Raw genomic sequence first — 71,717 nt, forward strand, 5'->3', positions numbered from 1 at the left:
TGGCACCTGGTTCTGGCATATCTGGCAGGTGTTTTTACATTGTCTGGAACCTGGTTCTGCTGTATCTGACCTGTGGTTGCGGCATGTCAGGAAGGTTGTTCTGGTGTGTCCAGCTGGTGGTTCAGCCATTTTGGCCAATGGATCAGTTCTGTCCAGCAGGTAGATCAGTCATGTCTGGTGGTTTCTTTCAGCATGTCTGAGTGTGGTTCTGACGTGTCCAAAGTGTGGTTCCATCATGCCTGGCAGGTGGTTCCAACATGTCAGACAGGTGGTTTTGGCATGTCAGGAAGGTGGTTCCATCGTGTCCAGTGGGTGATTCTGGTGGTTCATGCAGGTGGTCCCAGAATGTCTGGCAGGTGCTTCCAACGTGTTTGGGAACTGATTCTGTCATCTCCGGGGGTGAATCCAGAGTTTCCGGGTGGTGGCTCCCATGTGTCCAGCAGTTGGTTCCAACGTGTCAGGCAGGTGGTTCAGGCTTTTCTGGTGGATGGTTCTGGTATGGTCGGTGGGTAGTTACAGCATGTCCGGTAAGCTATTCAGTCATGTCTGTCAGCTGGTCCAGGTGCATCCAGCGCATGGTCCAGGCATGGCCATCCTGTCATCCAGGCATTCTGAAACGTGGTTCTGAAGTGTCCAAAGGATGGTTTGGGCATGCCCGGCATCTGATTCACTCCTCTCTGGGAAGTGCTTTGGGGGTGTCTGGCAGGTGGTCTGGGTGTTTCCAGCAAATGGTTTGGCATGTCTAGCGTATCATTCAAGTATTTCTGCCCTAGGGTTCTGGCATGTCCAGCAGGTGGTTCCAGCATGTGTGGCACCTGGCTTGGCATGTTCAGCTAGTGGTTCCGGCATGTCTGTCAGATGGTTTTGGCGTGTCCTGAAGGTGGTTATGGCATGTCCAGCAGGTGGTTCAGCCTTGTCCGTCACTTGGTTCAGTCATGTCCAGCACCTGGTTTCGGCGTGTGTGACACCTTTCTCTAGCAGATGCAGCAGGTGATTCTCGCATGTCTTTCAGGTGTTTCATGCAAGTCTGGCAGGTGGTTCAGGTGCGTGCAGCAGGTATTTCTGGCCTTAGGGCACCAGGTCCCATCATGTCCAGCACATGGTTCTGGCATATTCCGCACGTGGTTACAGTGTATCCAGCACCTGGTTCCAGCATAGCCAACAGGTGGTTCTGGCGTGTCTGGCAGGTGGTTCAGGTGTGTCTGGGATGTGATTCTGGTATGCTTGGAAGGTGGTTCCGTCATTTCTGGTGAGTGCTTCTGGTGTGCCCAGCAGTTGGTTCTGGCAAGTGTGATGGGTGTTTCTGGCATGTCCATGTGGTAGTTCCAACATTCCAGATCCACATTCCAGGAACACTTGAACCTGATTCCTGACATGCCAGTACCACCTCCTGGACACGCCTGAACCACCTGCCATCCTAGTGTGAACCACCTGCTGGACATGCTGGAGCCACATGCCAGATATGCCAGAAACAGTTGTTACACATGCTGAACCCAGGGGCTGGACACCACTGAAGACTTGTCAGACACGTTGGAGCCACCTGCCTGATACACCAGAATCAGGTGTTGTGCACACTGGAACCAGGTGCTGGACACGACTGAAACATCTGCTGGACAAGCCTGAACCAACTTCTGGACATGACCTAACCACCTGCCTGACATTCTGCACTGTAACCACCTTTTATACACTCTGGAATCCACTGGGGGGCATGCCAGCATGACATACTAAACATGCCAGAGCCAGGTGTCAGACACGCCAGAACTGCAAGCTGGACACACTGGAACCACAGGCCAGACATACTGGCAGGACATGCCGGACATGCCAAAACCTATTTCTGGAAACACCTGGGCCAATACAAATACACCCCCACAGCATCTCCAGGTGAGGTCTGAATCAGGTGCCTGACACGCTGAAACAACCTTTTGGACACGTCAGAACCACATTTCAGAAATGCCTGGACCACGGGATGGCCATGCCAGGACCATGTGCCAGATGCAACTGGATTAGCTGACAGTCTTGCCTGAACAACCTGCTGGACAGGCCGGAACTCCCCACCTGACATACCAGAATGATCCACTGGAAATGCCTGAACCACCTGCTTGACACACTGGAACAAAATGTTGGACACGTGGGAATCACCTTCTGGACAGGCCTGAAACACCTGCTGGACACACCTGAACAACCTGACTGACAAGCCGGAAGCACATGCTTGACTTGCCAGAATAACCTGCTGGACCCTCTGCAATTGCCTGCAAGATACACAGGAACCAGGCTCCTTATACCCCACAACCACCCACCAGACATGTCAGAACCACCCGCTGGACACACAGGAACAAAATTCTGGACATGCCAGAACCACTCATGATATGCTGAAACCAACTGCCAGACTCGAATGATCATTGGAACCAAGCTTCTTACATGCCAGAACCTCCCACCACACATGCTGGAACCACCTGCAGGACACAGTGGAAGCACCAATAAGACACACAGGAGCCACCCGCTACACACAATGCAATCAGGTAGGGGACATGGTGTAACCTCCTGCTCAATGGTCCAGAACCACCAGCCACACATACTGGAACCATGTGCCCAACACATCAGAACCACCTGCTGGGTATGCCTGAACCACCTGCCAGACTTGCAAGAACCATCTGCTAGGAGCATTGGCACCACCTGCCGGATACACCAGAAACAGGTGTTGCACACGCCAACACCAGGTGCTGGACATGACTGAACCACCTGAAAGACATACCAGAACCAGGTGCTGGACACATTGGAACCACCTGCCAAACACGTCAAAATCACCTGCTGGATACTCTGGAACCATGTGCTGCACATGCCGGAATCACCTACCAGACATGTCGGGACCACCAGTTGGATACGTCAGAACCAGGTACCTGAATCACTGAAAGTACCTCCCAGACATGCCAGAACCAGGTCTCAGACACGCCTGGGAAACCCACAGGACACATCGAAACCACCTGCATGATACCCCGTAAACGTGTGCCAGACATAATGGAACCAACTGCCAGACACGTCAGAACCAACACCTGGACACTCTGAAAGCACCAACTGGACACGATGAAATCAGGTCACAGACACATGGTAGCCACCTGCCAGACATTCTGGAACCACCTTAAGAACATATAAGAACCACCTGCCAGACACCATGGAACTAACCGTCAGATATGCCGGAACCAGGCACCTGGAATGCTGAAGCCACCTGCTGAATACACCAGAACCATGTGCCAGACACACCAGAAACATGTAACAGATACACCATAAACAGGTCCAGCACAGGCCAGAAGTAGGTGCCGGACATGCCGGAAACAGCTGCCAGACACACCTGAAACACCGGCTAGACCAGCCTGAATCACTTTACAGACAATCCAGAACAACATGGTGGGCACACCGGAACCAGGTGCCTGACACGCCAGAACTACCTGCTGGACACTCTTGAACCACCTGGCAGTCTTGTGAGAACCACCTGCCGGATACACCACAAACAGGTGTCACACGTGCCAAAACCAGGTGCCATACATGACAGAACCACCTGCAAGACATGCCAGAACCAGGTGCTGGACACACTGGAACCAACTGCCAGACACGTAGAAATCACCTGCTGGAACCCCGGAACCATGTGCCGACATGGAGCAATCACCTACCAGACATGCCAGGACAACCTGTTGGGAATGCCAGAACCAGGTGCCTGATTCACTGAAACTACCTGCCAAACACGCCAGAACCAGGTGTCGGACACTCCTGGACAACCCAGAGGACACGTCAAAATAACCTGTATCTTATCCTGTGACCATGTACCAGACATAGCGGAACCACCTGCCAGACATGCCACAGCCACCTGGTGGATACGCCAGAAACAGGCAAAGCACAAGCTGGAACCAGGTGCCCACACGATTGATGCACCTGCCAGACAAGACTGAACCATCTGCTGGAGAAGACGGAAGCACCTGCTGGACACAACTCAACCACCTGCTGGACACGCTGTAACCACATTCAGCATGCACCCAAAACATCTGGTGGACATGCCAGAACCACCTGCTGAAAATTCCAGAGCCAGGTGCTGGACACACCAGAAACAGCTGCCAGACAAGCCAGAACCATCTGCCTAACATGCTGGAACAACCTGCCAGACATGCCAAAATCACCTGCCAGATACGTCAGAACCAGTTCCTGGATATGCCAGAAACAATTTACATAAAAGGCTGGAACAGCCTGCCAGAGATGCTGGAATCACCCACCAGACATGCGGGAACCAACTGCCAGACATGCCAGGACCAACACCTGGACACTCTGAAAGCACCAACTGGACACGACAGAATCAGGTCTCAGACACACAGTAGCCACCTGCCAGACACTCCAGAAACACTTTAAGAACGTACCAGAACCACATGCCAGACACACAGGAACCACCTGCCACACACTATGTAACCAACTGTCAGATACACCGGAACCAGGAGCATGATATGCTGAAACAACCTGCTGAATACACCAGAACCATGCGCCGGACATGTCAGAACCTCCTGCCAGATTCGCCAGAACAGGTGTCACATATGCCAAAACCAGGTGCTGGACACGACTGAACCACCTTCAAGAAATGCCAAACCATGTGCCAGACTGGCCAAAATCACCTGCTGGATATGCCAGAACCAGGTTCCAGATACACCTGAACCAACTTCTGGACAGGCTAGAAAATCATGCATGGCATGCCAGAACCACCATTTGGACACACCGAATTCACCAACCCGACGAATCGGAATTAGGTCCCAGACATGCTGTGGCCACTTGCTGGACATGCCATAGCCACCCACCAGACATGCAGGAACCAAGTGCTGGACACCCCAGAAGCAACCACCGCACACATCGGAACTACCTTCTGGACATACCAGAAACTCATGCCAGAGACAGAGGAAACCCTGCCTCACATGTTGGAACCACCTGAATGACTCACCGGTACCGCTGGCTGGACATGCCAGAACAACCTGACAGACAAGACAGAATCACCTGCCAGATACACCTGAACCACTTGACTGACACTCCAGAACTACATGCTGGGGACGCTGGAAACACCAGTCAGATATGCCAGAACCAGATGCCGGACATGCCGGAACCACCTGCCAGATGCACAAGGAACAGGTGTCTCACATGCTGAAACCAGGTGCTGGACACGACTGAACCACATGCAGGACAAGCCTGAACCACCTGCTAGACACACCGTAACCAATTTCAGGATGAACCAGAACCATCTGGTGGACATGCTGGAACCACCTGCGTAACATGTTGGTGCCAGTTGCCAGACACACCAGAGACACCTGCCAGACAAGCTGGAACCACCAGCCTAACACACTGCAGTGGCCTGCCGGACATGCTGAAATCACCTACAGAATATGCCTGAAATAGGTCCAGGGTACGCCAGAAGCATTTTCCATAAAAGACCGGGACAACCTGCTGGACACGCTGGAATCACCCACCAGACATGGGGGAACCAACTGACAGACTCACCGGAACCAACACCTGGACACGCTGAAAGCACAACAGGACACAACAGAATCAGGTCCCAGACATGCCATAGCCAACTGCCAGACACGCTGGAATCAACTGCTGGACATGCGGGAACCAACACCAGGACACACCAGAAGACCCACGTCGGAACCACATCCCAAACATACCAGAAACTCATACCAGACACACAGGACCCCCTGCCTGTCACACCAGAAACACCTGAATGACACTCCAGTACCTTCAGCCAGACATGCCATAACCACCTGCCAGAGAAAACTGAACCAACTGTCAGACAAAACTGAACCACGTGCCGGACATGCCTGAACCACTTGACAGAAACTCTGGAAACAAATACCAGGCATGCCACAACCACCTGTCAGATATGCCAGAACCAGGTACCGGACACGACTGAACCACCTGCCAGACATGCCTAACCATGTCAGTACCACTGACTGGCCATGCCAGGACCAGCCGGCAGACAAACCTGAACCTCCTGCCAGACAAGACTGAACCACATACCGGACATGCCTGAACCACTTGACAGACACTGCAGAACCACATTCTGGGCATGCCAGAACCACCTGTTAGATAAGCCAGAACCAGATGCCGGACACCCCAGAACAACTTTCTGGACAGGCCTGAACCACCTGCTGAACACGCCAGAACCACCTGCCAGCCTTGTGTGAACCACGTGCTGGACACACAGGATCCACATGCTGGATACACCAGAAACAGGTGTCCCACATGCTGAAACCAGGTGCCAGACACGACTGAACCACCTGCTGGACACAAATGAACCACCTGCTGGACACAAATGAACCACCTGCTGGACACGCTGTAGCCACATTCAGGATGCAACCAAAACATCTGGTGGAAATCCCAGAGCCACCTGCTGAACATTCTGGAGCCAGGTGCTGGACACACCAGAAACAGCTGCCAGACAAGCTGGAACCATCTGACTAACATGCCAGAACAACCTGCCGTATACGCCGAAATCACCTACTGGATACACTGGAACCAGATCCTGGATATGCCAGAACCAATTTCCATAAATGGCTGGACTAGCTTGCCAGATGTGCCGGAATCCCCCACCGGACATGCAGGAACCAACTGCCAGACATGCCAGGACAAACACCTGGACACTCTGAAAGCACCAACCGGACATGACAGAATCAGGTCCTGGACACACAGTAGCCTCCTGCCAGACACACTGGAACCACTTTAAGAATGTACTGGAACCACATGCCAGACACCATGGAACCAACTGTCATGTACGCTGGAACTAGGTGCCCAATATGCTGAAACCACCTTCTGAATACACAAGAACCATGTGCTGGATATGCAGGAACCATGTGACAGAACACCAGAAACAGGTCCAGCACAGGCAAGAACCAGGTGCCAGACACGCCTGAAACAGCTGCCGGACACACCTGAACCACCTGCTAGACCCACCTGAACCACTTTATGGACAATCCAGAATCACATGCCTGGCACACCAGAACCAGGTGCCCAACATGCCAGAACCACCAGCTGGACATGCCTGAACCACCTGCCAGTCTTGTGAGAACTACCTGCCGGATGTGCTGGAACCACCTGCCAGATACGCCAGAAACAGGTGTTGCACACACCAAAACCAGGTGCCGGACACGACTGAACCACCTGCAAGACACACCAGAATAAGGTGCCAGAAATGCTGGAACCACCTGATAGACATGTCAAAATCACCTCCGGATATGCCGGAACCATGTCCCGTACATGCCGGAATTGCCTACCCGACATGCCAGGACCACCTGTTGGATATGCCTGAACCAGGTGCCTGATTCGCTGAAACTCCCTGCCGGACATCCCAGAAACAAGTGCTGGACATGCTGGGACAATCTGCAGGACACGTCAAAATCACCTGCATGATACCCAGTGACCATGTGCCAGACAGAATGGAACCACCTGCCAGACACACCAGAGCCACCTGCTGGATTCGCCAGAAACAGGTGCAGCACATGCTGGAAACAGGTGCCCTACACGACTGATCCACCTGCCGGACAAGACTGAACCATCTGACGGAGAGGCCTGAACCACCTGCCGGAGATGCCAAAACCACCTTCTGGATGCTCCAGAACCATCTGTTGTACACGCCGGAGAAACTTGCCGGACATGTGTGACCCACCTGCATGACACGCTGGACCAACTGTCGGACACGTCAGAACCATCATCCAGACACTCAGGAACCACCCAAGAGATGCAAGAATCAGGTCCAGAACACTGTTGAAGCATCTGCAGGACACTCCAGAAGCACCTGACTCACACGCCGAAATCACCTGCCAGATACACCTGAACCATTTGTTGGAGACTCCAGAATCACATGTGAGGCAAGCTGGAACCACCTGTCAGATATGCCAGAACCAGGTGCTGGACATGCCGGAACAACCTGCCAGACATGCCAAAATCTCCTGCCAGATATGCCGGAACCAGGCCCTGGATATGCCAGAACCAATATCTGTAAAAGACCAGAACAACCTGCCAGGACATGCTGGAATCGCCCACCGGACATGTGGGAACCAACTTCCAGACACGCCTGAATGAACACCTGGATACGCTGAAAGCATCAAAGAGACACAATGGAATCAGGTCCTGGACATGCCATAGCCACCTGCAGGACATGCCAGAATCACCTGCCATACATGTGGGAACCAATACCATGACACACCAGAGGCACCCACAAGACACGTCGGAAGCACCTTCCAGCCATACTGGAAACTCATGTAAGACGCACAGGAACCCCTGCCTGTCATGCCAGAACCATCTGAATGACACGCCAGTACCATCTGCCAGACGTGCCATAACCACCTTCCAGAGAATACTGCACCACCTGCCAGACAAGACTGAACAACCTGCTGGACACGCCTGAACCACTTGACGGACACTCCAGAACCACATGCCAGATATGCTGGAACCAACTTCCGTACAGGCCTGAAACACCTGCTGGAAACTCCTGAACCACCTTATGGACACGCTGCAACCACCTTCCGGATGTGCCGGATCCATCTGGTGGACATACTGGAACCACCTGCTGAACACGCCAGAACCAGGTGCCGGGCACGTGGGAACCACCTGCTGGAAACCCTGGAACCACAGGCCAGACATACTGGAAGGACACGCTGGACACTGCGGAACCAAGTGCTGGACACACAAGGACCACCTGCTGGAAACCCTGGAACCACAGGCCAGACATACTGGAAGGCCACGCTGGACACTGCGGAACGAAGTGCTGGACACACACGGACCATCTGCCAGACACCACCAAAGCACCCCCTGGAGAGGCCTGAATCAGCTGCTGGATACACCCAAAGCACCATTTGGACACTTCAAGACCATGTTTCAGAAATGCCTGTAACACGAGACGGCCATGTCTGGACCATGTGCCGGATGCACCTGGACCAGCTGATAGACATGCCTGGCCAGCCTCCCGGACTTACCAGAACCATCCACTGGAAACGCCTGAACCAACTGCCTGACACCCTGGAACCAACTGCCAGAAATGTCAGAACCACCATGTGGACAACATGCAAACACCAGCGGGAGACACCAAAATCAGGTCCTGGACACGCAAGAAGCACATGACTGACACTCTGGAACCACCTTCGGGAACCGCTGGAATCACCTGCTGGGTATGATGGCACCAACTTCCAGACACACCGAAACCACCTGTCAGATTCAGCAGAACCAGGTGTCAGACACCGTGAAACCACCTGTTGGATACGCCAGAACCAGGTGCCAGACAGCACAGAACCACCTGCCAGACAAGCCAGAACCACCTGCCTGACATGCTGGAACAACCTGCTGGACGCGCTGAAATGACATTCCTCATACGCCAGAGCCAGGTCCTGGGAAAACCTGCCGGACATGCCAGAACCACCACCTGGACACGCCGAAACCAGCAACCTGATTCTCACAGTTCCCGCAGGTGGTTCCAGCATTCCAGCAGGTGCTTCTGGTGTGCTGGGACCTGATTCTGCCGTCTCTCGTGGGTGGTTCCAGAGTGTCCTTGTGGTGGTGCTGACATGTCTGGAAGTTAGTTCCAGTGTGTCAGGCAGGTGGTTCAGGCATTTCCGGGAGGTGCTTTGGGGGTGTCTGGCAGGTAGTCTGGCAGTGTCTGTCAAGTGGTTCCATCATGTCCGGTATATCCTTCCTGTATGTCTGGCCTGTGGTTCTGGCATGTCCAGCAGGTGGTTCTGGCGTGTCTGGCACCTGGCTCCAGCGTGTTTGGCAGGTGGTTCCAGCATGTCCACCAGATGGTTCTGGCACATCCTGAGGTGGTTATGGCTGATCTGGCCGGTGGTTCAATCATGTCTAGCAGGTGATTCAGTCGTGTCCAGCACCTGGTTTCAGCATGTGCGACACCTGTTTCTGGTGTATCTGGCAGGTGGTTCCAGCGTGTCCGGCAGTTGGTTAGGTCATGTCCGGGACCTTGTTTCTGTGTGTGCAACACCTTTTTCTGGCATATCTGGAAGGCGGTTCTGTCACATCTGGCAGGTGTTTCACGCAAGTCTGGCTGGGGTTCAGGCATGTCCAGCACGTGGTTCTGGTGTGTTGGGCACCTGGTTCCAGCGTGCCTGGCATGCGGTTCCAGAATTTCCATAAAGTGGTCCTGAATGGTTCAGCAGGTGATTCATGCAAGTACAGGAGCTGCTTCAGGCTTGTCCAGCACCTGATTCTGGCCTCTGTTGGACCTGTTTCTGGTGTATCCAGCAGATGGTTCTGGTGTGTCCAAGAGGTGGTTCCAATGTGTCCAACAGATGGTTTCGACATACCCAGCAGGTGATTTGGACATGGCCGGCAGGTGTTTCCACCATGTCCAGCAACTTTTTCTAGCATATTTGGCGGGTGGTTTCAGTGTATCTGGCAACTGGATCTGGCATATCAAACAGGCGGTTCTGGCCTGTCTGGCATGCAGTTCTGCTACATTCAGCAGGTGTTTCCGGCATGTCAGGTTGGTGCTTCCGGAGTGTCTGGCAGTTGGTTCCAGTGTGTCCGGTAGGTGGTTCCAGAATGTCTGGTGTGTTGTTCTGGGATATAAGGGGCTTGGTTGCGGCATATCCGGTAGGTGATTTTGGCGTGTCCTGCAGGTGGTCCTGGTGAGTCAAGCATATGGTTCTGGAGTGTCTGAACCCTGGTTCTGGCATATCTGACAGGTGGTTCCTGCGTGCCCATCATGTGGTTCTGGACTGTCCTTCAAGTGGTTCAGGCACATCTGGCTGGTGGTTCAGTCTTGTCTGGAAGGTGGTTCAGTTTTGTCTGTCAGGTGTTTCGGGCATGTGGGGACGGTGGTGCCAACATGTCATTCAGGTGGTTCCAGCAAGTCAGGCAGGGGGTTCCTGTGTCTCTGGCATGAGCATCTGGTATGTCCATAGGTGGTTCCAACGTGTCTGTTGGTTGCTTCTGGGGTGTCCAGCGACTGGTTTTGTGCATGTCTGGCAGGTGATTCTGGTGTATCTGGCAGGTGGTTCACACAAGTCTGACAGGTGGTTCAGGCATGTCCAGCAGGTGGTTCTGGCCTTAGAGCACCAGGTTCCACCATGTCCAGACCTGGTTCTGGCATATTTGACAGTAGGTTTCAGTGTATCTGGCACCTGGTTTTGGCATATCCAACAGGTGGTTCCAGAGTGTCTGGCATGTGGTTCTGTTACATTGGGAAGGTGTCTCCGGCATGTCCAGTGTGTGCTTCTGGTGTGTCCAGCAATTGGTTCCAGCATTTGTGGCTGGTGGTTCTGGCTTGTCTGTGTGGTGGTTCCAACATGTCCTGTGGGTGCTTCCGGGGTGTACAGCAGTTGGTTCCTGCAGGTCCAGTGGGTGATTCCGGTGTGTGCAGCAGGTGGCTACAGTGTGTCCAGCACCTGACTACGTCATGTCAGGTGGTGGTTTCGGCAAGTCTGGCGGTTGGTCCCGGCTTGTCTAGCAGGTGTTTCTGGCATGTCCAGCACCTGGTTCTGGCTTATCTGGCAGGTGGTTTCACAGTGTCTGGCACTGGGTTCCTCTGTATCTGACAGGTGGTTCCGGCATGTCTGGCAGGTGGTTCCAGGTGGCAGGCAGGTGGTTCCCTCGTGTCCATCCAGTGGTTCAGACATGTTTGGCTGGTGGATCAGTGCTGTCCAGCAGGTGGATCAGTGGTGTCCGGCTGTTGGTTGTACCATGTCTGGGGGTGGTTCTGGCATGTTCAGAAGGTGGTTCCATCATGAATGGCAGGTGGTTCCAGTGTGTCAGTCAGGTGGTTCTGGCATTTCCAGAAGGCGGTTTCATCGTGTCCAGTGGGTGATTCCAGCAGTTCCTGCAGGTGGTCCCAGCGTGTCCGGCAGGTGCTTCTGGCATGTCTGGGAACCGATTCTGGCATCTTAGGGGGTGGTTCCAGGCTTTCTGGGTGGTGATTCTGACGTGTCTGGAAGTTGGTTCCAGTGTGTCTGGCAGGTGGTTCAAGCGGATGGTTCCAGTTTGTCTGGCGGTTAGTTCTGGTGTGTCCGGAAGATTCTTCAGGTGTGTCTGTCACCTGGTTCAGGTGCATCCTGGACATGGTCCAGGCATGGCCATCCTGTGGTCCAGGCATTTCTGAAACGTGGTTCTGATGTGTCTGAATGATGGTTTGGGCATGTCCAGCGTCTGATTCAGACCTCTCCAGGGGGTGCTATGGGGGTGCCCGGCAGGTGGTCTGGGTGTTTCTGGCAAGTGTTTCAGCATGTTTGGCGTGTCTTTCGAGTATGTCTGGCCTAGGGTTCTGGCATGTCCAACAGGCCGTTCCGGCGTGTCCAGCACCTGGCTCCCACATGTCCACCAGATAGTTCCAGCATGTCTTTAAGGTGGTTACAGTGTGTCCAGCAGGTGGTTCAGGCTTGTCCATCACTTGGTTCAGTCATATCCAGCACCTTGTTCTGGTGTGTGTGACACCTGTTTCTGGCATATCTGGTAGGTGGCTCCAGCTTGTCTGGCAGGTGGTTCAGTCATGTCCGGCACCTGGTTTCAGTGTGTGCGACACCTTTCTCTATTGTATCCAGCAGGTGATTCCAGCGTGTCTGGCAGGTGGTTCAGGCATGTCCAGCATGTTGTTCTGGCCTTTGGGCATCAGGTTCTGCCATGTCCGGACCTGGTTCTGGCATATTCTACAGGTGGTTTCAGTGTATCCAGCACCTGGTTCAGGCATATCCAACAGGTGGTTCAGGTATGTCTGGCAGGTGGTTCTGTTATGTTTGGAAGGTGGTTCTGGCATGTCTGCTGAGTGCTTCCAGTGTGTCTGACAATTTGTTCCAGTGTATGTGGCTGGTGGTTCCAGCATGTCTGTGTGGTGGTTCTGACATGTCTGGTGGGTGCTTCCAGGGTGTCCGGCAGTTGGTTCCTGCATGACCAGAGGGTCATTCTGGTATGTGCAGCAGGTGGCTAAGGCATGTCTGGGACCTGTTTCCGTCATGTCGGGTAGTGGTTGTGGCATGTCTGGCAGGCGATTTCAGCATGTAAGGCAGGTTTTTCTGGTCTGTGTGGAAGTTGGTTCTGGTGTATTCAGGACCTGGTTCCAGCGTATCCAGCAGGTGATTTTGGCTTGTCTGGCCGGTTGTTCCAGCATGTCTTGCAGGTGGTTCTGGCTTGTCCAGCAGGTGGTTCCGACATGGCAGCACCTGGTTCTGGCATATCCGGCAGGTGGTTTCACTGTGTCTGGCACCTGGTTCCACTGTATCCGACAGCTTGTTCTGGCGTGTCTGGAGGGGTTTCTGGGGTGTCAGGCAGGTGGTTCTGTCGTGTCCATCCAGGGGTTCAGATGTGTTTGACAGGTGGATCAGTGCTGTCCAGCAGGTGGATCAGTTGTGTCCAGCTGTTGGTTGCAGCATGTTGGGGGTGGTTCGGGCATGTCCAGAAGGTGGTTCCCTCATCCCTGGCAGGTGGTTCCAGTGCGTCAGTCAGGTGGTTCCAGCGTTTCTGGAAGGTGGTTCCATTTTATCTGGCAGGTGATTCTGGCACTTCCCGCAGGTGGTCCGTATGTGTCTGGCAGGTGGTTACGGCATGTGAATCAGGTGGTTCTGGCGTGTCTGGAAGGTGCTGCCAGCATGACCAGGACCTGTCATCTCCAGTGTGTGGTTCCAGATTGCCCGGGTGGTGGTTCTGACGTGTACGGCAGTTGGTTCCAGCGTGTCAGGCAGGTGAGTCAGGCTCGTCCGGTGGTTGGTTCAGTCATGTCCAGCACCTGGTTCCAGCATGTGCAACATATGTTTCTGACGTATCTGGCACATGTTTCCAGCATGTCCAGCAGTTGGCTCACACAAGTCTGGCAGGTAGTTCAGGCGTGTCAAGCTGGTGGTTCTGGTGTGTCGGGCACCTGGTTCTGGTGTGCCCAGCCTGTGGTTCTGGAGTGTCCGTAAAGTGGTTCAGGCTGGTCCAGCATGTGGTTCAACCTAGTCCTGTAGCAGCTGCATGCTTGTCTGGCACGTGGTTCTGGCCTGTGCTGGACCTGTTTCTGGCATATCAGGCAGATCATTCTGGTGTGTTGGCACATAGTTATGGCATATCCGACAGGTGGTTTTGACATGTCTGGCAGGTGTTTCTGCCATGTCCAGCACCTGCTTCTGGCGTATTCAGCAGGTGGTTCAGGGTATTTGGCACCTGGTTCCAGCATATCCAAAGGTGGTTCTGGCATGTCTGGCAGTTAGTTCAGGTGTGTCTGGCATGTGGTTCCAGATTGCCAGTCAACTGGTTCAGGTGTATCCAACACGTGGTTCAATCTTGTCTGGCACCTGGTTCCAGCATGTCCTGGCAGTGGTACAGGTGTGTCATTCAGGTGTTTCCAGTGTGTCAGGTGGGGGATTCCTGTGTGTCTGGCATGAGTTTCCAGGGTGTCTGGAATGTGGTTCCAATGTGTCCGGTGGGTGCTTTCGAGGTGTCCAGCAGTTGGTTCCAGCATGTCAGGCAGGTGATTCTGGTGTGTCCATCAGGTGGCTATGGCATGTCCAGGACCTGATTCCATCATGTCGGTTGGTGGTTTCGGCATGTCTGGGTGGAGGTTCTGGTGTGTCTGGCAGGTATTTTCAGAGTGTACAGCAGGTTTTTCCATCCTGTCCAGAAGTTGGTTCTGGCATATTCAGGATCTGGTTCTGGCATATCTGGCAGGTGATTTCGGCACCTATGGCAGGTTGTTCCAGCATGTCTGGCAGGTGGCTCTTGCTTGTCCAGCAGGTGGTTCTGTCCTGTCCAACACCTGGTCTGGCGTATCTGGCAGGTGGTTTCATGGTGTCTGTCAGCTAGTTCCACCATATCTGACATGTGGTTCTGGCATGTCTGGCAGGTGTTTCCAGGGCATCAGGCAGGTCCTTCTGGTGTGTGCAGCTGGTGGTTCATCCATGTTTGTTGGGTGGGTCAGTGCTGTACAGCATGTGGATCAGTCGTGTCTGGCTGTTCTTTGCAGCATGTCTGGGGTGGTTCTCTCGTGTCCAGAAGGTGTTTCCCTCATGCCCGGCAGGTCGTTCCAGCGTGTCAATCAGGTGGTTCTGGCGTTTCCAGATGGTGGTTCCATCATGTCTGGAGGGTGATTCTGGTGCTTCCCACAGGTCATCCCAGCATGTCCGGCAGGTGCTTCTGGCCTGTCAAGGACCTGATTCTGGTATCTCTGGAGGTGGATCCAGAGTTTCTGTGTGGTGGTTCTGGTGTGTCTGGCAGTTGGTTCCAGCTTTGTCAGTCAGGTGGTTCCAGCATGTCCAGAATGTGGTTATGTCTTGTCAGGTGGGTGATTCTGGTAGTTCCCACAAATGGCTCTGTTGCGTCTGGCAGTTGCTTCCAGTGTGTACAGCATCTGATTCTCCATCTCCAGCTGGTGGCTCCAGAGTGTCCAGGTGGTTGTACCGACATGTCTAGCAGTTGGTTCCAGCATGTGTGGCACGTGGTTCAGGCGTTTCCGGTGGATGGTTCCAGTATCTCCGGTGGGTAGTTCCAGCATGTCGGGCAAGTTGTTCTGGCATGTCAGCTTGTCCAGATGCATCAGGCACATGGTCCAGGCATGGCCATCCTGTGATACAGGCATTTCTGAAATGTGGTTCTGACATGTTCAAAAGGTGGTTTGGACGTGTCTGACACCTGATTCAGGCCACTGAGAGAGGTGCCTTGTGGGTGTCTGGTGGTGGTCTGGGTGTGTCCAGCAAGTGATTCTGACATGTTTGGCGTGTCCTTCCAGTATGTCTGGCTTGTGGTTCCAGCCTGTCCAGCAGGTGGTTCTAGCATGTCTGGCACCTGGCTCTGGCATGTGTGACAGGTGGTTCTGGCATGTCCACCAGATTGTTCTGGCACATCCTTAAGGTGATTACAGCATGTCCGGCTGGTGGTTCAGTCGTGTCCAGAGATGGTTCAGGCTTGTTCAGGAGGTGGTTCAGTCGTGTCCAGCACCTGGTTCTGGCATGTGCAGCATCTGTTTCTGGTGTATCTGACAGGTGGTTCCAGCATGTCTGGCAGGTGGGTCACGCAAGTCTGGCAGGTTGTTCTGGTGTGTTCAGCATGTGATTCTGGTGTGTCCGGAATCTGGTTCCAGCATTCATAGCGTGCAGCTCTGGAATGTCCATGAATTGGTTGAGGCTGGTAGCAGGTGGTTTAGGCTAGTCGGGCAGCTGCTTCAGGCTTCTCCAGCACCTGGTTCTGGAGTGTGCTGGAGCTGTTTCTGGCGTATCTGGCAGATGGTTCCAGTGTGTCTTGGAGGTGGTTCTAGCATGTCCATCACATGGTTTTGGTGTATCTAGCAGGTGATTTGGGTGTGTCTGGCAGGGGTGTTCTGGCGAGTCAAGCAGGTGGCTTTGGCGTGTCTGGCAGGTGTTTGAGACATGCCCAGCAGTTGTTTCTCATGTGTCTGGGATGTGGTTCTGGTGTGTCCATCATGTAGACCAACAATCTGGAGCCACATGCCGGGCATGCTGGAACCAAGTGCCTGACATGCCAATACCACCTGCTGGACATGCCTGAATCACCTTCCAGAATTGTCTGAACCACCTGCCAGACATGCTGGAACCACCCACCAGACATGTGGGAACAAACTGCTGGACCCACCGGATGCACGCAATGGACACGTCGGAACCACCTTCTGTACATACTGGAAACTCATGCCAGACACACAGGAAACCCCAGCCTGATATGCAGGAACCACCTGAATGACAAGCCAGTAGCACCCGCCATATATGCCAGAACATCCTGCCCCCAAAAAATGAACCGCTTGCTGGATATGCCTGAACCACTTGATGGACACTGTGGAACCACAGGCCAGGAACATCAAAATCTCCTACCAGATATGCTGGAACCATGTGCCAGATACACCGGTACTGCCTACCTCACATGCTGGAACCACCTGTTGCATATGCTGGAACCAGGTGCCTGATTCACAGAAACTACCTGCTGGACATGCCAGAACCAGGTGCTGGACACACTGGAACAACCCACCAGACACATCAAAATCACCTGCGTGATACTCTGGGACCATGACCCAGACATGACAGAACCATGTGCTGGACACACCGGAACCACCTGCTGGATAGGTCGAAAACAGGTCCTGCACACACCGGAACCAGGTGCCCCCAATGACTGAACACCTGCAGACCAAGACTGAACCATTTTCCAGAGAGTCCTGAACCACCACCAGACATGCCAAAAACCACCTTCTGGACGCGCTGGAACCATCTGTTGCAGATGCTGAAACCACTCACCAGAAATTTGTGCACCACGTGTCTGACATGCTGGAGTCCACTGCCGGACATGTGAGAACCAGCATCTGGACACTCCAGAACCACAAACCAGAGATGTGAGAATCAGGTCCAGGACATGCCAGAAGCACCTGCAGGACACGACAGAACCACCTGACTGACACACCAAAACCAGCTGCTGGAGATGATGGAACCATGACCTGTACACGCCAAACCCACCAACTGGACCCAACGGAATCAGGTCCTGGACACACTGTAGCCACCTGCCAGACATGCTGGAGCCACCCAACAGAAATGCTAGAACCAACTGCCAGACATCTCAGAAGCACACACAGGACACTCCAGAATCACCTTCAGGACATAAGGGAAACTCATGTGAGAAACACAGGAATCCCCTGCTTGACATTCCAAAACCACCTGCCAAACATGCAGGAACCACCTGTTGGATACGGAAGAGCCAGGTGCCAGACACTGTGAAAAAACCCAGCTGATGCACCAGAACCAGGTGCTAGACACACCAGAACCACCTGCCAGAGAAGCTGGAACCACCTTCTGGACAGGCCAGAGACATCCCTGATATTCTGCAACCAACCACTGGACAGGACTCATCCACCTGCTGGACTGCATTGAGCCACCTGCCAAACATGTCTGAACCACCAGTCAGACAAGCTGGAACCACCTGCCTGACACCCTGGAATCACCGGCCAGACGTGCCGGAACCACCTGTCAGATACAGGGGATCCTGGTGCCAGATACCTTGAAACCACCTGACATATATGCAGAACCAGGGGCCAGGCATGCCAGAAACACCTGCTGGAAACACTGTAACCACCAGCCAGACAGGCTGGAACAACCTGAAGGACACACTGTAATCACCTGCAGGACATGGCAGAATCAGGTTCTGAATATGCCAGAACCAACTTCTGGACAGGCCGGAAAAACCTGCCAGACAGGCTGGAACCACCACTCAGACATGCCAAAATCACCAATCCGACATGCCAGAATCAGGTCCCAGACACGTCAAAGCCACCTGCCAGACACGCCAAATCACACTCTGGACATGCAGAACCAACTGCCAGACACCTCAGAAGCACCCACAAGACACGTCAGAACCACCTTCTGGACATACTGGAAATTCTTGCCAGACACAGAGGAACCCTCTCCCTGACATGCTGCAACCACCTGAATGACATACAGGTACACTGGCCAGACATGCCAGAACCACCTGCAAGATACACCTGGACCACACGACAGACACTCTAGAACCACATGCTGGGCATGCTGGAAACACCTGTCAGATATGCCAGAACCAGGTGCCAGACACACTGGAACCACCTTCCAGACAGACTTGAACCACCTGCTGGGCAACCCTGAACCCTCAACTCTGAGCTGGACATGCAGGAACCACAGATTGACTTGCCAGAACCAGGCCACTTATACGTGGGAACAACATGCCAGACATGCTGGAACCGCCCACCGGACACAGTGGCACCACCACTCAGATACACTGGAAGCACCCACTGGACATGCTGGTACCAACTACCAAACGTACCTTAACCATATGCCAGACACACTTGTACCACCTGCCGGACACACTGGAGCCACCTGTTGGATATGCTGGAACCAGGTGCCAGATACACTGAAACCACCTGCCAAATATGCCAGAAACAGGTGCCGGACACAGTGGAACCACCTGCCAGACATGCCAAAATCGCCTGCTGGATATGCCAGAACCAGGCCCCTTAAACTCCAGAAACAGCTGCCAGACATGCCATGACCAACTGCCGGACACACTGGAATCACCACTCAGACACACCGGAACATCTGCCAGACATGCCGGAACCAAGTGCAGGACATGCCAGAAATTCCTGCCAGATATACCAGAACCATCCACCAGGAATTCTTGAACCACCTGCCTGACATGCTGGACCCAACTGCTGGAAACTTTGGAACCACAATGCAGACACTCTGGAACCACACACCAGAGACTCCAGAATCAGGTCCCAGGCATGCCGGTAGCACCTGTCAGATACAGTGGAACCAGTTTCCAAAACCCTGAAACCACCTGCTGGATATGCCAGTACCAGGTTCCAGACACACCAGAACCACCTGCTGGACATTCTGGAACCACCTGCTAGAAACACTGGAACAACCTGCTGGACACTGAGAAAACAGCTGCTTGATATGCCGGAACCAGCTCACAGATACACCAGAACCAATTTCCAGACAGGCTGGAAACACCTGCCAGACATGCCGGAACTACCACCCGGACATGCCAAAACCAGCAACTCAACATGACAGAATCAGGTCCCAGACACACTGGAGCCACCTGCTGGACATGCTGGAATCACCCACTGGACATGTGGGAACCAAATGCTGGACAACCTGGAAGCACCTACCGGACTCACCAGAACCACCATTTGAATCTACCAGAACCACATGCCAGACACACAGGACGCACCTGTCAGTCACACCTGAACCATCTGCCAGATAGTCCAGAAACAGGAACAGCACAAGCTGGAACCAGGTGCCGGAGAAGCATGAAGTCTCTTCCGGACTAGCCTGAACGACATGCTGGAACAGCCTGGACCACTACACAGACATTCCAGAGCCACACGCCAGGCATGCCAGAACTGGGTGACCAACATGCCAGAACCACCTGCTGAGCACTCCTGAACCACCTGCCAGATTGTGTGAATCACCTGCCGGGAATGCCAGAATCACCAGCTGGATACACCTGAAATAAGTGTCGCACACGCCAAAACCAGGTGTTGGACACAACTGATCCACCTGCTGGACATGCTGGAGCCACCTATTGGATATGCCATAAATAAGTGTTGCACATGCCACAACCAGGTGGTGGAAATGACTGAACCACCTGTCAGACAAGCCTGAACCCCCTTCCAGACATGCCGTCACCACCTTAATGATGGGCCATAACCATTTATTGGACATGTTGGAAGCACCTGCCGAACACACTGGAGCCAGGTGTCAGACATGCCAGAACTGCCCTCTGGACATGCCAGAACTACTGGCCAGACATACTGGAAGGACACGCCAGATATGCTGGAACCACTTGTAGGACACACCTGGACCACCTGCTGGACACCCGCAAAGCACCTCCCCGAGAGGCCTGAATCAGATGCCAGACATGCCCAAACCACATTTCGGACTCGTCAGAACCATGGTCAGAAACTCCTGGACCATGGGACAGCCATGCCTGGACCATGTGCCAGATTCACCTGCACCAGCTGACAGACATGCCTGAACAACCTGCCAGACACGTCAGAACTACCTGCTAGACATACCAGAACCATCCACTGGAAATGACTGAACGACCCACCTGACATGCTGGAACCAACTGTCAGAAATGTCAGACCACCACCTGGACACTCTGGAACCATGTGCCAGAAATGCCAGGACCAGGTCCCAGACATGCCAGAAGCACCTGTCAGATATGGTGGAACCAGGTGCCAGACACTGTGAAATCACCTGCTGGATGTGCCAGAACCACCTGCTGGACAAGACAGAGCCACCTGTCAGACACATCAGAACTACCTGCCAGACAAGCCAAAATCACCTGCTGGATATGCCAGGACCAGGTCCCAGATATGCCTGAACCAACTTCCAGACAGGCCGGAAAATCCTGCCAGACACACTGGAACCACCACCCGGATACGACAAACCCACCAACCTGACATGATAGAATCAGGTCCCAGACACATGGTAGCCACCCGCCAGACATGCGGGAACCAACTGCCAGACATCCCGGAAGCACCCACAGGACACGTCGGAACCACCTTTTGGACATACCAGAAACTCATGCCAGACACACAGGAAACCCTGCCTGACATGCTGGAACCACCTGAATGACACGCTGGTACCACTGGAAAGACATGCCAGAACAACCTACCAGACAAAACGGAAACGCTTGCCAGACAAGACAGAATCACCTGCCAGATATGCCTGAACCATTTGACAGATATTCCAGAACCCCATGCTGGGCACGCCAGAACCATCTTTCAGATATGCCAGAACTAGGTGCTGGACACGCCAGAACCACCTTTCAGACTGGTCTGAACAACCTGCTGGACACGCATGAGCCACCTGCAAGAGAAAACTGAACCACCTGCCCAATATGCCTGAATCACTTGACGGAGAGTCCAGAAACCCCTGCCAGGCATGCCAGCACCACCTACCAGATAAGCCAGCACCAGGTGCCGAACATGACTCAACCACCTGCCGGACAACCTGAACCACCTTCTGGAGAGGCCTGATCCACCTGCCAGACATGCCCGAACCATCATCCAAACGTGCTGGAACAATGTGGTGGACATACTAGAACCACCTGCCAGATACGCTAAAACCAGGTGCCGGGCATGCCAGAACCACCTACTGAACAGGAAGGATAAAGCCGCCGGACAACCCTGATCCTCCCAACGGACACACCAGAACCACAGGCCAGACATGACAGAATCACCTTCCGGACATGTTGGAACCACACGACTGACACACCAGAACCACCTGCTGGACACAACAGAACCACATTCTGGACACACCAGAACCACTCACCAGACATGACGGAAGCACCTTTTGGACACGCTGGAACCACCTGACTGACATGATGGAACAAGCTGACTGACATGCAGAAATCACACACCAGAAACACCAGAACCACCTGCTGGACACTCTGGCACCACCTGCTGATTACACTGGAACCAGGTGGCAGGATCGCCATAACCAGCTGACAGACAAACCTGAAAACCCTGCCAGACCAACCTGAACCACCCACCGGACACGCCTCAATCACCAGGCAGACATGCTTCATCCACCCACTAAACATGCCGGAACCACCTGCAGGCCCTGCCTGAACCACATGCTGAACATGCCAGCACCATCTGAATGACACACCATGACTACCTGCCAGACACGCCAGAACCACATTCCAGTCATGCTGGAAACACCTGTCAGATACACAGGAACCAGGTGCCTGATTCACGGAAACTACATACTGGATACACCTGAACCAGGTTTTGGACACTCCAGAAGCATCTTGCAGACACTTCTAAATTAGCTGCTGGATACACCTGAACCATGTGCCAGACACGGCGGAATCACCTGTTGCACTTCCCAGAACCACCTGCCAGATACGCCAGAAACCTTTGCAGCACATGTTGGAACCTGGTACCTGATACTCTGAAACCATGTGCTGGATAGGCTGGAACCAGGCGCTGGACACTGGAATGATCTGTCAGATATGCCAGAACCAGGTGCCGGATATGCTGAAACCACCTGCTGAATATGCCAGAACCAGGAGCTGGACACTCCTAAACCACCTGCTGGACACACCCGAACCACATTTCGGACATGTCAGATCCATGTTTCAGAAACACCTAGACCACAGGATGGCCATGCCTGGAACACATGCCAGGTGCACCTGGCCTACCTGACGGACATGCCTCAACAACCTGCTGGACATGCCAGAACTATCTGCTGGACATAATGAAATGATCCACTAGAAACGCCAGAACCACCCAGTGGACATGACAGAACCACCTTCTGGTCTTGCCCCAACCATGTGCTGGACAATCTGGAACCACCTGCCTGGCATGCGGGATCCACCTGCCAGATATGCCAGAACCAGGGGCCGTACTCGCTGGCACCACCCACTGGTCACGATGGAAGCACCACGTGGACACACCAGAAACACCCACTGGACAACCCTTAACCACCATCCAGACATGCCAGAACCACAGACCAGATATGTAGGAAGGTCATGCCAGACACACTGGAGCCACTCACCAGACACACCTGGACCACCTGCCACACATTCCCAAAGAACCTGCCAGACACACCCGAACCCGCTCCCGACACACCCAAACCACCATTCTGACACATCAGAAACACGTTTCAGAAATGCCTGGACCACGTGTTGGCCATGCCAGGACCAGGTGCCGAAAGCACGCACACCACCTGACAGGCATGCCTGAACAATCTGCCAGACATGCCGGAACCACTTCCCTGAGAAGACAGAATCACCTTTCTGACATGCAGGAACCATGTCCCGGACACATAGTAACCACACACAGGACAGGTTGATCCACCAGCCAGACACAGCTGAACCACCTGCCGGACATGACGGAACCACCTTTTTGACATGCCAAAACCACTCATTGGACACACCAGAATCACCAGCTGGACAAGATGGAACCACCTTCTGGACACACCGGAACCACCTGACTGACATGCCAGAACCACCTGACTGACACACTGGAATCACCCACTGGCCATACCAGAAACACCGGCAGGACACGCTGCAACACCCTGCCAGTTACAACAGAACCAGATGGCAGGAACACCGGAACCAGCTGCCTGATAAGCCTGAACAACCTGCCTGAGCAGCCTGAACCACCCACTGGACACGACTGAACCACCTGCTGGACACCCCAGAAGCACATGCTTCACTCGCCAGAACAACTTACCAGACGCGCTGAAATAACCAGATGGATATGCCAGAACCAGGCCCCTTACATTCAGGAACCACCTGCTGGAAAAGATGAAACCACCCACTGGACTCCCTGAACTGACACACCAGAACCATCCACTAGAAACGCCACAATCAGGCCTGGGACACAGTGCAACCACCTGCAGGACAGTCCAGAACCACCTGCCAGACACGCAGGAATCACCCATCGGACACACCAGAACCACCTTAAGAATGTACCGGAACCACCTGCCAGACACCATGGAACCAACTGTCAGATACCATGGAATCAGGTGTCTGATACACTGAAACCACCTGCTGAATATGCCAGAAACATGTGCTGGACACACCAGAACCATGTGCCACTTACACCAGAATCAGGTCCAGCAAGGCAAGAACCAGGTGCCAGACACGCCTGAAACAGCTGCCGGACACACAGGAACCATGTGCTAGACCATCCTGAACCACTTTATGGACAATCCGGAACCACAGGCCAGGCACACCAGAACCAGGTGCCTGACATGCCAGAACCACCTGCTGGACACGCCTGAACCACCTGCCAGACGTGTGAGAACCACCTACCGGACGAGCCGAAACACCTACCAGATATGCCAGAAACAGGTGTTGCACATGCCAAAACCAGGTGTCAGACACGACTAAACCACCTGCAAGACACACCAGAACCAGCTACCTGACACGCTGTAGCCACCTGACACACATGTTGAAATCATGTGCCGGATATGATGGAACCATGTGCCAGACACGCCAGAATCGCCTACCAGACACGTTGGGACCACCTGTTGGATACGCCAGAACCAGGTGCCTGATTGGCTGAAACTAACTGCCGGACACAACAGAACCAGTTGCCGGACACTACGTGACAACTCGTAGGACATGTCGAAATCATCTGCATGATAGCATGTAACCCAGTGCCAGACATCACAGAACCACCTGCCGGACATGCCGGAACAACCTGCCAGATATGCCTGAACCACCTGCCGAACACGCAGAAACCACCTGCTTGACTCACCGGAACAACCTGCCAGACACGCTGAAATCACCTGCCAGATACGCTTGAACCAGGCCACTTATATGCTGGAACAAGCCCCCAGACATGCCAGAACCACCTGCCGGACACACTGGAATCACCACACAGACACACCAGAACCACCTGCCATACATGAAGGCAGCACTGACCGGACACACTGGAACCACCACTCAGACATGCTGGAACCACCTGCCAGACACACCGGAACCAAATACCGGACATGCCAAAATCACCTGCTGAATAGGCCCGAATCAGGTCCTGGATATGCCAGAACCAACTTCTCAACAGTCCAGAACAACCTGCTGGACACACCAGAATCACCCACTGGACATGTGGGAACCAACTGAGGGACATGCCAGAACCGCCAACTGGACATGCTGAAAGCACCAACCAGACACGACAGAATCAGGTTCCACACATGCCATAGCCACCTGCCAGACATGCTGGAATCACCCATTGGACATGCGAGAAGGAACAGCCGCACATGCTGGAAGCACCCACTGGACACATCAGGACCACCTTACGGACATACCAGAAACTCATGCCAGACACACAGGAACACTCTGCCTGTCACGCTGCAACCACCTGAATGACACGCCGGTACCACCAGCCAGACATGCCGTAACCACCTGCCAGAGAAAACTGAACCACCTGCCAGATAAGACTGAACCACCTACCGGATATGCCTGAACCACTTGATGGACACTCCGGAACCACATGCTGTGCATGCCAGAACCACATTGCAGACAGGCCTGAACCACCTGCTGGACATGCCTGAACCACTTGGGGGACATGCCGCAGCCACCTCCTGGATGCACTGGAACCATCTGGTGGACATGCAGGAACCACCTGCTGGACACGCTGGAGCCACAGGCCAGACATACTGGAAGGACACACCAGAACCACTTGCTGGACACACCCGGACCACCTGCCAGAAACCACCAAAGCACCTCCCAGAGAGGCCTGAATCAGCTGCCAGACACACCCAAACCACCATTCGGACATGTCAAGACCACATTTCAGAAATGCCTGTACCACGGGATGGCCACGCCTGGACCATGTGCTGGATGGACATGGACCAGCTGACAGACATGCCTGAACAACCTGCCGGACATGCTGGAACTACCTGCTGGACATACTGGTACCATCCACCGGAAATGCCTGAACCACCTGCCTGACATGCTGTAACTAACTGCTGGAAATGTCAGAACCACCACCCAGACACTCTGGAACCACCAGCCAGAGACACCAGAATCAGGTCCCAGACACTCTGGAAGCACCTGCCGGACACGCTGGAAACACCTTCTGGAACTGCCAGAATCACCCGCTGGATACGACAGAACCACCTGCCGGACAAGCCGGATCCACCTGCCTGACATGCCAGAACAAACTTCTGGACACACTGAAATCACCTGCCGCATACACCAGTACCAGGTCCTGGAAAAACCTGCGAGACACTCCGAAACCACCACCCGGACACGCTGAAACCACCAACCTGATTCTGGCAGTTCCCACAGGTGTTTCCAGCATGTCCAACAGGTGCTTCTGACATGCCAGGACCTGATTCTGCCGTCTCTGGTGGGTGGTTCCAGAGTGTCCTTGTGGTGGTTCTGACGTGTCTGGCAGTTGGTTCAAGCGTGTCAGGCAGGTGGTTCAGGCATTACCAGGAGGTGCTTTGGGGGTGTCTGGCGGGTGGTCTGGGTGTGTCCGGCAAATGGTTCTGGCATATCTGGCGTGTTCTTCCTGTATGTCTGGCCTGTGGTCCCAGCGTGTCCAGCAGGCAGTTCCGGCATGTCCAGCACCTGGCTTCGGCATGTTCAGCAGATAGTTCCGGCATGTCCACCATATTGTTCTGGCGCATCCTGAAGGTGGTTACGGCATGTCCAGTGGTTCAATCATGTCCAGCAGGTGGTTCAGTCGTGTCTGGCACCTGGTTTCGGCATGTGTGACACCTGTTTCTGGCTTATTCGGCAGGTGGTTCCGGTGTTTCCAGCAGGTGGTTTACGCAAGTCTGGCAGATGGTTCAGGCGTGTCCTAGCAGGTGGTTCTGGCATGTCGGGCACTTGGTTCCAGCGTGCCCAGAATGTTGTTCTGGAATCTCTGTAAAGTGTTTCAGTCTTCTCTGGCAGGTTGTTCAGTTTTTCTGGCAGGTATTTTTGGCGCATCCGGTCAGTGGTACTGGCGTGTCATTCAGGAGATTCCAGCATGTCAGGCAGGGGCTTTCCTGTTTGTCTGGCATGAGTTTCCAGTATGTCTGGAAGGTGATTCCAAAGTGTACGTTGGGTGCTTCCGGGGTGTCCAGCAGTTGGTTCCTGCATGTCTGGGACCTGATTCCGTCATGTCCAGTTGGTGGTTTTGGCGAGTCTGGGTGGTGGTTCCAGTGAGTCTGGCAGGTTTTTCCGGCCTGTCCGGAAGTTGGTTCTGGCATATCCGGTACCTGGTTCCAGCATATCCAGCAGGTGATTTTGGCATGTCCGGCAGGTTCTTCCAGCATGTCTGGCAGGTGATTCTGGCTTGTCCGGCAGGTGGTTCTGAGGTGTTGGGCACCAGGTTCTGCTGTCTTCAGCAAGTGGTATCACGGTGTCAGGCACCTGGTTCCAGGGTGTCAGGCAGGTGGTTATGGGGTGTCCAGCCGGTGGTTCAACCGTGTTTGGCAGGTGGTTCAATGCTGCCCAGCAGGTGGATCAGTCATGTTGAGCAGGTGGTTCAGGCTTGTCCGGCAGTTGGTTCACTCATTTCCAGACCCTGGTTCTGGCGTGTGCATACCTGTTTGGGCGTATCCGGCAGGTGAGTCCAGGGTGCCCGGCAGGTGGTTCAGTCGTGTGCAGCACGTGGTTTCAGCATGTGCAACACCTGTTTCTTTTGTATCCTGCAGGTGGTTCGGGCGTGTCCACAAGGTGGTTCACGCAAGTCCGGCAGGTGGTTCTGGTGTCGGGCACCTGGTTCCGGTGTGCCCAGCTTGTGGTTACGGAATGTCAGTAAATTGGTTCAGGCTAGTCCAACATTTGCTTTGGGCTTGTCTGGCACCTGGTTCTGGCCTGTACTGGACCTGTGTCTGGCATATCCAGCGGATGGTTCCGGCATGTCCAGCTGGTGTTTCTGGCATGTCCGGCACATTTTTGACGTATCTGACTGGTGATTTGGACGTGTGGGGCAGGCTTTTCCACCATGTCCCACACCTGTTTCTGGTGTATTAGTCAGGTGGTTTCAGTGTATGTGGCACCTGGTTCTGGTGTATCCAACAGGTGATTCCGTGTCTGGCAGGTGGTTCCTGTGTGTCTGGCATGTGGTTCTGGTATGTTCGGAAGGTGGTTCTGGCCTGTCTGTTGGGTGCTTCCAGCGTGTCTGGCATTTGGTTCCGGTGTGTCTGGTGGGTGGTTCTGGCTTGTCTGAGTGGTGGTTCCAGTGTGTCCGGAAGGTGTTTCTGGCATGTCTGGTGAGTTCTTCTAGCATATAAGGGACCTGGTTCTGGCGTATCTGGCAAGTGATTTTGCCCTGTCCTGCCGGTGGTTCTAGCGAGTCAAGTAGGTGGCTGCACTGTGTCCAGCAGCTGGTTCAGTCATGTCCAGCAGGTGGTTCAGGCGTGTCCTGAAGGTGGTTCCAGCATGTCCAGCATGTGGTTCATGCAAGTCTGGCAGCTGGTTCAGGCGTGTCCAGCAGGTGGTTCTGGAATGTCCAGCACCTGGCTATGGCATATTTGGCAGGTGGTTCTGGCATGTCCACCATATGGTTCTGCACATCCTGAAGGTGGTTCCGGTGTGTCCAGCAGGTGGTTCACTCGAGTCCAGCAGATGGTTCTCTCTTGTCTGGCAGGTGGTTCAATTGTGTCCAGCACCTGGTCACCTTTGTGTGCAACACGTGTTTCTGTTGTGTCTGGCATGTGGCTGCAGCGTGTCCAGCAGGTGGTTCAGTCATGTCTGGCACAGGGTTTCGGCATTTGCAACACCTGTTTCTGTCCTTTCTGGCAGGTGGTTCTGGCGTGTCCAGCATTTTGTTCTCGCAAGTCTGACAAGTGATTCATTTGTGTCTAGCAGGTGGTTCTGGCATGTCAGGCACCTGGTTCTGGTGTGCCCAGCATGTAGTTCCAGAATGTCCATAAAGTGGTTCACGCTCGTAGAGCAGGTGTTTCAGGCTAGTCCGGCAGCTGCTTCAGACTTGTCTGGCACCTCGTTACAGACTGTGCTGGGCCGGTTCCTTGCATGTCTGGCATCTGCTTCTGGCATATCTGACAGGCCATTCTGGCATGCCCAGCATGTGGTTCCATAGTGTCCATCAAGTGACTCAGACGCATCCAGCAGGTGCTTCAGTCTTATTGAGCAGGTGGTTCAGTTTTGTCTGGCAGGTGGTTCCTGCATGTCTGGCCAGTGGTACCAGCATGTACTTCAGGTGGTTCCAGTGTGTCAGGCAGGGGGTTCCTGAGAGTCTAGCATGTGTTTCTGGTATGTCTGGAAGGTGGTTCTGACATGTCCGGTGGGGGCTGACGGGGTGTCTGGCTGTTGGTTTCCGCATGTCCGGCTGGTGATTCCGGCATGTCCGGCAGGAGGCTATGGCATGTCTGGGACCTGATTCCATCATGTCAGGTTGGTGGGCTCAGCATGTCCGGTTGGTTGTTCCAGCATGTCCGGCAGGTTTTTCTGGCCTGTCCAGAAGTTAGTTCTGGTGTATCCAGGACCTGGCTCTGCTCTATCCAGCAGGTGATTTCCGCATGTCTGGCAGATTTTTCCAGTGTGTCTGGCAGCTGGTTCTAGCTTGTCCGACAGGTGGTTCTGGCATGTCTGGCACCTGGTTCTGGCATATCTGGCAGGTTGTTCATGGTGTCTGGCCCTTGATTCTGCAGTATCCGACAGGTGGTTTTGACATGTCTGGCAGGTGGTTCCGGGGTGTCAGACAGGTGGTTCCAGCGTGTTTGGCAGGTGGTTGAGGCTTGTCTGGGAGGTGGTCCAGTCATGTCCAGCACCTGGTTTGGCATGTGGGACACCTCTTTCTGGTGTATCCAGCAGGTGGCTTCGGCATATCTGGCATGTGGTTCAGTCATATGCAGCACATGGTTTTGGCATGTCTGACTCCTGTTTCTTGTGTATCTGGCAGGTGGTTCAGCTGTGCCCAGCTGGTGGTTCTGATGTGTCAGGCACTGGGTTCTGGTGTGCCTGGCATGTGGTTCCGGAATGTCTGGAAAATGGTTCAGGCTGGTCCAGCAGGTTGTTCAGGCTTGTCATGCAGCTGCTTCAGCCTTTTCTTTCTCCTAGTTCTGGCCTGTGCTGGACCTGTTTCTGCGGTATCTGGCAGATCATTCTGGCAAGTCCAGAAGGTTGTTCCAGCATGTCCTGCAGGTGGTTCTGGCATGTCAATCAGGTGATTCCAGTGTGTCCGGAAGGTGGTTCCGTCGTGTCTGGCAGGAGATTCCGGGAGTTCCAAAAGGTTGCTCCAGGGTGTCTGGCAGGAGATTCCGGGGCTTCCTGCATGTTGCTCCAGCGTGTCTGGCAGGTGCTTCCAACATGTCCAGGTGGTGTTTCTGACATGTCCGGCAGTTGTTTCCAGCGTGTCAGGCATGTGGTTCAGGCATTTGCAGTGCATGGTTCTGGTATGTCCTACGGGTAGATACGGTGTGTCTGGCAGCCGGTTCAGACGTGTTTGTTGACTGGTCCAGTTTCATCCAGCACATGGTCCAGGCATGATCATCCCATGGTCTAGGCGTTTCTGAAACATGATTCAGACCTGTCTGAAAGGTGGTTTGGGTGTGTCCGGCATCTGATTCAGGCCTCTTCGGGAGGTGCTTTGGGGGTGTCCAGCAAGTGGTCTGGGTGTGTCCAGCAAGTGGTTCCAGCACATCCGGCGTGTCGTTCCAGTACGTCTGGCCTGTGGTGATGGCGTGTCCAGCAGGCAGTTCTGGCGTGTCTGCCACCTGGCTTTGGTGTGTCCGGCAGGTGGTTCCAGCATGTCCACCAGATGGTTCCAGTCATCCTGAAGGTGGTTCATTCATCACCAGCAGGTGGAGTGTTCAGTCTTGTTCAGCAGATGGTTCAGTCATGTCCAGCACCTGGTTCTTGCATGTGCGACACCTCTTTCTCGTGTTTCCTGCCTGTGGCTCCACCATGTCTGGCAGGTGGTTCAGTTGTGTACAGCACATTGTTTCAGCATGTGCGACTCCTGGTTCTGGCATATCTGGCAGGTGATTCTGGCATGTCTGGCAGTTGGTTAGCACATGTCTGGCAGGAGGTTCAGGTATGTCCAGCAGGTGGTTCTGGCATGTCGGGAAACTGGTTCTGGCGTGCCCAGTGTGTGGTTCTGGAATGTCAGTATAGTGGTTCAGGCTGGTCCAGCAGGTGGTTCAGGCTTGTTCAGCAGCTGCTTCAGGCTTGTCTGGCACCTGGTTCTGGCCTGTGCTGGACCTATTTCTGGCGTATCCAGCAGAGGGTTCCTGCATGTCCAAGACGTGGTTCCGGTGTCTCCAGCAGATGGTTTTGTCATATCTAGCAGGTGATTTGGACATGTCCAGCTGGGGTTTCTGCCGTGTCTGGCACCTGATCTGGCATATTCAGCAGGTGACTTCAGTGTTTCCAGCACCTGGTTCCGGCATATCCAACAGGTGGTTCTGGCGTTTCTGGCATGTGGTTCTGCTACGTTTGGAAGGTGTTTCCAGCATGTCGGGTGGGTGCTCCCAGCATGTCTGGCTGTTGGTTCCAGTGTGTCCAGTAGGTGGATCCAGAATTTCTGGCATGTTGTCCTGGAGTATAAGTGACTTGGTTCTGGCATATCTGGCAGGTGATTTCAGCATGTCCTGAGGTGGTTCTGGCAAGTCAAGCAGGTGGTTCCGGCATGTCCAGCAGGTGGTTCTGGTGAGTCAAGCGTGTGGTTCCAGTGTGTCCGACAACTGGTTCTGGCATACCTGACAGGTGGTTCTGGTGTGCCCAACATGTGGTTCTGGAGTGTCCATCAAGTGGTTCAGGCCCATCCAGCAGGTGGTTCAGTCTTGTCTGGAAGATGGTTCAGTTTTGTCTGTCAAGTGGTTCTGGCATATCCGGCCGGTGGTACCGGCGTGTCATTCAGGTGGTTTCAGTGTGTCAGGTAGGGGGCTCCTGTGTGTCTGGCATGAGTATCTGGTATGTCTGGAAAGTGGTTCCGACACATCTGGTGGGTTCTTCTGTGGTGTCTGGCCGTTAGTTTCGTGCATGTCCAGCAGGTGATTTTGGTGCGTCGGCAGGTTGTTCTGGCATGTCTGTCAGGTGGTTCCAGCTTGTCCAGCAGGTGGTTCTGGCATGTCCGGCACCTGGTTCTGTCATATCTGGGAGATGGTTTCATGTTGTCTGGCACCTGGTTCCACTATATCTGACTGGTGGTTCTGACGTGTCTGGCAGGTGGTTCTAGTGCGTCCAGCTGGTGTTTCAGCCATGTTTGTCAGGTTGATCAGTGCTGTCAAGCAGGTGGATCAGTTGTGTCCTGAGGCTGGTTGCAGAATATATGGGGGTGGTTCCTCCATGTCCAGAAGGTGGTTCCAGCGTGTCAATCAGGTGGTTCCAGTGTGTACGGAAAGGGGTTCCATCATGTCCGGTGGGTGATTCCGGCAGTTCCTGCACATGGTCCCAGCATGTCCAGCAGGTGCTTCTGGCGTGTCTGGGACCCAATTCTGGCATCTCCAGTATGTGGCTCCGGAGTGTCCAGGTGGTGGTTCCAACGTGTCCAGCAGTTGGTTGCAGTGTGTCAGGCAGATGGTTCAGGTGTTTCTGGTGAATGGTTCTGCTATGTCTGGTGGTTAGTTCCAGCGTGTCTGGCAGGTTGTTCAGGCGAGTCTGTCAGCTGGTCCAGGTGCATCCGGCACATGGTCCAGGCGTGGCCATCCTGTGGTCCAGGCATTTCTGAAATGTGGTTCTGAGGTGTCCAAAAGATAGTTTGGGCATGTCTGGCATCTGATTCAGTCCTCTCCCGGGGGGGTGCTTTGAGGGTGTCAGAAAGGTGGTCTGGTTGTTTCTGTCAAGTGGTTCCAGCATGTCCGGTGTTTCCTTGAATATGTCTGGCCTGGGGTTCTGGCATGTCCAGCAGGCAGTTCCAGCGTGTCTGACACCTGGCTCTGGCGTGTTTGGCAGGTGGTTCCAGCATGTCCACCAAATGGTTCCAGTGCGTCCTGAAGGTGGTTATGGCCTCTCCAGCAGGTGGTTCCGGCTTGTCCATCACTTGGTTCAGTCATGTCCAGCACTTGGTTCTGGCATGTGCAACACCTGTTTTTGGTGTATCTGGCAGGTGGTTCCAGTGTGTCTGGCAGGTGGTTCAGTCATGTCTGGCCAATGGTTCAGGCGTGTCCAGCAGGTGGTTGTGGTCTTAGGGCACCAGGTTCTGCCGTGTCTGGCACCTCGTTCTGGCATATTCGGTAGGTTGTTTCAGTGTATGCAGCACCTGGTTCTGGCATTTCCAACAGGTGGTTCCAGCATGTCTGGCAGGTGGTTCAGGTGTGTCTGGCATGTGGTTCTGTTACGTTGGGAAGGTGGTTCTGGCATGTCCGGTGGGTGCTTCTGGTGTTTCCAGCAGGTGGCGATGGCATGTCTGGGACCTGATTCCGTCATGTTGCCTTGTGGTTTTGGCATGTCTGGGTGGTGGCTCTGGTGTGTCCAGCAGGTGATTTCAGCATGGATGGCAGGTTTTTCTGGCCTGTGGGGAAGTTGGTTCTGGCTTATTCAGGACCTGCTTCAGGTGTATCCGGAAGGTGATTTCAGCATGGCCGGCAGGTTGTTCTGGCATGTCTGGCAGTTGGTTCCAGCTTGACCAGCAGGTGGTTCTGGCGTGTCTGGCACCTCGTTCTTGCATATCCGTCAGGTGGTTTCATGGTGTCCAGCACCTGGTTCTGTCGTATCCAACGTGATCCTTGTGTGTCTGGCAGTTGTCTCCAGAGTGTCACACAGGTGGTTCCGGTGTGTCTGGACAGTGGTTCAGCCGGTTTTGTCAGGTTGATCAGTGCTGTCCAGCAGGTGGATCAGTCATATCCAGTGGTTGGTCGCAGCATATCCAGGGGTGGTTCCAGCATGTACAGAAGGTAGTTCCATCGTGTCTGGCAGGTGATTCTGGCTTGTGCAGCAGCTGATTCTGTCATCTCCAGTGCGTGTTTCCAGAGTGCCCAGGTGGTGGTTCCGGAGTGTCTGGCAGTTGGTTCCAGGCTGTCAGGCAGGTGGATCAGGCATTTCTGGTGGATGTTTCCAGTATGTCTGGTGGGTAGTTCCAGTGTGTCCGCCAGGTTGTTCAGGCATGTCTGTCAGCTGGTCCAGTTTCATCCAGCACATGGTCCTGGCATGGCCATCCCATGGCCCAGGCATTTCTGAAACATTGTTCTAACCTGTCTGAAAGGTGGTTTGAGCATGTCCAGCTTCTTATCCAGGCCTCTCCAGGAGGTGCTTTTGGGGTGTCTGACAGGTTGTCCAGGTGTGTTTGGCAATTGGTTCCGGCATGTGCGGCATGTCCTTCCAGAATGTCTGGACTTTGTTTCTGGAATGTCCAGCAGGCTGTTCCAGTGTGTCCAGCACCTGGCTCTTGCTTGTTCCACAGGTGCTTCCGCCATGTCCACCAGATGGTTCCGGTGAGTCCTGAACATGGTTCTGGCATGTCTGGTAGTAGTTCAATCATATCCAGCAGGTGGTTCAGGCTTGTCTGGCAGTTGGTTCAATCATATCCAGCACCTGGTTCTGGCATGTGCGACAGCTGTTCTGGCATATCTGGCAGATGGTGCTAGCATGTACAGCAGTTGGTTCATGCAAGTCTGGCAGTTGGTTCAGGCACGTCCAGCCAGTGGTTCTAGTGTGTCAGGCACCTGGTTCCAGTGTGCCCAGCATGTGGTTCCATAATGTCTGTAAAGTGGTTCAGGCTGGTCCAGCAGGTGGTTCTGGCTTGTCCAGCAGCTGCTTCAGGCTTGTCCAGCACCTGGTTGTGGCCTGTGCTGGACCTGTTTCTGGCGTATCTGGCAGTTGGTTCTAGCATGTTGGGCAGGTGGTTCTGGTGTTTCCGGTGGATCATTCTGGCATGTCTGGTGGGTAGTTCCAGCATGTTTGGCAGGCTGTTCTGACATTTCTATCAGATGGTCTAGGTGCATCCGGCACATGGTCCAGGCATGGCCATCCTGTGGTCCAGGCATTCCTCAAACGTGGTTCTGACATGTGCAAAAGATGATTTGGGCATGTCCGGCATGCGATTCAGTACTCTCCAGGAGGTGCTTTGGGATTGTCTGGCAGGTGGTTCAGGTGTTTCTGGCCAGTGGTTCAGCATGTCCTGCGTGTCTATCGTGTATGTCTTGCTTGGGGTTCCGGCATGTCCAGCAGGCAGTTCCAGTGTTTCCGGTACCAGGCTCCAGCATGTTTGGCAGGTGGTTCCAGCATGTCCACCAGATTGTTCCAGCGCATCCTGATGATGGTTACGTCGTGTCCAGCTGGTGGTTCAGGCTTGTCCGTCACTTGGATCAATCGTGTCCAGCATGTGGTTCTGGCGTGTGTGACACCTGTTTCTGGCATATCCCGCAGGTTGCTCCAGTGTGTCCGGCAGGTGGTTCAGTCGTGTCTGGCACCTGGTTTTGGTGTGTGTGACACCATTTTCTAGCGTATCTGGCAGGTGATTCTAGCGTGTCCAGCGTGTGGTTCACGCAATTCTGGCAAGTGGCTCAGTCATTTCCAGCATGTGTTTCTGGCCATAGGGCACCAGGTTCCACTGTGTCTGGCACCTGGTTCTGACATATCCAACAGGTGGTTCCAGCGTATTGGGCACATGGTTCAGGTGTGTCTGGCATGTGGTTCTGTTACATTTGGAAGGTGGTTCTGGTGTGTCTGGTGGGTGCTTCCGACGCCTCTGACAGTTGGTTCTGGTGTGTGAGGCTGGTGATTCTGGCCTGTCTGTGTGGTGGTTTCAACATGTCTGGTGGGTGATTCCAGCATGTCCGGCAGGTGGCTATTGTGTGTCCAGGACCTGATTCTGGCATGTCTGGTGGTGGCTTCGGCATGTCTGGGTTGTGGTTCCAGGATGTCAGGCAGGTGATTTCAGCATGTACAGCAGGTTTTCCTGGCTTGTGTGAAAGTTGGTTCTGGCATGTTCAGGACCTGGTTCTGGGATATCCTTCAGGTGATTTCAGCGTGTCCAGGAGGTTGTTCTGGTGTGTCTGTCAGGTGGTTCTGGATTTTCCAGCAGATGGTTCTGGCATGCCCGACACCTGGTTCTGCCATATCTGGCAGGTGGTTCCGGCGTGTCTAACAGGTGTTTCCAGGGTGTGAGTCAGGTGGTTCTGGTGTATGTGGCCTGTGGTTCAGCCATGTTTTGCAGGTGGATCAGTCGTGTCCGGCAGTTGGTTGCAGCATATCCGTGGGTAGGTCTGGCATGTCCAGAAGGTGGTACTGTTGTGTCCAGCAGGTGATTCCACCGGTTCCTACAGGTGGTTCCAGGGTGTCTGGCATGTTCTTCCGGTGTATCTGTGACCTGATGAGGGCATCTCCATTGCGTGGTTCCAGAGTGTCTGGGTGGTGGTTCTGACGTTTCCGGCAGTTGGTTCCATCATGTCAGGCAGGTGGTTCAGGCGTTTCTGGTGTATGGTTCCAGTATATCCGGTGGGTAGTTCCAGTGTGTCCATCAGGTTGTTCAGGCATGTCTGTCAGCAGGTCCGGGTGCATCCGGCACATGGTCCAGGCATGGCCGTCCTGTGGTCGAGGCATTTCTGAAATGTGGTTCTGATGTGCCTGAAATATGGTTTGGGTGCGTCTGGCATAGATTAAGTCTTCTCTGGGAGGTGCTTTGGGTGTGTCTGGCAGGTGTTCTGGGTGTTTTTGGCAAGTGGTTCAGCATGTCTGGTTTGTCCTTCAAGTATGTCTGGCCTGTGGTTTCAGCGTGTCCAGCAGGCAGTTCCAGTGTTTCCAGCACCTGGCTGCACCGTGTTCGGCAGGTGGTTCCAGCATGTCCAGCACATGGTTCTGGTGCATCCTGAAGGTGGTAATGGCACATCCAGTATGTGGTTCAGGCTTGTCCATCACTTGGTTCAGTGGTGTCCAGCACCTGGTTTCCCAGTGTGTTACACCATGTTCTATTTTATGAGGCAGGTGATTCCAGCGTGTCTGACAGGTGGTTCACACAAGTCTGGCAGGTGGTTCAGGTGTGTCCAGCAGGTGGTTCTGGCCTTAGGGCACCAGGTTCCACCATGTCTGGCACCTGGTTCTGACCTATTCAGCAGGTGGTTTCAGTGTATTCGGTACCTGGTTCCGGCATATCCAACAGGTGTTTCCGGTGTGTCGGGCAGGTGGTTCAGGTGTGTCTGGCATGTGGCTATGGGGTTCAGGTGATTCTGTCATGTTGGGTGGTTGTTTCAGCATGTCTGGCAGGTGGTTCAGACGTGTCCACCTGGTGGTTCTGGCGTGGGGGCACCTGGTTCTGGCGTGCATGGCATGTGGTTCTGGAGTGTCCATAAAGTGGTTCAGGCTGGTCCAGCATGTGGTTCAGTCTAGTCCTGCAGCACCTGTAGGCTTGTCCCGCACCTGGTTCTGGTCTGTGATGGACCTGTTTCTGGTGTATCCAGCAGATGGCTCCGGCATGTCTGGCACGTGGTTTCAGCATATCTGACAGGTGATCAATCCAGCAAGTGGATCAATCGTGTGCAGCGGTTGGTTGCAGCATATCCTGGGGTGATTCCAGTGTGTCCAGAATGTGGTTCCATCATGTGCGGCAAGCGGTTCTGGTGTGTCAGTTAGGTGGGTTCCAGTGTGTCTGGAAGGTGGTTCCATCGTGTCCAGGGCCTGACTCTGCTGGTTCCCGCAGGTGGTTCCAGCGTTTCTAGCAGGTGCTTCTGTCATGTCCAGGACCTGATGCTGACGTCTCCAGAGCATGGTTCCAGAGTGTCCAGGTGGTGGTTCCAACACGTCCAGCAGTCGGTTCCAGCATGTCAGGCACGTGGTTCAGGCTTTTCTGGTGGATGGTTCCAGTATGTCCAGTGGGTAGTTCCAGTGTGTCCAGCAGGTTGTTCAGGCATGTCTGTCAGCCTGTCTAGTTGCATCTGGCACATGGTCCTGGCATGGCCGTCCCCTTGTCCAGGCATTTCTGAAACGTGGTTCTGACATGTCTGAAAGGTGGTTTGCACATGTCCTCATGTTATTCAGGCCTCTCCAGGAGGTGCTTTGGGGGTGTCTGGCAGGTGGTCTGTGTGTGTCTGGTGAGTGGTTCCAGCTTGTCCAATGTGTTCTTCCAGAATGCGTGGACTTTGGTTCTGGGATATCCAGCAAGTGGTTCCAGTGTGTCCAGCACCTGGCTCTGGCCTGTTCGGCAGGTGCTTCCAGCATTTCCACCACATGGTTCTGGCACATCCTGAACTTGGTTCTGGCATGTCCAGTAGGTAGTTCAGTCGTGTCCAGCAACTGTTCCCAGCATGTCCAGCAGGTGGTTCTGGCGTGTCAGGTACCTGGTTCCAGTGTGACCAGCATGTGGTTCCAGAATGTCTGTAAAATGATTCAGGTTGGTCCAGCAGGTGGTTCAGCCTAGCCCTTCAGCAGCTGCAGGTTTGTCCAGCACATTGTTCCAGCCTGTGCTAGGCCTGTTTCTGGCATGTCCAGTAGATGATTTCAGCATGTCCAGCATATGGAATCGGTGTATCTGACAGGTGATTTTGACGTGTCCAGCAGGTGTTTCTACCATGTTGGGCACCTGTTTCTGTCATACTCAGCAGGTGGTTTCAGTGTATTTGGCAGCTGGTTCCAGTACACCCATCTGGTGGTTCTGGTATGTCTGGCAGGTGGTTCGGGTGTGTCTGGCATGTGACTTTGGGATTTTCGGGAGGTGGTTATGGCATGTCTGGTTGATGCTTCCAACGTCTCTGGCCATTGTTTCCAGCATGTCTGGCGGGTTGTTCTGGCGTGTCTGAGAGGTGGTTCCGGCATGTCTGTCAGGTTGTTCCACCATATAAGGGGCCTGGTTCCAGCATATCCAGCAGTAGATTTCAACATGTCTGGAAGGTGGTTCTGGCAAGCCAAGTAGGTGTTTGCGGTGTGTCCGGCAGTTGGTTCAAGCATGTCCAGCAGGTGATTCAGGCCTGTCCGGAAGGTGTTTTTGTCGTGTCCAGCTTTTGGCTCTGGCAGATCTGACATGTGGTTCTGGCGTGCCTGGTATGTGTTTCCAGATTGTCCGTCAAGTGGTTCAGGCATATCCGGCAAGTGGTTCAGTCTTGTCTGAAAGGTGGATCAGCTTTGTTTGGCAGGTGGTTCCAGCATGTCCTCCCAGTGGTACCGGCATGTCATTCAGGTGGTCCCAGAGTGTCAGGCAGGGGGTTCCTGTGTGTCTGACATGAGTTTCCATTATGTCCTGAAAGTGTTTCCGACGTCTCCAGTGGGTGCCTCCGGGGTGTGCAGCAGTTGGTTCCCATTTCTCCAGAGGGTGATTCTGGCATGTCTGGGACCTCATTACATCATGTTGGGTTGGTGCTTTCTGTGTGTCCGGGTGGTAGTTCCAGCATGTCTGGCAGGTTTTCCTGGGTGGTCCTGAAATTGGTTCTGCCATATCCGAGACCTGGTTCCAGAGTATCCAGCAGGTGATTTCAGCATGTCCAGCAGGCTGTCTTGGTGTGTCTGGCAGGTGGTTCTGGCAGGTCGGCACCTGGTTCTGGCATATCCAACAGACGGTTTTATGGTGTCCAGCAACTGGTTCTACTGTATCTGACAGGTGGTTCCAGTGTGTCTGTCAGGTGATTCCAGGGTGTCAGGCATGTGGTACTGGCTCATTTGGCTGGTGGTTCAGCCATGTTTGGTGGGTGGATCAGGGCTGTCCAGCAGGTGGATCAGCCATGTTTGGCAGTTGGTTGCAGCATATCCAGGGGTGGCTCTGGCGTGTCCAGAGGGTGGTTCTGTTGTGTCCAGCAAGTGCTTCCAGGTTGTCAGTCAGGTGTTTCCGGCATTCCTGGAAGGTGGTTCCATCGTGTCCGATGGGTGATTCTGCTGGTTACCGCAGGTGGTTCCGGTGTGTCTGGCAGGTTGTTCCTGTGTGACTGGCATGTGGTTCTGGTACGTTCAGAAGGTGGTTCCGGCCTGTCCGGTGTGTGCTTCACGTGTGTCTGTCACTTGATTCTGGCATGTCTCACAGGTGGTTCTGGTGTGTCTGCATTGTGGTTTCAGTGTGTGGCAGGTGGTTCAGGCATGTCTGGTGGGTTGTTCTGGTGTATAAGTGTCCTGGTTCCGGAGTATCTGACAGGTGATTTTGACGTGTCCTGCAGATGGGTCCAGCAAGTCAAGCAGGTGGTTTCAGTGAGTCTGGCACCTGGTTGTGGTATATCTGACAGGTGGTTCGGGTGTGCCCGGCATGTGGTTCTGGAGTGTCCATCAAGTGGTTCACATGTATCCAACAGGAGGTTCAGTCTTGCCTGGCAGGTGTTTCCATCGTGTCTGGCAGTTGGTTCCGGCTTGTCTGGCAGGTGGTTTTGGTGTGTCCGGCACCTGGTTCTGGCATATCTGGCGGATGGTTTCATGGCGTCTGGCCCCTGGTTTCACAATATCTGACTGGTGGTTCTGGCGCCTCTGGCAGGTGGTTACAGCGTGTCTAGAAGTTGGTTCTGTCATGTCTGACAGGTGGTTCTGGCGTGTCTGGCAGGGGTTGCCAGGGTGTCAGGCAGGTGGTTCCGGTGTGTCAGGCCCGTGGTTCAGCCATGTTTGTCAGATGGATCAGTGCTGTCCAGCAGGTGGATCAGTTGTGTACGGTGGTTGGTTGCAGCATATCCGGGTGTTGTTCCAGCTTGTCCAGAAGGTGGTTCCGTCATGTCCAGCAGGTGGTTCCAGCATGTCAGAGAGGTGGTTCTGGTGAGTCTGGCACATGGTTTTGGCTTATCCAACAGGTGATTTGGACGTGTCTGGCAGGTGTTTTTGCCATGTCCAGCACCTGGTTCTGACATATTAGGCAGGTGGATTCAGTGTATTTGGCACCAGGTTCCGGCATATCCAACATGTGCTTCCTGTGTCTGGCAGGTGGTTCAGGTGTGTCTGGCATGTAATTCTGATACATTCAGAAGGAGGTTCCGGCATGTCTGGTGGGAGCTTCCAGCGTGTCAGGAAGTTTGTTCCTGCGTGTCTGGCAGGTGGTTCTGTCATGTCTGAGTGGTGGTTCCACTGTGTCCGGGGGTAGTTCTGGCATGTCTGTTGAGGTGTTTTGGTGTATAAGGGGCCTGGTTCTGGCATATCCGGCATGTGATTTCAGGGTGTCCAGAAGGTTGTTCTGGTGAGTCAAGCAGGTGATTGCAGTGTCTGGCAGGTGGTTCAGGTGTGTCCAGCAGGTGGTTCAGGCCTGTCCAGAAGGTGGTTTCGGTGCACCTGACACCTGATTCTAGGATATCCAACAGTTGGTTCCAGTGTGTCTGGCAGTTGGTTCAGGTGTGTCTTGCATGTGGTTCTTGTGTGCCTGGTGTGTGGTTCCAGATTTTCCGTCAAGTGGTTTAGGAGTATCAGCCAGGTGGTTCAGTCTTTTCTGGCAGGTGGTTCAGATTTGTCTGGCAGGTGGTTCTGGCATGTCCTGCCAGTGGTGCCAGTGTGTCATTCAAGTGCTTCCAGCATGTCAGGAAGGGGGTTCCTGTGTGTCCGGTGTGAGCTTCTGGTATTTCTGGAAGGTGGTTCCTATGTGTCTGGTTGGAGGTTCTAGGGTGTCTGGAAGTTGGCTCCTACATGTCTGGAGGGTGATTGTGGCATGTCCAGGACATGATTCTGTCATGTCGGTTTGGGGTTTCTCCCTGTCTGGGTGGTGGTTCTGGCTTTTCCAGCAGGTTTTTCAGGCATGTCCAGAAGTTGGTTCTGGTGTATCTGGGACCTGGTTCCAGTGTATCTGGCATGTGATTTTGGCATGTCTGGCAAGTTGTCCTGGTGTGTCTGGCAGGTGGTTCCGGCTCGTCTGGCATGTGGTTCTGGCATGTCCAGCACCAGCTTCTGGCATATCCAGCAGGTGGTTTCCTGGTGTCTGGCACCTGGTTCCACTGAGTCCTGCAGGTCGTCTGGAAGTGTCCGGCAAGATTTTCTGGAATGTCTGGCTTGTCCTTCAAGTACGTCCAGCCATTGGCACCCCCGTGACCAGCAGGTGGTGCTACCCTGTCTGGCAACGTGCTCCAGCATGGGTGGCAGGTCATTCCTGCATGTCCACCAGATGGTTCTGGTGCATCCTGAAGGTGGTTACGACATGTCTGGCTGGTGGTGAACCTGTGTCCAACAGGTGGTTCTGGCTTCTTCAGCAGGTGGTTAAGTCATGTCCAGCACCTGGTTCCAGCGTCTGTGACAATTGTTTCTGGCTTATCCTGCAGGTGGTTCCAGCGTGTCCAGCATGTAGTTCAATCGTCTACAGCACCTGGGTTTGGCATGTATGACACCTGTTTCTGGCGAGTCCGGCAGGTGGTTTATGCAAGTCCAGCATCTGGTTCTGGCATATCCAGCAGATGGTTTTGCAGTATCTGGCACCTGGTTCTGCTGTATCCAACAGGTGGTTCCGGGGAGGCAGGCAGGTGGTTCCAGCATGTCTGGCGGGTGGTTCAGAACTCTTTGGCATGTGGATCAGTGCTGTCCAGCAGGTGGATCGGTCATGTCCGGCGGTTGGTTGCAGCATGTCTGAGGCTGGTTCCAGCTCATCCTGAAGGTGGTTATGGCATGTCCAGCAGGTGGTTCAGGCTTGCGTGTCACTTGATTCAGTCGTGTCCAGCACCTGGTTATGGCGTGTGTGACACCTGTTTCCGGCAGTTGGCTCCAGCATTTCTGGCAGGTGGTTCAGTTGTGTCCAGCACCTGGTTTTGGCGTGTGCTACACCTTTGTCTGACATATCCGGCAGGTGATTCCTGGGTGTCTGGCAGGGGTTTCTGGCATGTCCAGCACCTGGTTCTGATATATTCGGCAGGTGATTTCAGCATATTTGGCACTTGTTTCTGGCATATCCAAAGGGTGGTTCTGACATGTCTGGCAGGTGCTTCTGGTTTGTCTGGCATGTGGTTCTGCTACATTCGGGAGGTGTTTCTGGGGTGTAAGGTGCGTGCTTCCGGAGTGTCCGGCAGTTGGTTCTGGCGTGTGCGGCTGGTGGTTCCAGCCTGTCTGTGTGGTGGTTCCAACGTGTCCAGTAGTTGTTTCTGGGGTTTCTGATAGTTGGTTCCCGCATGTCCGGCAGGAGATTCCAGCATGTCTGGCATTTGGCCACAGCATGTCTGAGACCTGATTCTGTCATGTTGGGTTCTGGTTTTGGCATGTCTGGCTGGTGGTTCCAGCATGTCTGGCAGGTGATTTCAGTGTGTACAGCAGGGTTTACCAGCCTATGCAGAAGTTGGTTCTGGCATATTCAGGACCTGGTTCCAGTGTATCCGGCATGTGATTTTGGAGTGTCTGGCATGTTGTTCCAGCAGGTCTGTCAGGTCGTTCTGGCTTGTCCAGCAGGTGGTTCTGGCATGTCCAGCACCTGGTTACCCTGTATCCGACAGGTGGTTCCTGCATGTCTGGCAGGTATTTCAGGGGTTTCAGGCAGATGGTTCTGGTGTGTCTGGTCAGTGGTTCAGCCGTGTTTGTCAGGTGGATCAGTGCTGTCTAGGAAGGGGATCAGTCATGTCCGGCGGTTGGTTGCAGCTTATCCAGGGGTGGTTCTGGTGTGTCCAGAAGGTGATTCTGTCGTGTTTGGCAGGTGGTTCTGGCATGTCTGGAAGTTGCTTTCATCGTTTCGAGCAGGTGATTCTGCCTGTTCCCTCAGGTGGTTCCAGCATTCCCGGCACGTGTTTCTGGCATATCCTGGACCTGATTATGGTGTCTCCAGTGCATGGTTCCACAGTGTCCATGTGGTGGTTCCAACGTTTCCAGTGTTGGTTCCAATGTGTCAGGCAGGTGATTCAGGCATTTCCAATGGATGGTTCTGGTATGTCCGGTGGGTAGTTTCAGTGTGTCTGGCAGCTTGTTCAGGCATGTCTGTCAGCTGGTTCAGTTGCATCTAGCACATGGTCCAGGCATGGCCATCTTGTGGTCCAGGCATTCCTGAAAAGAGGTTCTGACATGTCCAAAATGTGGATTGGATGTGTCTGGCATCTGATTCAGGCCTCTTTGGGAGGGGCTTTGGTGGTGTGTGACAGGTGGTCCGGGTGTGTCTGGCAAGTGGTTCCAGCATGTCTGGCATGTCCTTCCCGAATGTCTTGACTTTGGTTCTGGGATGTCCAACAGGCGTTTCCGGTGTGTCTGGCACCTGGCCCTGGCATGTTTGGCAAGTGGTTCCTGCATGTCCACCAGATGGTTCTGGCACATCCTGAAGGTGGTTCTGGCATGTCCAGTAGTTAGTTCAGTCATGTCTACCAGGTGGTTCAGGCTTGTCCAGTAGTTGGTTCCATCGTGTCCAGCACCTGCTTCCGGCATGTCCTGTTTCTGGCATATCTTGCAGGTGGTTCCGGCATGTCCAGCAGTTGGTTCATGCAAGTCTGGCATGTGGTTCATGTGTGTCCATCCAGTGGTTCTGGCCTGTCGGGCACCTAGTTCTGGCGTGTCAGGCATGTCGTTCCGGAATGTTGGTAAAGTGGTTCAGGCTGGTCCAGCAGCTGGTTCAGGTCAGTCCCACAGCAGCTGCAGGCTTGTCCGGCACCTGCTTCCGGCCTGTGCTGGACCTGTTTCTGGTGTATGTGGCAGATGATTACAGCGTGTCCGGCACATGGTTTCGGCATATCAGATTTGGATGTGTCCGGCAGGTTTTTCTGCCACGTCCTGCACCTGGTTCTGGTATATTTGGCAGGTCATTTCAGTGTATTTGGCACCTGGCTCCGGCATATGCAACATGTGGTTCTGGCGTGTCTGACAAGTGGTTCAGGTCTTTCTGGCATGTGATTCTGGTACATTTGGAAGGTTTTTCCGGCATGACCAGTCGGTGACTCCAGGGTGTCCAGCAGTTGGTTCTGGTGTGTTGGGTGGGAGGTTGTGTCATGTCCAGCAGGTGGTCTTGGCGTGCCCAGCATGTGGTTCTGGAATGTCCATCAAGTGGTTCAGGTGTATCTGGCAAATGGTTCAGTCTTGTCTGGCAAGTGGTTCTGGTATGTCCTTCCAGTGGTACTGGTGTGTCATTCAGGTGGTTCCAGCATTTTAGGCAGGGAGTTCCTGTGTGTCTGACATGAGTTTGTGGTATGTCTGTAAGGTGGTTCTGGCATGTCCAGAGGGTGCTTCCAGCATGTCCAGCAGTTGGTTCTGGTGTGTCTGGCAGGTGATTCTGACTTGTCTGAGTGGTGGTTCCACTGTGTCCAGCAGGTGCTTCCAGCATGTCTGTTGGGTTGTTCCAACATATAAGGGACCTGGTTCCAGCATATCTGACAGGTGATTTCAGCGTGTCTGGCCGGTGGATGCGGCGAGTCAAGCAGGTGGTTGTGGCATGTCCGGCAGGTTGTTCAGCCATGTCCAGCAGGTGGCTCAAGCCTGCCCAGAAGGTGGTTTTGACAGGTCTGTCACCTGGCTCTGGCATATCTACCATGTGGTTCCAGCATGCCCAGCATGTGGTTCCAGATTGTCCATCAAGTGGTTTAGACGTATCTGGTGGGTGGTTCAGTCTTATCTCTCAGGTGGTTCAGCTTTGTCTGTAAGGTGGTTCCAGTATGTCCTGCCAGTAGTACTGGTGTGTCATTCAGGTGCTTCCAGTGTGTCAGGCAGTGCGTTCGTGTGTGTCTGGCATGAGTTTGTGGTATGTCCAGAAGGTGGTTCCAACATGTCCAGTGGTTGCTTCCAGGGTGTCCTGCATGCAGTTGGTTCCTGCATGTCTGGTGGGTGATTCCAGCATGTCCGGGACCTGATTCTCTCATGTCATGTTGGTGGTTGCTGCATGTCCTGGTGGTGGTTCCGGTGTGTCTGGCAGGTTTCTCTGGCCTCTCCAGAAGTTGGTTCTGATGTACACTGGACCTAGTTCCACCATATCTGGCAGGTGATTTTGGTGTGTCCAGCAGGTTGCTCTGGCGTCTCTGGCAGGTGGTTCTGGCTTGTCCGCAGGTGGTTCTGGTGTGTCCGGCACCTGGTTCTGGCATATCCAGCAGGTGGTTTCACTGTGTCCAGGACCTGGTTCCACTGTAACTGACAGGTGGTTCCGGCGTGTCTGTCAGGTTGTTCCAGAGTGTCAGGCATGTGGTTCTGACATGTCAGGCCAGTGGTTCAGACGTGTTTGTCAGGTGGATCAGTGCTGTCAAGCAGGTGGATCTGTCATGTCCAGCAGATGGTTGCAGCATGTCTGGGGGTGGTTCCGGCATATCCAGAAGGTAGTTCCATCATGCCTGGTGGGAGATTCTGGTGGTTCCCACAGGTTGTCCCAGCGTGTCCGGCAGGTCCTTCTGGTGTGTCCAGGACCCGATTCTGGTGTCCACAGGTTTGGTTCCAGGGTTTCCGGGTGGTGGTTCCAATGAGTCCAGCAGGCGTTTCCAGCGTGTCTGGCACCTGGCTCCAGCATGTTCGGCAGGTGATTCTGGCATGTCCAACAGATGGTTCCGGCGCTTCCTGAAGGTTGTTCCAGTGTGTAAGGTAGATGGTTCAGGCGTTTCTGGTGGATGGTTCTGGTATGTCTGGCGAGTAGTTCCGGCATGTCTGACAGGTTGTTTAGGCGTGTCTGTCAGCTGGTCCAGGTGCATCTGGTACATGGTCCAGTCATGGGTGTCCTGTGGCCCAGGCATTTCTGAAACGTGGTTCTGACGTGTCCAAAAGATGGTTTGGGTGTGTCAGTCATCTGATTCAGTACCCTCCAGAAGGTGCTTTGGGGCTGTCTGGCAGGTTGTCTGGGTGTTTCTGGCAAGTGGTTTGGCATGTCTCATGTGTCCTTTGAGTATGTCTGGCCTGGGGTTCCAGCATGTTCAGCAGGTGGTTCCAGCATGTCTGGGACCAGGTTCTGACCTGTTCAGCAGGTGGTTCCAGCATGTCCACCAGATGGTTCTGGCATGTCCTCCTGAAGGTGGTTACCACATGTCCAGCCGGTGGTTCAATCTTGTCCGTCACTTGGTTCAATCATGTCCAGCTTCAGGTACCGGCGTGTGTTACACCTATTTCTGGCATATCCAGCAGGTGGCTCCAGTGTGTCCTGCAGGTGCTTCTGTCATGTCCAGCACCTGGTTTCGGCGCATGCAACACCTTTTTCTAGCATATCTGGCAGGTGATTCCTGCATGTCCAGCAGATGGTTCACGCAATTTGGCAGGTGTTTTAAGCGTGTCCAGCAGGTGGTTCTGGCCTTAGGGCACCAGGTTCCACTGTGTCCGCCACCTGGTTCTGGCATATTCAGCAGGTGGTTTCAGTGTATCTGTCACCAGTTTCCTGCATATCCAACAGGTGGTTTTGGCATGTCTGGCAGGTGGTTCAGCTGTGTCTGGCATGTGGTTCTGTTATGTTCGGAAGGTGGTTCCAGTGTGTCTGGTGGGTGCTCCCAGCATGTCCGGCAGTTGGTTCTGGCGTGTGTGGCTGGTGGTTCCAACATGACTGTGTGGGGGTTCTGACGTGTCTGGTGAGTGCTTCCGGGGTGTCCGGCCATTGGTTCCTGCATGTCAGGTGGGTGATTCTGGCAGGTCCGGCAGGTGGCTACAGTGTGTCCATGACCTGATTCCGTCATGTTGGTTGGTGGTTTCGGCATGTCTGGGTGGTGGTTCTGGCATGCCCGGCAGATGATTTTGGCAAGTACGGCAGGTTTTTCTGGACCATCTGGAAGTTGGGCCTGGCATATTCAGGTCCTGTTTCTGGCATATCTGGCAGGTGATTTTGGTGTGTTTGGCAGGTGGTTCCAGCATGTCTGGCAGGTGTTTCTGCGGTGTCAAGTAGGTGGTTCTGGTGAGTCTGGCCAGTGGTTCAGCTGTGTTTGGCAGGTAGATCTGTGCTGTCCAGCAGGTAGATCTGTCGTGTACAGCAGTTCATTGCAGCATATCCAGGGATGGTTCTGACATTTCCAGAAGGTGGTTCCATCATTTCCAGCATGTGGTCCTGGCGTGTCAGTCAGGTGGTTCCAGCATGTCTGGAAGGTGGTTCCCTCTTGTCCAGTGGGTGATTCCACCAGTTCCCGCAGATGGTTCCAGCCTGTTGGGCAGGTGCTTCTGGCGTGTCCGGGACCTGATTCTGGCATTTCCAGTGCATGGTTCCAGAGTTTCTGGGTGGCAGTTCCGATGTGTCCAGCAGTTGGTTCCAGTGTGTCAGGTAGGTGGTTCAGGCATTTCCAGTGGATGGTATCGGTATGTCCAGAGGGTAGTTCCGGTGTTTCTGGCAGGTGTTTCTGGCATGTCTGTCAGCTGGTCCAGTTGCATCTGGCACATGGTCCTGGCTTGGCCGTCCCATGGTCCAGGAATTGCTGAAACGTGGCTCTGATGTGTCCAAAATGTGGTTTGGACGTGTCCGGCATCTGATTCAGTTCTCTCCGGGGGGTGCTTTCGGGGTGTCTGGCATGTGATCCTGGTGTTTCCGGCATGTGGTTTGGCATGTCCGGCGTGTCCTTCCAGAATATCTGGACTTTCGTTCCAGGATGTCCAGCAGGTGGTTCCTGCATGTCCAGCACCAGGCTCTGGGTGCTCAGCAGGTGGTTCTGGCATGTCCAACAGATGTTTCAGGCCCATCCTGAAGGTGGTTACAACATCTCCAGCAGGTGGTTCAGGCTTGTCCAGCAGTTGGTTCAGTCGTCTCCAGCACATGGTTCTGGCATGTGCAACACCTGCTTCTGGCATATCTGTCAGGTGGTTTTGGCGTGTCCAGCAGTTGGTTCATGCAATTCTGGCAGGTTGTTCATTCGTGTCCAGCCAGTGGTTCTGGCATGTCAGGCACCTGGTTCCCCCACACCCGGCATGTGGTTCCTTAATGTCTGAAAAGTGGTTCAGGCTGGTCCAGCAGGTGGTTCAAACTAGTCCTGCAGCAGCTGCCAGGTTGTCAGGCACCTGGTTGCGGCCTGTGTTGGATCTGTTTCTGGCGTGTTCTGCAGTTGTTTCAGTCATGTCCAGCACCTGGTTTTGGTGTGTGCGACACCTATTTCTACCATATCTGGCACGTGATTCCAACGTGTCTGGCAGGTGGTTCAGCCATGTCCACCAGGTGCTTCTGGGCTTAGGGCACCAGTTTCTGCCATGTCTGGCACCTGGTTCCAGCATATCCAACAGGTGGTTCTGGCATGTCTGGCACGTGGTTCAGGTGTGTCTGTCATGTGGTTCTGTTACATTCGGAAGGTGGTTCTGTCATGTCCGGTGGGTGATTCAGGTGTGTTCAGTAGTTGGTTCCTGCCTGTCTGGTAGGTGGTTCTGGCATGCGTGAGTTGTGGTTCCAGTTTGTCTGGCAGTTGGTTCTGGCATGTCCGTTGGGCTGTTCCAGCATATAATGTGCCTGGTTTCCGGCATATCCGGCAGGTGGTTCCAGCAAATCAAGCAGGTGGTTCAGGCGTGTCCAGCAGGAAGTTCAGGCCTGTCCAGAAGGTGGTTTTGGTGCGTCTGACACCTGGTTCTAGTATATATGATGTGTGGTTCCAATGTGCCCAGCATGTGGTTCCAGATTGTCTGTCAAGTGGTTCAGGAGTATCTGGCAGGTAGTTCAGTCTTGTCTGGCAGCTAGTTCAGCTTTGTCTGGCAGATTGTTCTGGCATGTCCTGCCAGGGGTACCAGCATTTCATTCAGGTGGTTCCAGCGTGTCAGACAGGGGGTTCCTCTGTGTTTGGCATGAGTTTCAGGTATGTCTGAAAGTGGTTCCGACGTGTCCACTGGTGCTTCAGCGGTGTCCGGCAGTTGGTTCCCACATGTCTGGAGGCTGATTCTGGAGTGTCCGGGACCTGATCCCTTTGTGTCGGGTTGGTGGTTTCTGTGTGTCCGGGTGGTGCTCCTGGCATGTCCAGCAGGTTTTTCTGGCCTGTCCAGAAGTTGGTTCTGGCGTATATGGGACCTGGTTCCGGTGTATCTGGCACATGATTTCAGTGTGTCCAGCAGGTTGTTCCAGCGTGTCTGACAGGTGGTTCTGCCTTGTCCAGCAGGTGGTTCTTGCATGTCCAGCACCTGGTTCTGGAGTCTCCGTCTGGTGGTTCAGCTATGTTTGGCAGGTGGATCAGTGCTGTCCCGCAGGTGGATCAGTTGTGTCCAGTGGTTGGTTGCAGCATATCTGGGGTTGGTTCCAGCCTGTCCAGAAAGTGGTTATGTCTGTCATGTCTGGCAGGTGGTTCTGGGGTGTCAGGTGGTTCCGGTATGTCTGGAAGGTGGTTCTGTCATGTCCAGCCAGTGATTCTGCCAGTTCCCGCAGGTTGTTCCAGCGTGTCTGGCAGGTCGTTCCAGTGTGTCTGACAGGTCGTTCTGTGTGACTGGCATGTGGTTCTGGTATGTTTGGAAGGTGGTTCTGGCATGTCTGGTGGGTGTTTCCAGAGTGTCCGACAGTTGGTTCTGCCATGTCTGGCAGTTGTTTCTGACATGTCCAGCCCAAGCTTCTGGCATATCCAGCAGGTGGTTTCACGGTATCCGGCACCTGGTTCCGCCGAGTCCCGCAGGTTGTCCGGGTGTGTCCGGCAAATGTTTCTGGCATATCTGGCTTGCCCTTCCAGTATGCCTGGCCAGTGGTTCCACTGTGACCAGCAGGCACTTCTAGCTTGTCCGGCACCTTACTCCTGTGTATGAGGCAGGTCATTCCTGCATGTCCACCAGATGGCTCCGGCACATCTTGAAGGTGGTTCCGGCTTGTCCGGCAGGTGGTTCTGAGGTGTCGGAGACCCAGTTCTCCTGTATCCAGCAGGTGGTTTCACGGTGTCCAGCACCTGGTTCCGGGGTTCAGGTAGGTGGTTCTGGAATTTCAGGCCAGTGGTTCAGCCATGTTTGGCAGGTGGATCACTGCTATCCAACAAGTGGATCAGTCGTGTCGAGCTGTTCAGGGTTCAGGGTTTCCGGCAGTTGGTTCAGTCATTTCCAGCCCCTGGTTCCGACATGTGCATACCTGTTCTGGGGTGTCTGGCAGGTGGTTCCAGCATCTCTTGGAGGGGTTTCAGTCGTGTCCAGCACGTGGCTTTGGCATGTGCAACACCTGTTTCTGGCATATCCAGCAGTTGGTTCAGGCGTGTCCAGAAGTTGGTTCATGCAATTCTGGCAGGTGGTTCAGATGTGTCCAGCAGGTGGTTCTGGCATGTCAGGAACCTGGTTGCCACATGCCCTGCATGTTGTTCCGGAATGTCTGGAAAGTGGTTTAGGCTGGTGCAGCAGGTGGTTCAGGCTTGTCCTGCAGCTGCTTCAGGCTTGTCTGGCTCCTGGTTCTGGCCTGTGCTGGACCTGTTCCTGGGGCATCCAGCAGATGGTTCCAGCAGGTCCAGGAGGTGTTTCTGGTCTGTCGGGCAGGTGGTTCTGGCACGTCAGTCAGGTGGTTCCAGCATGTCCAGAAGGTGGTTCTGTCATGTCTGGCAGGTGGTTCCAGCGTGACAGCCAGGAGGTTCTGGTGTGTCCGGAAGTTGGTTCCATCGTGTCCAGTGGGTGATTCTGTCGGTTCCTGCAGGTGGTTCCAGCGTATCCGGCAGGTGCCTCCGGCGTGTCTGGCCAGTCATTCCTTCGTGTATGGTATGTGGTTCTTGTACATTTGGAAGGTGGTTCCGGTGTGTCTGGTGGGTGCTTCTGGTGTGTCCGGCAGTTGGTTCTGGCGTGTCTGGCAGGTGGTTCCAGTGTGTCTGAGTGGTGGTTTCCTGTGTGTCCAGGGGGTGTTTCTGGCATGTGTGGCAGGTTGTTCCGGTGTATAAGGGGCCTGGTTCCAGCATTATCTGGCAGGTGATTTCGGCATGTCCAGCTGGAGGTTCTGACCTTAGGGCACCAGGTTCCGCAGTGTCCGGCACCTGGTTCTGGCATATTCAGCAGGTGGTTTCAGTGTATCCAGCACCTGGTTCCAGCTTATCCAACAGATGGTTCTGGTGTGTCTGGCAGGTGGTTCAGGTATGTCTGGCACATGGTTCTGTTATGTTCAGAAGGTTGTTCCCGTGTTTCCAGTTGGGTGCTTCTGGCATGTCCGGCAGTTGGTTCCCTCATGTACGGTGGGTGATTCTGGCGTGTCCAGCAGGTGGCTACGGAATGTCTGGGACCTGATTCCATGATGCCGGATAGAGGTTTCGGCATGTCTGGGTGGTGGTTCCGGCATGTCCAGAAAGTGGTTCAGATGTGCCCAGGACCTGATTCTAGTGTCTCCAGTGTGTGGTTCCAGAGTGTCTGTGTGGTGGTTGAGACGTGTCTGGCAGTTGGTTCCAGCATGTCAGACAGGTGATTCAGGCATTTCAGGTGGATCATTCCGGTATGTCTGTTGGGTAGTTCTGGTGTGTCCGGTGGGTTGTTCCAGCATATCTGTCAGCTGGTCCATCTGCATCTGGCACATGGTCCTGGCATGGACGTCCCATGTTCCAGGCATTTCTGAAACGTGGTTCTGTTGTGTCCGAAAGGTGGTTTGGGCATGACTGGTATCTGATTCAGGCCTCCCCAGTGGGTGCTTTGGGTGTGCCTGGCAGGTGGTCCGGGTGTGTGCGGCAAGTGGTTCTGGCATGTCTGGGGTGTCCTTGCAGAATGCCTCAACTTTGGTTCTGGGATGTCCAGCAGGCAGTTCTGGTGTGTCTGGCACCTGGCTCCAGTGTGTTCAGCAGGTGGTTCTGGCATGTCCACCACATGGTTCTGGCCCGTCCTGAAGGTAGTTCCAGCGTGTCCTATATGTAGTTCAGTCAGGTCCAGCAGGTGGTTCAGGCTTGTCTGGCAGTTGGTTCAGTCATGTCCATCACCTGGTCCCAGTGAGTGTGAAACCTGTTTCTGGGTTATCTGGCAGGTAGTTCCAGTGTGTCCAGCTGTTGGTTCATGCAAGTCTGGCAGGGGGTTCAGGTGTGTCCAGCCGGTGGTTCTGGCATGTCAGGCATCTGGTTCCATTGTGTCCGGCAGGTGCTTCTGCCATTTTCAGGACCTGATTCTGGCATCTCTGGGTGTGGTTCCAGAGTTTCCAGGTGGTGGTTCCAACATGTTTGGCAGTTGGTTCCAGAGTGTCAGGCAGGTGGTTCAGGCGTTTCCGGTGGATGGTTCTGGTATGTCTGGTGGGTAGTTCTGACATGTCCGGCAGGTTTTTCAGGCATGTCTGTCAGCTGGTCTAGGTGCATTCGGCACCTGGTCCATGCATGGCCATCCCGTGGTCCAGGCTGTTCTGAAACGTGGTACTGACATGTCCGAAAGATGGTTTGGGTGTGTCTGGCATCTGATTCAGTCCTCTCAGGAGGTGCTTTAGGCGTGCCGGCAGGTTGTCTGGGTGTTTCTGGCAAGTGGTTTGGCATGTCCAGCATGTCCTTCGAGTATGTCTGGCCTGGGGTTCCAGCATGTTCAGCAGGTGGTTCTGGCCTTAGGGCACCAGGTTTCACCATGTCCGGCACCTGGTTCCGGCATATCCAACAGGTGGTTCTGGCATGTCTGGCAGGTTGTTCAGGTGTGTCTGGCATGTGGTTCTGTTATGTTCAGAAGGTGGCTCCTGCGTGTCTGGTGAGTGCTTCTGGCACGTCTGGCAGTTGGTTCCAGAGTGTGTGGCTGGTGGTTCCAGCATGTCTGTGTGGTGGTTCCAACATGTCCAGTGGGTGCTTCCGGGGTGTATGGCAGTTGGTTCCCGCATGTCCGGCAGGTGATCCCGGCATGTCCAGAAGGTGGCTATGGCGTGTCTGGGACCTGATTCCGTCATGTCATGTGGTTTTCAGCATGTCTGGGTGGTGGTTCCGTTGTGTCTGGAAGGTGATTTCGGCATGTATGGCAGGTTTTTCCAGCCTGTGTGGAAGTTGGTTCTGGCATATTCAGGACCTCATTCTGGTGTGTCCAGAAGGTGGTTTTGTCATGTACAGCAGGTGTTCCCTGTGTGTCTGGCATGTGGTTCTGGCTTGTCTGGCAGGTGGTTCTGGCATGTCCGGCACCTGGTTCTGGTGTACCCAGCAGGTGGTTTCATGATGTCCGGCAACTGGGTCCATTGTATCTCACATGTGGTTCCAGTGTGTCTGTCTGGTGTTTCCAGTGAGTCAGGCAGGTGGTTCCAGTGTGTCTGCCAGGTGGTTCAGCCATGTTTGCTGGGTGGATCTGTGCTGTCCAGCTTGTGGATCAGTCATGTCCAGTGGTTTGTTGCAGCATATCTGGGGGTGCTTCAGGCATGTCCAGGAGATTCTTCCTTCTTATCCAGCAGGTGGTTCTGGGGTGCCAGTCAGGTGGTTCTGGCGTGTCCAGAAGGTGGTTCCATCATGTCCGGCGGGTGATTCCACCGGTTCCCACAGGTGTTTCTGGCATATCTGGCAGGTGGTTCCTGTGTGTCTGGCATGTGGTTCTGGTACGTATGGAAAGTGGTTCCTGTGTACCCGATATGTGCTTCTGGCATCTCTAGCTGTTGGTTCTGGGGTGTCTGGCATGTGGTTCCAGCATGTCTGAATGGTGGATACATTGTGTCTGGCAGGTGGCTCAGGTATGTATGGTGGGATGTTCTGGCATATAAGGGGCCTGGCTCCAGCATATCTGCCAGGTGATTTTGGTGTGTCCATCAGGTGGTACCAGCAAGTTAAGCAGGTGGTTGCGGCGGGTCCAGCACCTGGTTCTAGCATATCTGACAGGTGGTTGTGGCATGCCTGGCATGTGGTTGTGGAGTGTCCATAAAGTGGTTCACGCATATCCGGCAGGTGGTTCAGTCTTGTCTGGCAGGTGGTTCAGTTTTTTCTGGCAGGTGGTTCCAGCATGTCTGTGTGGTGGTTCCAAGGTGTCTGGATGGTGCTTCCAGGGTTTCTGGCGGTTAGTTCCCACATGCCTGGCAGGTGGTTCCAGCTTGACCAGCAGGTGGTTCTGGCATGTCCGGCACCTGGTTGTGACATGTGCAGCAGGGGCTCTGGTGAGAAAAGCAGGTGGTTGTGGTGTGTCCAGCAGGTGGTTCAGGCATGTCTGGATGGTGGTTCCAACTTGTGCTGCAGGTAGTCTGACATTCTGGATCCACATGCAGGGAACACTGGAACCAGATGCCCAACATGCCAGTACCATCTGCTGGACACGCCTGAACCACCAGACTTGTGTGAACCACCTGCCAGGCACGCTGGAACCAACTGTCAGATACATCAGAAACAGTTGTTGCACACACCAAAACAAGTTGCTGGACATGACTGAAGACCTGCCAGACACGATGGAGCCACCTCCCTGATATGCCAGAAACAAGTGTTGCACATGCCAGAAGCAGGTGCTGGACGCTACTGAACCACCTACTGGACAAGCCTGAACCACCTGCTAAACATGAGTGAACCACCTGCCGGACACCCCATAACCACCTTCAAGACACACTGGAGCCCTCTGGTTGACGTGCCAGAACAACCTACTGAACACACCAGAGCCAAGTGTCAGACACACTGGAACCACCTGCTGGACATGCCAGCACCACAGGCCAGACATACTGGCAGGACATGCGGGATACACCAGAACCTATTGCAGGACACACCCAGACCACTTGCTGGACACCACCAAAGCATTTCCCAGGGAGGCCTGAATCAGGTGCCTGACATGCCCAAACCACCTTTCAGACATGTCAGAACCACATTTCAGAAATGCCTGGGCCACGGGATGGCCATGCCTTGACCATATGCCAGATTCAACTGGACCAGCTGACAGATATGCCAGAACTACCTGCCAGAAATACCAGAACCATCCACTGGAAACTTCTGAACCATTTGCCTTACATGCTGGAACCAACTGCCAGACACGTCAGAACCACCTTCTGGAAAGGCCTGAAACACCTGCTGGACACTCCTGAACCACCTGCCTGACACGCTGGAAACACATGCTTGAGTCGCCTGAACCCCCTCCTGGACACACTGGAACCACCACTCAGACATGCCGGAACCATGCACCACACATGCCAGAATCAGATCCGGGACACAGCTCAAACACCTGCTGGACGCTCTAGGACCACCTGCTGGACACGCCAGAATCACCCACCAGACATGCCCAAACCAACTCCCCGACACACCAGAAGCACACACCGCACACACCAGAACCACTTTCTGAACATACCTGAACCACATGCCAGCCACACAAGAATGACCTGCCAGACATGCCAGAACCACCTGTTGGATATGCTGGAGCTAGGTGCTGGATACAATGAAACCACTTACTGAAAACGCCAGAACCAGGTGCAGGACATGCCAGAAACACCTGCCACACATGTCCAAATCACCTGTCAGATAGGCTGAAACCATGTGCTGGGCACGCCTGAACTAGCTCCCAGAAACACCAGAACCATCAGCTAGATACACCAGAAACAGGTCCAGCACAGTCCAGTACCAGGTGCCATACATGCCTGAAGCAGCTGCCAGACAAGCCAGAAACACCTGCTGGAGCAGCCCGAACCACTTTAGAGACATTCTAGAACCACATGCCAGGCATGCCAGAAGCAAGTGCCCGACACGCCAGAACCACTAGTTGGACACGCCTGAACCACCTGCCACACTTGCACGAACCACATGTCAGACATGTCATAACCACCTGCCTGAAACAACAGAACTACCTTCTGGACATGTCGGAACCACCCCCGGATACACTGCAACCAACTGCCAGACTCAATTGATCCGCCTGCTGGACCGAACTAATCCACTCTCCAAACATGGCTGAACTACCAGCCAGACACACTGGAACAACCTGCCGGACATGCCGAAATCACCTGGTGGATACACCAAAACCGGGTCCTGGATTCGCCAGAACCAACTTCAGGACAGGGCAGAATAACATGCTGGACACGCCAGAACCAGCAACCGGACATGACGGAATCAGGTCCCGGACATGCCATAGCCACCTGCTGAACACGCCGGAATCACCTGCTGGACATGTGAGAACCAACTGCCAGACCCACCTGAATCACCCAATGGACACATTGGAACCACCTTCTGGACATACCGGAAACTCATGCCAGACACACAGGAACCCCCTGCCTGACACGCCGGAACAACCTGAATGACAAGCCAGTATCTCCCACCAGATATGCTGGAACCACATGCCAGACAAAACTGAACCACCTGCCAGACAAGACTGAAACACCTGCTGGATATGCCTGAACCACCTGACAGACGGTCCAGAAACACATGCCGGGCACGCCAGAGCCACCTGTTAGATATGCCAGAACCAGGTGCCGGACACGCCAGAAGCACATTCCGGACAGACCTGAACCACCTGCTGGACATGCCTGAACCAACTGCTGGACATGCCGGAACAACCTGCTTGACTGACCAGAGCCAGGCCACTTATACACTGGAACAACCCGCGAGACATACTGGAAACACCTGCCAGACATACTAGACCCACCACTCAGACACACCAGAGGCACCCACTGGACACACCAGAACCACCTTCCGAATGCACCTGAACCACATGCCAGACACACAGGAAGCAACTGCCAGACACGCCAGAACCACCTGTTGGATATGCTGGAACCGAGTGCCAGATACACTGAAACCACTTGCCGAATACACCAGAACCAGGTGCTGGACGTACCAGAACCACCTGCTGGACACGCTGGAGCCACCTGCCAGATATGCCTCAAACAGGTGTTACACATGCCAGAACCAAGTGCTAGAAATGACTGAACCACCTGCCAGGCAAGCCTGAACCCCCTTCCAGACACGTCATCACCACCTTCAGGATGCGCTGGAACCACTTATTGGACAGGCTGGAAGCACCTGCCGAACATGCTGGAGCCAGGTGTCAGACACGCTGGAACCGCCTTCTGGACACGCCAGAAACACAGGCCAGACATACTGGAAAGACATGCCAGGCATGCCGGAACCACTTGCCGGACACACTTGGACAACCTTCTGGACACCCCCAAAGCATCTCCCAGAGAGGACTGAATCACATGCCAGACACACCGAAACCACATTTCGGACACCTCAGAACCACGTTCAGAAATGCCTGGACCACGGGATGGTCATGTCTGGACCATGTGCCGGATGCACCTGGACCGGGTGACAGACACTCCTGAACAACCTGCCCGACATGCCAGAACTACCCACTGGACATACCAGAACCATCAATTGGAAACGCCTGAACCACCTGCCTGACACGCTGGAACCTACAGCAGGAAACGTCAGAACCACCACCTGGACACTCTGGAACCACGTGCCGGAGATGCCAGGACCAGGCACCGGACACACAGGAAGCACCTATCAGATACGGCAGAACCAGGTGCCAGACATGGTGAAACCACCTGTCAGATACGCCAGAATCATGTCCTGGAAAAACCTGCCAGACACCCCAGAACCACCACCCAGACATGCCAAAACCACCAACCCGATTCTGGCAGTTCCCGCAGGTGTTTCCAGCATGTCAGGCAGCTGCTTCCAGCGTGCTGGGACCTGCTTCTGCCGTCTCTGGTGGGTAGTTCCAGAATGTCCTTGTGGTGGTTCTGACGTGTCTGACAGTTGGCTCCAGCATGTCTGGGAGGTGGTTCCTGTGTGCCTGGCATGTGGTTCTGGTACGTTTGGAAGGTGGTTCCGGATTCTCTGGTGGGTGCTTCCAGGGTGTCCTGCATTTGGTTACAGCGTGTCTGGCGGGTGCTTCCGGCCTGTCTGAGTGGTTGCTCCAGTGTGTCCGGCAGGTGGTTCTGGCATGTATGGCTGGTTGTTCTGACATATAAGGTGTCTGGTTCCGGTGTATCTGGCAGGTGATTTCAGCGTTTCTGGCAGGTGGTTCCGTTGTGTCCAACAGGCACTTCCGGCGTGTCCAGCACCCGGCTCTGGCATGTTCTGCAGGTGGTTCTGGCATGTCCACCTGATATTTCCAGCACATCCTGATGATGGTTATGGCATGGTTGGCTGGTGGCTCAGGCATGTCTGGCAGGTGGTTCAGTTGTGTCTGGCACCTGGTTCTGGCGTGTGTGACCCCTGTTTCTGGCATCTCCAGGAGGTGGTTCCAGCATTTCCAGCAGGTGGTTCAGTCATGTCCAGCCCTTGGATCCAGAGTGTCTGGCGGGTGATTTTGGTGAGTCCTGCATGTGGTTCCGAACTGTCCACCAGATGGTTCCATCACGGCTGGAAGGTGTTTCCAGCATGTCTGGCAGGTGGGTCAGGAATGTCCAGGAGGTGGTTCAGGCCTGTCTGGAGGGTAGTTCCAGGATGTCTGGCACCTGATTCTGGCATGTCTGACTGGTGGATCCGGCATGCCCGCATGTGGTTCAGGAGTGTCCGTCAATTGGTTCAGGCATATGCGGCAGGTGGTTCAGTCTTTTCTGGCAGGTTGTTCATTTTTGGCTGGCAGGTTGTTCCGGCATGTCTGGCAGGTTGTACCAGCATGTCATTCACGTGTTTCCGGCATGTCAGGCAAGGGGTTCCTGAGTGTCTGGCATGAGTTTCTGGTATGTCTGGAAGGTGGTTCCAACATGTCCGTTGGGTGCTTCTGGCAGGTCCAGCAGTTGGTTCTCGCATGTCTGGAGGCTGATTCTGGTGTGTCTGGCAGGTGGCTACAGCGTGTCCTGGACCTGATTCTGTTGTGTCCATTTGGTGGTTTTACCCTGCCTGGGTTGAGGTTCTGGCGTGTCCGGCACTTGCTTCCTGCATGTCCAGAGGGTGATTCTAGCGTGTCTGGCAGGTTGTTCCGGTGTGTCAGGAACATGGTTCCGGCTTGTACGGCGGGTGGTTCAGGTGTGTCTGGAAAGTGGTTCCCTCATGTCCAGTGGGTGATTCTGGCGTGTCTGGGACCTCATTCTGGCGTCTCCGACAGGTGGTTCCAGAGTGTCCGGGTGGTGGTTCCAATGTGTCTGGCAGTTGGTACCAGCGTTTCAGGCAGGTGGCTCAGGCATTTCTGGTGGATGGTTCCAGTATGTACATCAGGTAGTTCTGATGTGTCCGGCAGGTTGTTCAGGCATGTCTGTCAGCTGGTCCAGGTGCATATGGCACATGGTCCAGGCATGGACATCCCATGATCCAGACATTTCTGAAACGTGGTTCTGACGTATCTGAAAGGTGATTTTGGAGTATCTGGCAGCTGATTCTGGCATTTCCAGGAGGTGCTTTTGGCATGTCCGGCAGGTGGTCCAGGTGTCTCCAGCAAGTGGTTCTGGCATGTCCAGTGTGTCCTTCTAGTATGTCTGGCCTGTGGTTCCGGCATGTCCAGCAGGTGGTTCTGGCTTATCCGGCAGCTGGACCTGGCGGCACTCAGCAGGTGGTCCCAGCATGCCCACCAGATGGTTCCAGAGCATCAGGAAGGTGGTTCCGGCATGTCCAGTAGGTGGTTCAGGCTTTTCCAGCAGGTGCTTCAGTCGTTTCCAGCACCTGGTTCCAGCATGTGTGACACCATTTTCTCGCATATCAGGCAGATGGTTCCATCGTGTCCAGCAGGTGGTTCACACAAGTTGGCAGGTGGTTCAGGCATGTCCAGCAGGTTCTTTGTGTGGGTCTGGCAGGAGGTCCGGGTGTGTCCAGTGGGTGTTTCTAGCCTCTCTGGGGTGTCCTTCCAGCATGTCTGGCCTTTGGTACTGGCGTGTCTGGCTGTTGGATAAGGGTTGTCCTCTGGATGGTTCTGTCATGTCCCAGTGGTGGTTCCATCATGTCCGCCTGGTGGTTCTGGCGTGTCCAGCAGGTGGTTCCGACGTGTCTGGCATGTGCTTCCAGCGTGTGCTGCACCTTTCTGGCATATCAGGTAGGTGGTTCCAGCGTGTCCAGCACATGGTTCCAGTGTATCAGGCAGGTGATTTCAACATGTCCGGGAGGTGGTTCCAGCGTGACTGGCACATGGATTCGGTGTGTCTGGCAGCTGATTCAGGCCTTTCCGGGAGGTGATTTGAGGGTGCCCAGCAGGTGATCCAGGTGTGTCCGGCAAGTGGTTTCAGCATGTCTGGAGTGTCCTTCCAGTATGTCTGGCCTGTGGTTCTGGTGTGTCCAGCACCTGTTCCAGCGTGTTTGGTAGGTCGCTCTGGCAGGTCCACCAGATGGTTCTGGCATGTCCGGAAGTTGGTTGTGGCATGTCCGGCACCTGGTTCTGGCATGTGAGAGACCTGTTTCTGGTGTATCTAGCCTGTGGCTCCAGGGTGTCCTGTAGGTGGTTTACTCATGTCCAGCACCTTGTTTCGGCGTATGTGACACTGGTTTCTGGCATATCCAGCAGGTGGTACTGTCGTGTCATTCAGGTGGTTCTGGCGTTTCAGGCAGGGGCTTCCTGTATGTCTGGCATGAGTTTCTGCTATGTCTGTAAGGCAGTTCCAATGTGTCCGGTGGGTGCTTCCCGCATGTCTGGCAGTTGGTTCCTGCATGTCTTCTGGGTGGATAAGGGTTGTCTTGTTGGTGCGACTGGCGTGTGCAGATGGTGGTTCCATTGTGTCCGAGTGGTTCTGTGGTGCCCATCTGGTGGTTCCTGCATGCCCAGCAGGTGGTTCCGACATGTCTGGCATCTGGTTCTGGCATGTACTGCACCTGTTTCTGGCCTATCTGGCAGGTGGTTCAGTCTTGTCTGACAGGTGATTCTGGACTGTCCATCAAGTGGTTCAGGGGTATTTGGCAGGTGGCTCAGTCTCGTCTGGAATGTGGTTCAGGCTTGTCCAGTAGCTGGTTCCAGCGTGTCTTGCAGGTGGTTCCAGAGTGCCTGGCACCTGGTTCCAGCATGTCCGGCAGGTGGTTCTAGTGTATCAGGCAGGTGGTTCCACCATGACCGGCACCTGGTTCTGGTGTGTCCATCAGGTGTTTCCAGTCTTACAGGCACCTGGTTCTGGCATATCTATGATGTGGTTCTGGTGCTCACAGCAGGCTGTTCTGGCATACCTGGCAGGTGGTTCAGGCATTTCCGGCACTTGATTCAGGCTTGTCCAACATGTGGTTCAGGTGTGTCTGGCACCTGTTCTGGCGTGTCAAGCACATGGTCCCAGCGTATCTGTCAGGTCATTCTGGCATGTCTGGCATGTTTTTGGGGCGTGTCTGGAAGGTGGTTCTATTGTTTCCAGCAGGTGGTTCAGGTATGTCCAACAGGTGGTTCTGGCATATCAGGCAGTTGATTCTGCCACGTCTGGCACCTGGCTCTGGTGTGCCCATCAGGTGTTTCTGGACTTATAGGCACCTGGATCTGGCATATCTGGGAGGTGGTTCCAGTGCTTCTGGCAGGTGTTTCTTTCATGTCCAGCACCTGGCTCTGGCATGTCGGTAGGTGGTTCTGGCAGCCTGGCAAGTTATTCAGGTGTGTCCAATAGGTGATCCAGGTGCATCTGGCACATGGTCCATCCATGGCCATCTCGTGGTCCAGGTGTTTCTGAAATGTGGTTCTGAGGTGCCCGAAAGGTGGATTGGGTGTGTCTGCCAGGTGCTTTGGGCATGACCCACTGTGGCCCGGGTGTGTCCGGTGGGTGGTTCCCGTGCATCTGGCAGCTGGTTCTGGCATGTCCGGCAGGTGGTTCAGGCATGTCTGGCACTTGATTCATGATTGTCTGACAGGTGGTTCTGGCGTGTATGGCAGGTCGTTCTGGCATGTCCGGCACTTGGTTCAGGCTTGTCCAACAGGTGATTTGTGTGTGTCTTGCACATGGTCTGGGGTGTCCACGACATGGTTCTGGTGTATCTGGCAGCTGGTTCAGGCCTCTCCAGCAGGTGCTTTGGGCATCTCCAGCACGTGGTTCTGGCATGTCCAGCGTGTCCTTCCTGTACATCTGGCCTGTGGTTCTGCCATGCCACACAGGTGGATAAGGGTTGTCCAAGGGTTGGTTCCAGTGTGTCCAGCACCAGGTTCTGGCGTGTCCAGCAGGTGGTTCTGGCTTGTCTGTGTGGTGACTCTAGCATGTCCGGCAGGTGGTTCCTGCCTGTCTGGCACTTGGTTCAGGCCTGTCTGGCAGGTGGCTCTGGCTTATCAGGGACCCTGTTCCAGCATATCCAACACATGGTTCTGGAGTGTCCAGCAGGTCATTCTGGCATGTCTGGGATGTGGTTACGGTGTGTCCTTCAGGTGGATCATGCATGTCTGGTAGGTGGTTCAGGCATGACTGGCAGGTGGTTCAGGCTTCTCTCGCGGGTGGTTCATATGTGTCCGGCTCCTGTTCCCGGCCTGTGCGGCACCTGTTCTCCCATATCCAACAGGTGGTATCGGCATGTCCAGCAGGTCATTCTGGTATTTCTGGTACCTGGTTCGGGTGCATCTGGCAGGTGGCTTTAGCATAGCTGGCAGGTGGTTCCTGCATGTCCTGCACCTTGTTCCAGCATGTCCGGCAGGTGGTTCTGGTGGTCCAGAAGGTTGTTCCATTGTGTCTGGAGGGTAGATCAAGCATGTCCGTCAGGTTATTCAGGTGTGTCCAGGGATTTGTTCAGGTGTGTCCGGTGGATGTTTCAGACATGTCTGGTGGGTGGTTGAGGCGTCTCTGGCGGGTGGTTTAGGGGTGTCCGGAGGGTGATTCAGTCGTGTCCAGTGGGTTGTTCGGGTGTTTCCGGTGGGTGGTTCTGGCGTGTCCATGTGGTGGTTCCATTGTGTCCATCACCTGGTTCCGGCATATCTGGCAGGTGGTTCCTGCGTGCCAGGCAAGGGTTTTCGGAGTGTCTGTCAGTTGGTTCAGGCATATCCTACAGTTGGTTCAGGCTTGTCCCACACCTTGTTTCGGCATATCTGGCAGGTGGTTTCAGCATATCTGGCACCTGCTTCAGGCATATCCAACTTGTGGTTCTGATGTTTCTGGCAGTTGGTTCCGGCATGTCTGGCCTGTGTTTCCGGGTGTCTGGAGGGTGGATAATGGTTGTCCTTCAGGTGGTTCTGGCGTGTGCGGGTGGTGGTCCCATAGCTTCTGGTGGGGGGTTCTTGCATGTCCGTCAGGTGGCTCGGGCATGTCCAGCAAGTGGTTCCAACGTGTCCAGCATCTGGTTCCAGCCTGTGCTGCACCTCTTCCCGGCATATCTGGCTGGTGGTCCCAGCGTCTCCGGCAGGTGGTTCTGGGGTGTCTGGCACATGGTTCCGGCATATCAGGTAGGTGATTTAGACGTTCCCATCACTTGGTTCCAGTGTTTCTGTCAGCCGGCTCTGGCGTATTCCACAGGTGGTTTCAGCATATTCGGCACCTGATTCCAGCGTATCTGACAAGTGATTCTGGCATGTCTGGCAGGTGGTTCCAGTGTGTCTGGTGTGGTTCCAGTGTGTCCGGAAGTGGGTTCCGGCGTGTCTGGTAGATGCTTCCGGCCTGTCTGGAAGTTGGGTCTGGGGTGTCCAGTGGGTGACTCCAGCTTGTCGGGCAGGTGGTTCCAGACTGTCCAGCAAGTGGTTCCAGCATGTCCCAGACCTGATTCTGGCATACAGTGGGTGGTTCCGGCATGTCTGGCAGGTTGTTCCTGCGTATAAGTGGCCTGGTACTGGCATATCCAGCAGGTGATTTTGGCATCTCCAGCAGGTGGTTCTGGCATGTCAGGTGGGTGGTTCCAGCATGTCAGGTGCTGGTTCTGGCTTGTCCGGCAGGTGATTCCACTGTGTCGGGCTGGTTGTTCTGGGGTGTCTGGCTGGTGGTTCCAGCGTGTCCTGGAACTGATTCTGGAGTGTCAAGCATGTGGTTCTGGTGTGTCCGTGTGGTGATTCCAGCATGTCCAATGGGTTGTTCCAGCATATCCATCACCTGGTTCAGGAGTATTTGGCATGTGATTTTGGCGTATCCTGCAGATGGTTCTGATGTGTCCAGCACCTGATTCTGGCATATCCTGTAGGTGATTTCAGTGTATCTGGCAGGTAGTTATTGTGTCTAGCACCTCATTCTGGCATGTCCAGGAGGTGGTTCCGGCATGTCTGGCTGGTGGTTCCAGCATGTCTGGCAGGTGGTTCCAGTATGTCCTGTGGGTGATTGAGGCATGTCTGGAAGGTGATTCCAGTGTGTGCAGGGGTTGGGTCAGCTGTGTTCAGCAAGTGGATGAATGGTGTCTGGCTGATGTGTCAATCGTGTCCTGTGGGTGCTTACTCCATGTCCTGGGTGCAGTGCCGGCATGTCAGGAAGGTGGTTCTCTCATGTCCGGGGAGTGATTCTGGCATATCAGGAAGGTGGTTCTGGCGTGTCCAGCAGGTGGTTATGGCATGTCAGGCATGTGGTTCTTGTTGTCCGACTGGTGGTTCTTGCCTGTATGGCAGGTGGATCAAGCTTGTCTGGCAGGTGATTCATGTGTGTCCAGCGGGTGGTTCAGGTGTGATAAATAAAAATGGCAAGCAATAGGATATATTGAAGCATATGAGGAAGCCATTTGGTATAAACCTAATTTGGCCTGACTTTGTCTTTTCCAAAAGGGCCTGACTGTGGCCATTGGGCATGCATTGTATATCTGCTTTAAAACATTTCCTATGGCAAGAACAAAGGCCCTTGAGATAAAGGTGTAACTTCCCCCCCATTGGCATTTCCTTGAGGATAAGCATCTTTCCTTAGGCTAGGAACTGATTGCTGCACTCACCTTTGACCACCCAGCTCACCTGTGACCACCCAGCTTGAGACAACAGACTGCCACCCTGCTGTGTTCACTGAGACAGAAGACCTACCTTCTATTTTCATCAATTGCTGTGCTGACAGAGCAGTCTTGTGACTATTGTAAAAGGGACATTTCAATCCCATGTGAAACATCCTCTCTTGGGGTATATAACCACTCTGTGCACCCCACTTCTTTGGAGCCCTTTCTTCCTTTGGGAAGAAAGACCCTGGGCCATGGTCCTCAGATTTCAGCTCAGAATAAACTCTCCCAATTTTTCATTTATAGATTGACTATGGATTATTTTCGTCGACAGGTGTGTCCAGCGGCCGTTTCTGGTGTGTCCGGCAGGTGGTTCTGGTGTCTCACGGACCTGATTCCGGTGTGTCTGTCAGGTGGTTCCAGTGTGTCTGAGTGGTGGGTCCAGCGTTTCTGGTGGGAAGTTCTAGCATTTCCAGCAGGTTGTTCCAGTGTATACGGAGCATGGTTCTGGCATAGCAGGCAGCTGCTTCTGGCGTGTCCAGGAGGTGGCTCTGGCATATCCGGGACCTTATTCTGTCATGTCCAGTGGGTGGTTTTGGTGTGTCCATGTGGTGGTTCTGGTGTGTCTGGCTTGTGGTTCCGGCATGTCCAAAAGTTGGTTCCAGGGTATCCAGGACCTGGTTCCAGTGTATCCCACATGTGATTTCGGCATGTCCAGCAAGTTGTTATGGTGTGTCCAGCAGGTGGTTCCGGTGTGTCAAGCAAGTGCTTCTGGCATGTCCGGCACGTGGTTCCAGACTGTCCGGCACATGGCTCAGGTGGTTCTGGCATGTCTGACACCTGGTTCCATCGTTTCCGGGGAGTGGTTCTGGCATGTCAGGAGGGTGGTTCTGAAGTGTCCAGCAGGTGGTTCCGGCGTGTCTGGCCTGTGCCTCCAGCGTGTCCATCAGGTGGATCAGGGTTGTCTGGCAGGTGGTTCAGTCATGTCCAGATCCTTTTTCTGGTGTGTGCAGCACCTGTTTCTGGTGTATCCAACAGGTGGTTCCAGCATGTCCATCAGTTGGTTCCAGAGTTTCCAGCACATGGTTCTGGCATATCAGGCAGGTGGCTTCAGGGTATCCATTATCTGGTTTCATTGTATCTGACAGGTCATTCCTGCAGGTCTGGCAGTTGGTTCAGGCATGTGTGGCAGGTGGTTCCGGCATGTGTGGCAGGTAGTTCCGGCATGTCCTTCAGGTGGTTCCAGCATGTCATGCAGGTGGTTGTGGCATGTCCAGAAGGTGGTTCCATGTTATCTGGTGGTTGGTTCTGACATGTCCAGCAGGTGGTTCCAGTGGTCCGGCTGGTTGTGCCAGCGTGTCTGGAGGGTTGATCAACCATGTCTGGCGAGTGATTCAGGCATGTCTATGGAGTGGTTCAGGCATGTCTGTCACACGGTTCGGGCATAATGGCCATCTTGTTCTGCCATATCCAGTGAGTGGTTCCAGCATGACCTACGGTTAGTTTTGGCGTGTCCAGTGAGTGATTCTGGCATGTCGGCAGGTGGTTCTGGGGACTCCAGTACCTGGTTCTGGCACAACTGGCAGGTGGTTCAGTCGTGTCTCGCACCTGGTTCCAGCATGTGCTGCACCTGTTTCTGGCATATCCAGCAGGTGGTTCTGGCATGTCTGGCAGGTGGTTTTGGCATGTCAGGTACATGGTTCTGGAGTATCATGCAGGTGATTTTTACATGTCCGGCAGGTTGTTCTGGCATGTCCAGCACCTGGTTCTGGCATATCCGAGAGGTGGTTCCGGTGTGTCTGTTATGCAGTTCTGGCATGTTCGGCACTTGGTTCTGGCATATCCGGCAGGTGATTTTGACGCGTCCAGCAGTTGGTTTCAGCATGTCTGGCACCTGATTCCGTTGTATCCAACAGATGGTTCCATAGTGTCCAGCATATGGTTCCAGCATGTCCAGCACCTGGTTCCGGTGTGTCCTGCAGGTGGTCCTGGCATGTCTGGCACCTGGTTCCTGTGTGTCTGGGGGGTGATTCTGGTATTTCTGGCAGGTAGTTAAGGCATGTCCAGCAGGTGGTTCTGGTGTGTCTGTCACCTGGTTCTGGCGTGTCCAGAAGGTGGATCTGGCATGTCCAGCAGGTGGTTAAGGCATGTCCAGTAGGTGATTCTGGTGTGTCTGGCAGCTGGTCCAGGCCTCTCCAGCAGATGTTTTCGGCCTGTCCAGCATGTGGTTCTGGCGTGTCCAGCACGTCATTCCTGTATGACTGGCCTGTGGTTCCAGCATGTCAGGCGGTTGGGATAAGGGTTGTCTGGCTGGTGGTTCCGGCATGTCCGGCACCTGGTTCTGGAGTGTCCATCATTTGTTTCTGCAGCTTCCAGCAGGTGCTTCTGGCACGTCTGGGAGGTGGCTCTGCCATGTCCAGGACCTGATTCCAGCATGTCCGGCAGGTGGTTCTGGCATGTCTGGCAGGTGGTTCCAGCATGTCAGGGTGGTGGTTCTGGCGTCTGTGGTGACTGGTTCTAGCATATCCATGTGGTGATTCCAACATGTCCAGCAGGTGTTACCAGCGTATCTGGCACCTGGTTCAGGCATATCTGGCAGGTTATTTCAGCATGTCCAACAGGTTGTCCTGGCATGTCAGGCATGTGGTTCTGGCATGTCCAGCACCTGGTTCTAGTGTATCTGGCAGGTGGCTTCTGGGTATCTGGCACTTGGTTCTGCAGTATCCAACAGTTGCTTCCTGCGTGTCATTCAGGTGCTTATGGCATGTCAGGCAGGTGGCTCTGGCAGTCTGAGTGGTGGCTCCAGCCTGTTTGGCAGTTGGATCAAGCATGATTGGTGGGTGATTCTGGCATGTCCAGCAGGTGGTTCAGGCGTGTCCGGCACCTGGTTCCAGCTTTTCTGCCACCTGATTCTGTCGAATCCAGCAAGTGGTTTCAGTGTGTCTGGCATGTGGTTCCAGCATGTCCAGAAAGCAACTCCAGCATGTGTGGTGGGTGGCTCCTGAGTGTCCGGTGGGTGACTCTGGCAGGTCAGGCTGGTGGTTCCAGCATGTCTGGCAGGTAGTTCAGTCATGTCAGGCAGGTGGTTCAGGCATATCTGGCACCTGGTTCCAGCGTGTGTGGCACTTGTTACTGGCTTATTCGGCAGGTGGTTCTGGCGTGTCCAGCAGGTGATTCCAGTGTGTCCGGCACATGGTTCTGCTGTATCCGGCTGGTACTTTCAGGGAAGCAAGCACCTGGTTCTGGCGTATCCGACAGGTGGTTCTGGCGTGTCCAGAAATTGGTTCCATCGTGTCTTGCGGGTTGTTCCAGCATGTCTGAGGAGTGGTTCCAGCATGTCCAGAAAGTGGTTCCTTCATGTCTGGCAGGTGGTTCAGTCGTGTCTAGCACCAGGTTCTGGTGTGTGCGACACCTGTTTCTGGAGTATCCTGCAGGTGGTTCACTCATGTCCGGCAGGTGATTCCGGCATACCCATCATGTGGTTCCAGCATGTCCAGCACCTGGTGCCAGCTTATCTGGCAGGTCGTGCAGGCATGGCCGGCAGGTGGTTCTGGATGCCCGTCAAGTGATTCAGGCATATCTGGCATGTAGTTCAGTCTTCTCTGGCATGTGGTTCAGATGTGTCTGGCATCTTGTTCCAGCACATCTTGCAGGTGGTTCTGGTGAGTCTCACACCTGGTTCTGGCATTTCTGGCTGGTGGTTCCGGGGTATAAGGCAGGTGGTTCAGGCGTGACAGGCACCTGTTTCTGGTGTCTCCAGAAGGTGGTTTCGGTGCTTCCAGCAGGTAGTTCTAGTGTCTCAGGAAGATGGTTCAGGCACGTCTGTCAGGTTGTTCTGGAGTGTCCAGCAGGTGGTTCTGGTGTGTCTGGCACCTGGTTCTGGCATGTCCAACAGGTGGTTCCAACATGTCCAACGGATGGTTCCGGTGCATCCAGGAGGTGGTTCCTGCATGTCAGGAAGGTGGTTCAGGCGTGTTCGTCAGGTGGTTCTGGCATGCGCAACAGATAGTCCAGCATGTCCAGAAGGTGTTTCTGGCATGTCTGGCTGGTGGTTCACTTGTGTCTGGCACCTGGTTCTGGCGTGTGCGGCAGCTGCTTCTGGCCTATCCAGCAGGTGCTTAAGGTGTGCCCAGCAGGTCATTCAGGCGTTCCACCTTGCCAACCCGGCTCAGACAAAATGACTACATCTTCCCCTGAAGCAACTGGGCTGAGTCCCAAATGATTGAGCGTCCACGTGCTTAGGAGGCGATAGACTGTATGCCTTTTTCCAACCACCATTGTCCACTGGTGGACAGAGTGTCAGAAAGCAGCTGTGTCAGAAAGACCCCTTTGCAGGCAGCCGTGCCCTCCATTGCTCTAGACGTGGAATGCACAATGCACTGGCTCCACCCCTCAAGGGGCGACAAGCCACAGACCATCTTCCTTCCATCTCTTCTGACAGCTGAGAAAGAACTCCCTTTCAACAGTGCTCTTTCTGTGTCCTGGCAACATCTCATACAAAGGCAGCTGATATTCCGTTTCTTTTCAGCGCTTAACTTGCCGATTTGTAAGTTGTGCTTCTGCCAGATTTCCACCTTGCCCACCCTGCTCAGACGAAAGGCCTACATCTTCCCCTAGAGCAACAGGGACGAGGCCTGGATGATTGTGGGTCCACATGCTGAGGAGGAGACAGACAATAGGCTTTTAACCAAGCGCCCTTGAGCAATGGTTGGGGCAGTGTCAGAAACCACCAATTTCAGAAAGTCCCTTTACTCTTGGTCTTGCCCTTCATTCCTCTAGAGGTAGGAGGCAAAAGGCACTGGCACCACCCCTGAAGGTTATCAGAAAGCACCAATGGCAGAAAGAACCCTTGGCTCTCAGCCATGCCCTCCATTGCTCTGCAGGTGGAAGGCACAAAGCACTGCCTCTTTCCTTCAATGGGAGACAAGCCATAAACTGTCTTGCCTCCAGCTCTTTAGGAAGCTGAGAAAGAACTCGCTTTCCACAGTGCTGTACAGCATACGAGGAAACTCTCATACAAAGGCAGCTCAAACGCCATTTATTCCCAGCCCTTAACTCGCCGCTTTAGGACTTCTGCTTCTGCCACAGTTCTACCTTGCCAACCTTGCTCAGACGAAATGCCTACATCTTCCCCTGAAGCAACTGGGCTGAGTCCCAAATGATTGAGCATCCACCTGCTCAGGAGGCGATAGACTGTAAGCCTTTTTCCAAACACCATTGTGCACCGGTGGAGAGAGTGTCAGAATGCAGCTATGTCAGAAAGACCCTTTTGCTCTCAGCCATGCCCTCCATTGCTCTAGATTGGAATGCACCATGCATTGGCTCCATGCCTCAAGGGGCCACAAGCCACAGACCATCTTCCTTCCATCTCTTTAGGAAGCTGAGAACAAACTCACCTGACGTATAAAAAGGAATCATGCCCCTTATGTGCCAGAAAACCCCGGGAGACATGCCAAAAACACCCTCCGCACACTCTCAAAGGGCCACACATTCATGCCAGTATGACCCAACAGGCATACCAGAAGCACGCACGTTGCATGCCAGAACCACCTGTAACCACCTGCCAGACACAGTGGAACAGCGATTCTGACACTGCAGAACCATCTCTTTAACATGCCAGCCGCACACAATGACATGACGGAACTAGATTCCAAACATAGCACAACGACATGCCAGACACATTGTAAACAACTGTTGGATATGCCACAAACAGGAGCCAGAAACACTGAAACCAGCTGAGGAGTATGAAAGAACGGGGGCCAGAAATGCCACAAGCATCTGTCTTACAAGCCAGAGCCACGAGCCCAAAAGGCAGGAAAGACGTGCCGGACACACCAAAATAACCTGCCGGTGACGCCAGAACCACTTGGCGGAAACCCTGGAATCACCTGCCGGGCACGCCTGAAGCACCTCAGAGACGTGTCAGAACCACGTGCCGGCGATGCCGGAACCAGCTCCCGGACAGACCAGAAGCACCTTCTGGACACGCTGGAACCACCTGACATGCATGCCGGAACCACCTCTCACACATGCCAGAAGCATGTGCCAATGACCCCGGAAGCACCTGCCGAGCACGCCGGAACCACCTGCTCGAATCGCCAGAACCACCTGCCGGACACGCAAAAATCACCTGCCGGCTACGCCACAACCAGTTGGTGGACTCTCTGGAATCACCTGCCGGGCATGATAGAACCACATCTCAGACGTGCCGGAACCACATGCCGGACACACCGGAACCACCTCCCGGACAGACCGGAACCACCAGCCGGGCCTGCCTGAACCAACAGTCGAGCACGCCGGAACCACATGCTCGACTCGCTGCAACCACATCCCGGACATGGCAAAATCACCTGCCGGCTACGATACAACCACTTGGCGGACACTCCGGAATCTCCTGTCGGGCATGCCAGCACAACCTCTCAGAAGTGCCAGAAGCACATGCTGGACAGGCTGGAACCATCTCCCAGACAGACCGGAAACACAGGAAACACTCGCCGGAACCACTTGCTTGACTCACCGGTCCCACCTGCCGGACACGCCAAAATCACCTGCCCACTACACCAGAACCACTTGAGGGAAAAGCCAGAATCACGTGAGGGGCATGCCGGCACAGCCTCTCAGATGTGCCAGAACCTCGTGCCGGACACCCCAGAACCACCTGCCGGACAGACCGGAACCACC

General features: G+C 54.2%; 1 long non-coding RNA gene across 1 annotated transcript; it reads left to right on the forward strand.

The window, feature by feature from the left end:
• The first annotated feature begins 9,498 nt into the window (after positions 1-9,498).
• On the forward strand, positions 9,499-43,866 carry LOC139081412 (uncharacterized). The gene is made up of 3 exons (XR_011536503.1): positions 9,499-9,570; positions 14,429-14,470; positions 43,771-43,866. It is a non-coding gene; the product is annotated as an uncharacterized lncRNA (long non-coding RNA).
• Positions 43,867-71,717: the final 27,851 nt, after the last annotated feature.

Source organism: Equus przewalskii, unplaced genomic scaffold (genome assembly GCF_037783145.1).
Source record: "Equus przewalskii isolate Varuska unplaced genomic scaffold, EquPr2 contig_R2037, whole genome shotgun sequence".
Taxonomy (NCBI): Eukaryota; Metazoa; Chordata; class Mammalia; order Perissodactyla; family Equidae; genus Equus; species Equus przewalskii.